Source organism: Phodopus roborovskii, unplaced genomic scaffold (assembly GCF_943737965.1).
Source record: "Phodopus roborovskii unplaced genomic scaffold, PHOROB, whole genome shotgun sequence".
NCBI lineage: Eukaryota > Metazoa > Chordata > Mammalia > Rodentia > Cricetidae > Phodopus > Phodopus roborovskii.
The window spans coordinates 36,693,694-36,755,296 of record NW_026126540.1 but is presented as its reverse complement, the minus strand read 5'-3'; the positions used below and the strand labels follow the sequence as shown (position 1 = coordinate 36,755,296).

Here is a 61,603-nt window from a genome sequence, read left to right as displayed (position 1 = left end):
ACATGAGAGGAAGCAGAATGTAGTAGTAGCCAGCAGCTGATGGACCACATGAGGGATGTGAGGTCTGAGAAGCAATCAAGTTGCAGGCAATGTGAGAAAACCTGAGCACCAATTTCCCAGGGTGAATGTGAACGTGCACTTGTTACAAAAAGATAGAGGCAGTGGGTGTGAGGTGTTGGTTTGTGCTCAAAGGAAACCAAATGCAAATTACTACTTTTTCTATAGGACCTAGTTACCAGTTTCCTTTCATCAAGAAACTAGAGACTTGTTGCAAGAGGTAGGGCACCAAGTGGGGCCAAGGTTCTTTAGCAGCTTGCTTTAGAGAAGGAGATGGAATGTTCACCACAACATTAACCAGAGGAAGCTGTCTGCTCCTCAGGGTCTTTGTGAGACTTCCTGTCCTTGCATCTGATGGAACAGTTTGTGAGAGAGATGAGTCTTTCTGATGACAGAGATGGGGAGCAGGGAGGGAGTGTGACTGTCCCCCATGTTGTCTTCAAGCTGTGTGCTGACTGGGGAATGGAGAGGAGGGCAAGCTGCAGCAGAAGGAAGAAAGAGCACCAAACATTAGGTCAAGAATTCCTAATGCTCAGGCCTAGTCTGCCATTTGAAAGCTTCTAAGGAAACTTCTTTCCTGTGAAATGGGAAGAAGGTAATGCCCATTGACCCCAAGAGTGAAGTAACATTCTCATTTTAATCTTTATCATTTGCTTAGCTCCCAGGATCCCTTTATCCTTCCTCCTGTACTTCTGGTTCCAAACTAAACTTAAGATTCTGATTGTATTTGTTGTCTTTTATTTCTTCCTCCTTTCAAGACCAGATCTTGATGCATGATCTTTTCAGATTTAAATGACCATTCAAATGTTTTTTTGCACACACACACACACACACACACACACACACACACACACACACGTATGTACGTTTCTGCCTTCATCTTTGAAATACATACTATTTTCTCTCTTTGCACATTTTTCACTTTGACCTTCTCTTGTTTTCTAGATGACCAAACCGGTCTATCATCTTCTACACAGATAGGGGAATGGGGGGTTAGAAGCAGTGAGTGTGAACAACTCTTTTCACAGGCTATGGCTTTATAACTTGAAATGGTGTACCTCTTCATGTCCCTCCCAAAGTCTCTATCAGCTTGTTTATGAGGTGTTCCAGACCTACTGTGTGGAGACTTTAGGGTAATAGTGAAAGTAGAGAAAGCACATTTATTCATTGTAGACACATTGGAAGAGGAAATAAGAAGTGTGGCTACTGTCTCCCTGCTTCCCTATCCATCTTCAGGGTACTGACATGAAGCTTAGATTTAACTAGAAGGACAGAGGCATGCAACACTAAGCAAACCTGACCCGAGTTTGGCCACACCCATTATTGACCCATCTTTGTTTCTCAACTCAAATCTCTCTTATGAGGTAGTCTGGTAAAGTGAAGAGCCACGAGAAATGTTTTCCTGGAACACAAATTCTTTTTCTGGCTGGCACTAGGGCTTTAGTTTTTCCCTTCTCGAAACAAAAAAGTTCCTGGGGAAATTCCAGTTCCTTGGGGTGTATTGTTTCAGTAGTATGATAGCCAAAGGGAGGGGCACAAGTATCTCTTTTATAGGGACATCTAACTTTTTTACATTGCCAGGCAATGTTATCATCTACAGATGTGTTGTGCCAGATTCATAGCTGTCCTGTGATGGGAGATGTCATTCTGTCCGTACTCGTTACAGTCCTGGGATGTATTCAGCCCTTAGAGTATGTTGGGCAAGTGTGATTCGAAGTACCAGGACAGTTACAAAGATGTCATTGGGCCAACAGCCTATCAACACATCTGTAAACCTGTGGTGAGAAGGAGATAATTTGTAGCAGACTCATAAAGGTAACCAATGGTAGAAACTGTTTATTACTCTCCATGCTATGATATTATCTGCTCGACCTTGCATTTTTAAAAGCTTTGTACATGCTGTCTCAATTGCTATGAACTCATATATGCAACTGCCCTGTTTTATCTGGAAAATACTATTTCCTTGTAGTTGTTCACTACCTTGTGCTCTTACAGTCTTGTTAATCACTTTAGCGCCTTTTAACTGGCTTTTACTATTGACCACTATATCTTATCTTCAGTCTCAGAGACTATATGGATCTGTGCTGGGTCTTCTGTAAATAAGTTGTAGTTATTTAGCTCAGGGACTTTGTTAGACTCCTAACAGTGTGGGGAGGGGGCCATCTCTGACTCTTTTGCCTGCACTTGAGGCCCTTTTCCTCTTACTGAATTGCTTTACCCAGCCTTGCTATGAAGGTTTGTGACTAGACTTATTGCATTTTGTTGTGTTTTTTTTTTTTGACATCTCTGGGAGGCCTGCTCTTTTCTGAAGGCAATAGAGGATCAGTAGATCTGGGGGAGAGGGGAAGTGTGTTTGTGTGGGGGACTGAGAAGAGTTAAGGGAGGAGCAGATGTGGTTGAGGTGTGCTGTTATATTGTATGAGAGAAGATAAACTAAAAGGAAAAAAAAAAAAGAGAGAATGCATATATAAGCCTGACTGACATTTAGCTTCCAGGAGTCCTAAGGCTAAGAATGTTGAAAGTGTCTGAATCTGATAAGAGAAATACCCAGCCCCCCAAGTTGTAACTCATCTACCCTGTGACCTCTCTGACACATTTCTGTAAATAAATGAGTTTGTGACTTTGTTTTGTTCTGTGATTATAATAATAATTCTATTCACAATAGAATATTGACCCTTATGGTGATTCCTTGGCCATTGTCATTCTTATTGGCTTAAGTAATCAGTCTTATTTCCTTTATAGCACTGCTGATATTTTAAATGGATTGATCCTTATTGGCTTTATTTTTAGTTCTAGAATCCAGAAATAATTCATTTTATTAAATAGAAAAGGCTGAATAGAAGAGATTGATTTTATAGCCAGGAAGCTAAGAAAGCAGAGACAGAACAAGAAGTGAGTTAGCTATTTCAGAGTTACTTCACTTATAAGCTGGTGTCACCAACCTAAAGAACTGATTGGGTTCCTATCAGTGATGCCAGTTGCCTCTTTGTAAGATTAAGGTAGAGGGACTTCAGTACTGTTCAAGTGGGAGCTAACATATTTGAGGATTTGCAGCATCATCCTTTCTCTCCTAGAGATTTCTTAGAAGGTCAGGAAAAAAAAATCCCAGTTTCCTTTGAAATTTTATTATGAATGATGGATGATTCCATTTTTGTTTTTAGACTGCTTTATTGGGGCCTAGTCTAGTTTATGGACTACTGGAATACTATAAGTTTAACATTTTATTTACTTATTTATTTGTTTGTTTTGAGACAGAATCTCACTGTCTAGCCCTGCCTGAACAGAAACTTACTATGTAGGTCAGGCTGGCATTGAACTCTCAGAGATCCACCTGCCTCTGCCTCCTGAGTGCTGGGATTAAAGGTGCATGCCATCACACTCTGCTGGAATACTGTATTTTTTTTAACCAAACATGTAAGTTTGGCAGTGTGATGTGATGCGGACATTACTGATTGTACCTTCCAGCAAACTTTTTGTGTTCTGGGCAAAAGTGAACACATTTAACTGACCTGAATCCTTTTGGCCCTTTGCTGTTTCTGCTGTCTTGGAATATTGACATTACATCTGGAAGTCCAGTAGCAAGCTTGAAACCAGAAGGCACAAGAAAAAAATGGGAAAGAAATGGTTTGTGTAAGTTCACGAGATGGTTTGAATGTTCATAGTCTCATGTGATGATGCTTTTGGGGATGCTGTGGGACCTTTTGGACAACAGGTCTGTCAGATGTAGCGTCACTGCGACAGGGATAGAGAGCTATAACCCCTCCCTCCCCCTTGGCTCCTCTCTGAGTCTCACTTTCCTGATCTGTTGATATGTACAAGTCAAACCACAAGCTCATTCTACCGCTGGAAGCTCCCCAGATGCCATGCACCCCTTCTGTAAAACATGAACAAAATAAATATTTCACCTATGAAGATGCTTTTTATGAGGTATTCACTTGAAATGATGAGAAAATTAAGCTAACAGTACAGTTTAGCAGAAAGAAATCAAGAACGTAATAAAGTGATGGTAACCTTAAGTAACTGACTGGCCATGATCTAACCAGATAGATGAGTTAGATAAATGCTTGTTTGTTTGTATCTTGTCAGTTGGAATTTTTGCTGTGTAAAATTCTGTGCTAACTGATACATAGGTTTTGCCTCAAGAAATAGTTGAAAGATATGTATACAGACATAGGCATCACTCTTAGTTCTAAATCTAATACATAAACATAGTTGTTCCATTGTACCATCTCAGATTGTATTCACCATTCACTACCCCACTGGTACTAACCAGGTCTAAGCTACCACATCTCTCACTCACAATAATGCAGCATTCTCTTCTTTATTTATTTTGTTGTGTCTCATACCTATAATCATAACACATGGGATGAAAAGAAAAGATAATCATTTTGAGGTCATTCTTTTCTAAATACAGAGTTTCAGGATAACCTGGGTACCCTGTCTCAATAAATGTCTCAAAGAAAAACAATCCCAAGGCAGCCCTTACAGGTCTCTGAACCTCTCTTTTGAATATCTCTTTTGGTATTGTGCCTTCCTCTCTGGCATTCTACAGTCCCATCTCCAGACCTTTTAGCCTCTTCAGATTTGAATCCCTGTCCCCTCTGTTCACTGGGATGTCTATGCTCTTCACCGCTACCCCAACATTTGTTTTACTGTAGACACTGACCTTAATAGGAAGCTCGCATAACCAGAGGTCTTGTTTCATTTGTTATCCTCTTCTCGGGGACTATAGCCTTGTATTGCATGGTACATAATGTTAGAAATTAATGGTGGTATGTGTCTATCTAGTTCCCTGGTTTTATAGTGTAAAGGTTCTTTAGTCATGACTGCAGGTGACCACAGATGCTTATCAGGTATGCTTAGCATTAAGCCTCTATGTTAACTGGGTCAGAATACACTGGCATGAGGTCATCAGTAAGAACACAGTTCTCATTTCAAAGAGTATAAAAGTGTTTGCTTTAAGCAAATGTAAGAGACCATGGGCCAGAAACATGGGATCAATCAAGTTTTTTTTTTTCAAATAAACCTGTAAGTCACATGGATTTTTGTTAGTCACAGAACAAATACAAGTCAGAAGTCAGAAACCAATGCTCTTGCCAAATACATTGTCAGGGACATTAGATAAGCATGTTATAGCAAAGTAAATGAAATCCTCACATTGCTTTAGATCCTATCTAATACCATTATTAGCTTTTGGGTTGGTGGCTACTGGTTCCTGTTGAGAATAGGATTAAAAGATTTTTCTTGCTAGTCACAGGAAGCCTTAGGTAAGATACAGAGGTGGCTGATAAAAGGCTATTAAAAGGACTATAGGTAGCTCAAGATAATTTTGGCTCTACGACATTCTGATTCTCTACAACAAATTCAGATCAATCCTTCAGTGTTCAGAACCTTCAGCACAAGTGGAGCTTTTGGGGGAAACTTTAGTTCTTGTGGTAGAGGGAGTGAAACTCAGGCAGGGAACTAAGTCTGTTTTAGAGCAGTGAGTAGACTGTAGTGTTATATCAAGCCACACCATGCTAACTGGGAATTGTCTTTCAGAACCATGGTCATAGACCACTCAGAAGAGCAGAGACCCAGTTGTTCCTCTGGATACAAATGTTGTGAACTTTCTGACTCTCTCTATTTATATGTGTGTTTCTAATTGCTCCAAGGTCCCTCACCCACAGTCATTGAGAGAACCCTCTCTAAAAGCATGTTATGAGCTGTGGTCAACATCACTTAAGAAAATGTGATTCTTCCATAGACATCATGGCAAAAAGTAACCATCTGCCTCTGCATGTCTGACCCTGACAAATGGCTGAAATTCCCTAATGTAGATATATCTTCTTAGGAGCAGTCTTTTAGGGACTTGCTATCAAGAGAAAGGTAGTAGTTAGTAGCATCTTCTGTTGCCAGTTTTCAAAGCAGTTGAAGAAGTAGATATTACCCAAGGTATTATGTCCAAGGTCATGACTTCACCATGAAAGCCCATTTCTAATGACTCGGTGAGATTGGGGATATAGAGACTCAGGCTTTACTCTGAGGTAAGAGAACTCAGGTGGTTACCAGCTGTTCTGTTTCCCTGCTCAAATCTTTTGTTGTCCAAATAACCTAGTTGCAGTTACATCTTGTGCCCTGACCTTATTTGTCTTTGAGTACAGGATGCCTATATTTGGTTTGTTTGGTTTTTTTGAGACAAGGTATCATATATCCCAGAATGGCTCAAGATTAGTTATGTGACAGAGGCTTAGCTTGAACTCTTGATTCCCTTGTTTCTGTCCCTTAAGTGTTGGGTGTGAGCTACCATGCTTGGCTATACATGTTGATCAGAAATTCTTCTTCATGTTGGCTTGCCCAAACTACAGAATCTAATAAGCTGCTAGAATGGCTACTGTAATTTCTAACTTCATCATAATACCATATTTTCTAAATACCATCTACTCCTCACTGTCATAGCAGTAGAGAGTTGACATGATAATGTCTGGAAAGAACCATAAAACGAATGAAAAGAGACTAAAAGTGTTCTAATTCTTAGAAAATATCCACCCATTCCTAGAAAAGACAGGAATAGAGCCAGGCATGAGGGTTATGCCTATATTCCCAGCTCTGTGAAAATAGGCACAGGGGGATCAGGAGGTCAAGGTTAACCTCAGCTACACAGCAGTTCAAGCCCATCCTGAGGTCCTATCTGATGCTACCACCCTCCCCCACCAAAAGATAATTCTCCTTTCCTTTATCAGCACATCCTCTCACTTAATTTCTTTCATGTGATGACTCCACAGAGAGTGCTGAAGTTTACTTGTGAGTTTTTTCTCAACTCCCCCCCCCCTGGCCAAGAATAAACATGTCTTTCACTGTTCAACTGGTCTTGTCATAGGTTTCACAATTCTAAGTAGAGAAAGATTAAGCTGGGGAGCAAAATTAGTAAAGCTTGCATCCAGCGGGCTGAACCCTCTCAAGGCTGTATCAGAACTGAGCTGCCTCTCCTGTTTCTGTGCTTCCTTAACAAGTGACAATTTCTGATAAACAGCTGCTGCCCACACCGACTATATCTGCTTCCGTAGAATACAGTCTGTGTGTGTCACAGGGCATGGTTCCTGTCTGGGCTTTGGCAGCTTCAGACCAGTCTCGCTTTCCCGAATCTAGGAAAAAAGGAAAGGACAGACAAGAGACTGTGACTCCATAATTGGTAAGCCTTAATACTACAGTGTTCAGATCGTTATAATACATGTTCCACTATTTTCTCTTTCCTTTTTAAAATCTGAGACAAGATCTCACATAGCCAAGAATGTTCTTGAACTTACTATGTAGCGAAGGGCGAGTGACCTTGAATTCCCGATCCTTGTGCCTCCACCTCCAAAGAGTCCTGGAGTTAGAGGTATAACCCACTACACCCGAGTTTCCTATCTTTTCAATGTGATAGAAAATAGAAAAGGACATTCAAAAAATAATTGGAAGACAATATACACTCACTGAGTGCAGGGTTTAAGCAGAGTATTATGCTAGGTACTTTTCCAGCATTGTTACATTTTATCCTTGCAAGGAGTCCTGTTGGGGATGTGCTCTTATTGTGCCCAATTCATCAAGAACTTGATATATTCTGTCTTGCATTGGGTAGCTCCATGGTGAATGAAGAATGATCACCTCTGATCTCCTCTTCTATAGCATGAGGTCCCAAGAGAGTTTTTGTCTCATGAGTGGCTGGTGCTCACATCCTTCTCTTGCACTTTCACCTTCAAGTCTCAACTTCAAAAATCTCACAGCTCCTCCCTGATCAAGCCTCAGGAGCAGATCAAAGGCACATTCAGTGCCAAACCTCCACCCTAAGAAACAGAAGGAAAGAAGATCTCAGACCACATCCTGTGTCTAAACAAAGTTCCCATAGGTGAGCCAACCCAGCAAATGTTTATGAACATTTTTCAGATCATGACCAACCCGGGCTTCCAATAAACCACCCACTCATTCATCAGTAGCACACTGACAACATCTGAGCTACTGTGTGTAGAGCCATGAAAAGTGAACAAATGACCCTTTAGTTGCTCTTGTATTTGTCCATTTACTTACTGAGGTTTTCCTTTTCTTTCTTCTTTTTAGTCCTTTTATAGGTAAGCTATTGCTTAGGTAGCCTGGCCTTGCCTACAGCTCTTCATCTTCCTACCTTTGCTCCCAGGCACTAGGACTACAGGTGTGCCCCAGTAATTCAGACTCTGGTGTTTTGTTTCAAACATGTGTCCCGAAGATACTGGAGTGAAGATGAAGGATCAAGAAATGGTTTTGCCTTCACATTCCACTTAGCAGAAGGGAGGAGATTAAAATCTATCATTACACAACCTTGTAACAGTTCAGGCATGCACATTATACAAGAGGTTTTAGTTCAGATTTGGCAATAACTTCTCATGCAGAAAGAGTTCATGGACAAGGTTATTGTGTGTGCGTGGGGGGGGGGGCTGGAGTTCATTCTTTAACTTCCTGGCTATTCACTAGGTCTTTTTTTTTTTTTTTCATGTTCTCTGACTACGGTACAGGCTCATAGGTATTATCTGTCTTCAAATGCCTGTCTCCAAATCCTGCTGTCCTTGCACTGGTTCCAAGAACTACCGGCCTCTCTAAATCCCACTCCTGTGTCTGCTTTGTAAGTGATCCTATTAGCAGGCCTTCCAAGTTCCCCTGTAGGGGTATGCTTAAAAGGCCATCCATTCCTCGGCTTAGCACACTGTGACAAAATCCCCTGTCTTGATCTACATGACCCCACCCGGATGGCATTGCCCTACATGTGGAATTGGAGTAGGGGGATAGGAGGGGAGGGTGGTCAGGGTGTATGTGAGGGGGCAGAGAGAGTAAGAGGGAGGGAGGAAGGGAAGGAGAGAGAGGGAACTGGGATCGACATGTAAAATAATTAAAACAAAACAAAGTTCCCTGTCTTTTGCACCAAGGTTAGGCTTGCCTGATCCAGGCTTCAGAAATCAATGCAAGAGATACATAGCTTTCAGGAATGAAAGTATAAGCAAAAACTAGAAAAGATCACTTTGTCACCTTAAAAACAGACCACCCCCACTCTTGACCTTACTCTGTGTTTCCTTTATAGTTACTTGTTTTGGTGCACCTGCATTTCAAGGTTGTGTATCCTCCCAATTTTCTGAGATAACCCTTGCTAAGAAACAAGTTGGGAAATGATTCCAGGACAATAGGCAGAATTGAACTTCCCATCACTGACCACGAGATGGTGGTGTTTCCATAGTTTTCTTTCTTTTTTTAATTATTATTTTATTTAATTTTATATAACAAAGTCCAATTAAATGAAAACAAACATTTATACACAATATTTGGGAATTTGGGCGTCGTTCTTTCCAAACTACTTCCTGCTGGTTAGGGGCGCTGTCATGGGGGATTCGAAGAAGATTCAGATATCCTGGCTGTAGTCTGTAGGGCTGTTTTGTCCAGCTGTTTTGAATGTAGGTTCACATTGTACTCTGTTTCAGTCAGTCTGGCGTGATCAAACCACATTAGTCTGGAAGGAATCCACATCTTTTCATTATCTGTGGAAACAAAAATAGAAATCCTTTTCTCCAGTAACTTGTCCTTCAACTTAAATTTTGGAGTCAAAGCACTTTTTTTAATTTAATTTATTATTTTACATGTCAATCCCAGTTCCCTCTCCCTCCCTCCCTCTCTCCCTCCCCCCACCCCTCCCTCCTTTCCTCCCTATTACCCTCTCTGCCCTCTCCCATACACTCTAAACACCCTCCCCTCCCATCCCCCCACCCTAATTCCATATGTAGGGGAATGCCATCCAGTTGGGGTCATGTAGATCTGACAGGTGCTGTGAAGTTGGAGAGGACAAGACCATGTGGCAGAAACACATAGAGACAGCTTACCTGAATAAGGAGGAGCTAATGGCCACTAGACTGATAGCTGGGAAGCCAGCATGGGACTGACTCAGGCCCCCCTGAATATGGGTCTCAGCCAGAAGGACTGAGCAGTCTAAGAGACCTCAGACAGTGGAGCTAGGATGTATCCCTGGTGCACAAAAGAACTTTGCGAACATATCCCCCATGGAGGGATAACTGCCTTAATCTAGAGACAGGAGAGAAGCCCTAGTTTCCATAGTTTTCATCTACCAACATAGTAAGACTTGTCAGAAAAGTGAGGGAGAAGTCACTGATGACTTTATTTTGGTTGGCCCTGGTCAACTGGCTAAAATACCAATATAGGTGCCCTCAGAAACACACTATCAAGTATGTGTTTGCAAATATGCACTCACAGTAAAATGTGTGAGACACTAGAGTTAGCCTTTTTATCAGGGTAGGAAATAACCACCAAACGATAAAATCTTGGTTCAAACTAGCAAAGAACTTCAAGTTGAAGTTAAGATATAGGAGGTTTTAACTTTATGTTCTCATTCCAAAAGCAGGTGCTGTCTTGGATCTGTGGTTACATATTTTTTTCTCTCTTAAAGGTGAGGGAAATAAACCTCTTAAATAACTTTCTTAAATGTTGTTGTTGCAAACATTTTAAAATTCTTTATTCAAATAAGAATGTATAGATGTTCAGTGCATACAGACTGGTTGAGGGTGCCTCAAAACATCGCCTCCCTGTACTTTATGTTGATGGGAACCTGCGCAACCCCAGACTTCAGTAAGCTCATTATAAAAGTTTTGGAGTAGGATAGTCCTTGGAGTTTATTTCAAGTATTCTAACTAAATTAGTTGTAAAAGTTGTTATAAATTCTGCCATCATGCTACAATTTACTTTGTGTAAATCACAGAATCATGAATTCATCAATAGCCAATGATAAAATGTTATATTTCATACTTCTATCTATGACAAAAAAAACCTTGTATAAGTATTGATACCTCTCAAGATTGTGATGGCCAAACATTGCTGTCTGAATCATTGGTCTGGATGAAATATTTGTCTCCTCTGACATCTATGGGTCAGTATCCAAAGGGGGCATCCCAGTCCCAGCTCCATTATTTGAAGCCCATTGGAAATGGTGGTGCCATCTCCTAAACCATTCTGTATCCTCTGTACTTGATGAAGCTGTTTGAAAATAAAAGTAAGTAAATCTAGAATCAGATGTTAGAGACCCACAGCGAAGCACTGGGCTGAGCTCCTGGAGTCCAGTAGGAGAAAGGAGTGATGATATGAGCAAAGGGGTCAAGATCATGATGGGGAAATCCACAGAAACAGCTGACATAAACTAGTGGGAGCTCACTAACTCTGGACTGCCAGATGGGAACCTTCATAAGACCAAACTAGACCCTCTAAACGTGTGTAACTGTTTATGGGGCCACTGGCAGTGGGACCAGGATTTATCTGTAGTGCGTGCATTGGCTTTTGGAGCCCATCCTCTGTGGAGGCATACATTGCTCAACCTAGATGGGGGGGGCGAAGTTGGCCTTGGTCCTTCCTCAGTGTGATGTGACTCTGCATGGGAGGCCTCAACCTCTCTGAAGGTAAGGAGAGCAGGAGGATGGGAAAAAGGAGGAACTGGGATTGGTAAGTGAAATAAAATGACTGTTTTAATTTAAAAAAAAAGTAAGTCTAATCTATGAGCTAGGAGCTAGACATGGGTTGTTGGATGGAACAGGAACAGGCCATGTGAGCAGGTTTGGAGTGACAGTGAGGTTCCATTTTTGTCCCATGTTGCAGTGTATCTTGTCAATCTTTTCATTTTTGACTTACATACTTTTAAGTATGTTAATGTATTAGCAAAAGAATTTGTTTCTATGAACTCTGACCCACGTGTGCTGGTTCAAAGCTGTGATCCCAGCCCTTGGGAGGCAGAATGCAAGATCAGAAGTTTGAGGTCAGCCTAGTCTATATAGAGCGGCCAGGACTACATTAGACCTTATATAGAATTAGTATCACACAATTCTTATAAATTAACACCCCTTACCCAACATTCAGAAATAACATATGCATATCCCCTGTGCTGGATAGTTTTATTTTTTTTCTTTTTTATTTATTTATTTATTTTTATTTAATTTTATATAACAAAGTCCAATTAAATGAAAACAAACATTTATACACAATATTTGGGAATTTGGGCGTCGTTCTTTCCAAACTACTTCCTGCTGGTTAGGGGCGCTGTATTGGGGGATTCGAAGAAGATTCAGATATCCTAGCTGTAGTCTGCAGGGCTGTTTTGTCCAGCTGTTTGGAATGTAGGATCAGCTTGTACTCTGTTTCAGGCGGTCTGGCGTGATCAAACCACATTAGTCTGGAAGGAATACACATCTTTTCATTTTCTGTGGAAACAAAAGTAGAAATACTTTTCCCCAGTAACTTGTTCTTCAACTTAAATTTTGGAGTCAAAGCGTTTTTTTTTTTTTTTTTTAATTTATTATTTTACATGTCGATCCCAGTTCCCTCTCCCTCCCTCCCTCCCCTCCAGCCCTCCCTCCCTCATTACCTCCCTTTTGCCCTCTCTGCCCTCTCCCATGCACTCTAAACACCCTCCCCTCCCAACCCCCCACCACAGTACCATATGTAGGGGAATGCCATCCAGTTGGGGTCATGTAGATCTGACAGGTCCTATGAAGTAGGGACTAGGGCTTCTCTCCTATCTCTAGAATAAGGCAGTTATCCCTACATGGGGGATATGTTTGCAAAGTCCTTTTGTGCACCAGGGATACATCCTGGCTCCACTGTCTGAGGTCTCTTAGACTGCTCAGACCTTCTGGCTGAGACCCATATTCAGGGGGGTCCGAGTCAGTCCCCTGTTGGCTTCCCAGCTATCAGTCTAGTGGCCCTTAGCTCCTCCTTGTTCAGGTAAGCTGTCTCTATGTACTTCTACCGCATGATCTTGTCCTCTCCATCTGCTTCTGGGTTCTAGTTCGACTCAGTGTTTATGTATGGGTGTTTGCTCCTGTTTTCAACAGGCATTAGTTGAGGACTCCATGGAGAAGTTAGTTGTTGATCTCACTCTCTGGGAAGGGCATTTACGATAGCCTTTCCACGGGAGCTGAGATTGTTAGTTGGGAGCAGTCTTGTAGTTCCCTCGACCTTTCTTTGTGTTCAACTTTATCTTCAAACCAATATTGGCTCCCTCTTTTATGTTCTCTCTCTCTGTCTCTGTCTCTGTCTCTCTGTCTCTCTCTCTCTCTCTCTCTTTCCTATTTTCCATTCCTAACCAGGCTGAATCCTCCTGGTCGCACATGCCTTCCTCTCCTCCCTCTCATTTTCTCCTACTTCTCTCTCCATTAGCTGTCCTCCCCCACTTTACCTGAGCTCTGGGGGACTTGTCCCTTCCCAGTTCTGTGAGGGACTTTATATGAATCTCTTAGAATACAACTTGTATCCTAGTTCCTCTGGTGATGTGAATTATAGGCTGGTGATCCTTTGAGCTAGGTCTAAAATCCATATATGAGTGAGTACATACTGTGTTTCTCTTTTTGTGACTGGGTTACCTCATTCAGGATGGTTTCTTCAAGTGCCATCCACTTGCCTGCGAATTTCAAGATACCATTATTTTTTTTTTCTGCAGAGTAGTATTCCATTGTGTAGATGTGCCACATCTTCATTAACCATTCTTCAATTGAGGGGCATCTAGGTTGCTTCCAGGTTCTTGCTATTACAAATAGTGCTGCTATGAACTTAGTTGAACAGATGTCTTTGTTGCATTGATGTGAATCCTTTGGGTATATGCCTAAGAGGGGGATTGCCGGGTCCTGTGGTAAACTAATTCCCATTTTCCTGAGGAAATGCCATACTGATCTCCAAAATGGCTGTATGAGTTTGCACTCCCACCAGCAGTGGAGGAGTGTTCCACTTTCTCCACATCCTCTCCAACATAAGTCATCACTGGTGTTTCTAATTTTAGCCATTCTGGAAGGGGTAAGATGGTATCTCAAAGTTGTTTTGATTTGCATTTCCCTGATAGCTAAGGATGTGGAGCATTTTCTTAAGTGTCTTTCAGCCTTTTTGATTTCCTCCATTGAGAATTCTTTCTTCAGTTCTGTACCCCATTTTTTAATAGGGTTATTTGGTGTTTTGTTGACTAGTTTCTTGAGTTCTTTGTATATTTTGGAGATCAGCCCTTTGTCGGATATAGGATTAGTGAAAATCTTTTCCCAGTCAGTGGGCTGCCGTTTGGTCTTGTCAACTGTGTCCTTTGCCTTACAGAAGCTTCTAAGTTTGAAGAGGTCCCATTTATTAATTGTTTCTTTCAGTGTCTGTGCCCCTGGAGTTATGTTCAAGAAGCGGTCTCCTATACCAATTTGTTCAAGGGTACCTCCTACTTTCTCTTCTAAGAGGTTCAATGTGGCTGGATTGATGTTGAGGTCTTTGATCCATTTGGACTTGAGTTTTGTGCATGGCGACAGACATGGGTCTATCTGCAGTCTTCTACACACCATCATCCAATTGAGCCAGCACCATTTGTTGAAGATGCTGTCTTTGCCCCATTGTATAATTTTAGCTGTTTTGTCGAAAATCAGGTGTTCATAGGTGCGTGGATTAATATCAGGATTTTCAATTCGATTCCATTGGTCTACCTGTCTATTTTTATGGCAATACCAGGCTGTTTTCAGAACTATAGCTCTGTAGTAGAGCTTAAAGTCAGGAATTGTGATGCCTCCTGAAGTTCTTTTATTGTATAGGGTTGTTTTGGCTATCCTGGGTCTTTTGTTTTTCCATATAAAGTTGATTATTATCCTTTCAAGGTCGGTAAAGAATTGTGGTGGGATTTTAGTGGGGATTGCATTGAATCTGTAGATTGCTTTTGGTAAGATTGCCATTTTTACTATGTTTATCCTACCTAACCAAGAGCATGGGAGATCTTTCCATTTTCTGGTATCTTCTTTAATTTCTTTCTTTAGAGTCACAAAGTTCTTATTATATAGATCTTTTACTTGTTTGGTAAGCGTTACACCAAGATACTTTATGTTGCTTGTGGCTATTGTAAAGGGTGATGTTTCTCTGATTTCTTTCTCTGCCTCTTTGTCGTCGGAAAAAAATAGGGCTACTGATTTTTTTGAGTTTATCTTGTATCCTGCTAGTTTGCTGAAGGTGTTTATCAGCTGTAGGAGTTCCCTGGTAGAGTTTATTGGGTCGCTTATGTAAACTATCATATCATCTGCAAATAGAGACAGTTTGACTTCTTCCTTTCCAATTTGGATGCCCTTGATCTCCTTTTGTCGTCTTATAGCATTAGCTAGAACTTCTAGTACGATATTGAAGAGATATGGAGAGAGAGGACAGCCTTGTCTTGTTCCTGATTTTAGAGGAATTGGCTTAAGTTTCTCTCCATTCAGTTTGATGTTGGCAGTTGGTTTGCTGTATATTGCTCTTATTATGTTTAGGTATGTTCCTGTTATCCCTGACCTCTCTAATACCTTTATCATGAAAGGGTGTTGAATTTTATCGAAGGCTTTTTCCGCATCTAGGGAGATAATCATATGGTTTTTCTTTTTCAGTTTGTTTATATGGTGGATCACGTTGATAGATTTTCGTATGTTAAACCATCCCTGCAATCCCTGCAAGCCTACTTGATCATGGTGGATGATTTCTCTGATGTATTTTTGAATTTGGTTTGCCATTATTTTATTGAGTATTTTTGCATCGATGTTCATCAGGGATATTGGTCTGTAGTTTTCTTTCTTAGTTGTGTCTTTGTGAGGTTTGGGTACCAAAGTTATTGTGGCCTCATAAAAAGTGTTCGGCAATAAACCTTCTGTTTCTATCTTGTGGAACAGTTTGAGGAGTAGTGGTATTAGTTCTTCCTTGAATGTCTGGTAGAATTCTGCACTGAATCCATCTGGCCCTGGACTTTTTTTCGTTGGAAGGCTTTCGATGACTGCTTCTATTTCATTTCGGGTTATAGGTCTATTTAAGTTGTTTGTCTGTTCTTGATTTAATTTTGGTAAGTGATAGTTATCCAGAAACTTGTCCATTTCCTTTGAATTTTCAATTTTTGTGGAATACAGATTTTCGAAGTATGACCTGAAAATTGTCTGGATTTCCTCTGTGTCTGTTGTTATGTTCCCCATTTCGTTTCTGATTTTGTTAATTTGCATGTTCTGTCTCTGCTTTTTCGTTAATTTGGATAAAGGTTTATCTATCTTGTTGATTTTCTCAAAAAACCAACTCTTTGTTGCATTGATTTTTTGTATTGTTTTCCTGGTTTCTATTTTGTTGATTTCAGCCCTCAAGTTGATTATTTCCTGGCGTCTGCTCCTGCGGGGTGAATTCGCTTCTCTCTGTTCTAAGGTTTTCAGTTGGGCTGTTAATTCATTTATGTGACTATCCTCTGTTTTCTTCATATGGGCACTTAGTGCAATGAACTTCCTCGTAGCACTGCTTTCAAGGTGTCCCATAAGTTCAGGTATGTTGTATCCTCATTCTCGTTGAATATTAGAAAGTCTTTAATTTCTTTCTTTATTTCTTCTTTGACCCAGGAGTGGTGCAATTGCACATTGTTAAGTTTCCATGAGTTTGCAGGTTTTCTGCTATTTGTGTTGTTGTTGAATTCCAATTTTAAAGCATGGTGGTCCGATAAGATACAGGGGACTATTCCTATTCTCTTGTATCTGTTGAGGTTTGTTATGTCACCTAGTATGTGGTCGATTTTAGAGAAGGTTCCATGTGGAGCAGAGAAGAAGGTATATTCTTTTGTCTTTGGATAGAATGTTCTATAGATGTCTGTTAGCCCCAGTTGAGACATAACTTCTGTTAATTCTTTTGTTTCTTTGTTGAGTTTCTGATTTGTGGTCCTGTCTAGTGTTGAGAGTGGTGTATTGAAGTCTCCCTCTATAAGTGTGTGAGGTTTTATATGAGCTTTGAGTTTTAGTAGTGTTTCTTTTACGAATGTGGGTGACTTTGTATTAGGGGCATAGATGTTCAGAACTGAGACTTTGTGTTGATGGATTTCTCCTGAGATGAATATGAAATGACCGTCTTCATCTCTTTTGACTAGTTTTGGTTTGAAGTCTAACTTGTTAGATATTAGGATAGCTACGCCTGCTTGCTTCTTATTTCCATTTGATTGGAAAATCTTTTCCCAACCCTTTACCCTGAGGTAATGTCTATCTTTGGAGCTAAGATGTGTTTCTTGTATGCAGCAGAAGGATGGATTCTGTCTTCGTATCCATTCTGTTAGCCTGTGTCTTTTTATAGGTGAGTTAAGACCATTAATGTTGAGGGTGAATATGGTCCATTGATTGTTGATGCTTGTTTGGTTTAGGTTTGTTGTTGGCAGTGGTATTGTGAATATATTTGTTCTGCTTCACCCTAGGTTTCTGGTGTAGTTGGATTATCTGTTGCCTACATTTTTGTGGGCGTAGTTACCTTACTTGGGTTGGAATTTTCCTTCCAATACTTTCTGTAGGGCTGGGTTTGTAGATACATATTGGGACCTTATATAGACCTTATATAGAATTAGTATCTCACAATTCTTACAAATTAACACTCCTTACCCAACATTCAGAAATAACATATGCATATCTCCTGTGCTGGATAGTTTTATGACAACTTGACACAAGCTAATGCCATCTGAGAAGGGGAAATTTCTCTGTCAGATCAGGTTGTAGGTAAGCCTAAAAAGCTTATAGTTATAAGTTATAGTTAGGGATTGATGGGAGAAGGCCCAGGCCATTGTGCGTGGTGCCACCCCTGAGCATGTGGTCCTGGGTTCTATAAAAAAGCAGGCTGAACAAGGCATGAGGAGCAAGCCAGTAAGCAGCACCCTCCATGGCCTCTGCATCAGCTCCTGCCTCCAGGTTCCTACCTTGTTTGAGTCCTTGTGCTGATTTCCTTTTCTCAGGACCTTGTTTTTTGGTCACTGTGTTTCATTGCACCAATAGAAACCCTAATATTGATACTCAATATTTTTTTACTTAAATGGGTCCAAATTCAGATATTTTCCACATTTTAACATAAGCTATTACTTCTTCCTGTTATCAAAACCCATGAAGTCTAAAGTGCCATTAATTTTGTCATAAATGGATTTTGTCCTATTTTACTAGTAAGTCTGCTCTTTTATGTTCTTAAGGTACTAAAAGGAAGGACTTTGGACTTTCTGATCCTAGACATACTCATTACACAATACATGATCGAAGAGCCTGTTGGCTTCCTTGTCTTTTTAAGTAGTTGTAGCAAACTGAAATACATGACATAGTATCAGAAATTATGCCTGCTCACAGTAGATATCCAGACAATTGTTTAAGTGATTAATATGTAAGATAGTGAAAACAAGGTGATCCCCTTTTATCACATGAAAGAAAATTTTATTTGATGATAGGGATGATTAATCCAAAACTATGGTAATAATTGGGTGCTGTGACCAATCCTCTCAGTCTCAGCTACTTCAATGGCCATCACAGTGAGAGCTAATCTTATAAGCCAGAGGCAATAAAACAAAACACCCGATATAACAAAAGTAAGCACATAATTCAGTAAAAGAATTTATTGAGTGCTTGTGAAATGGCTTGGTGAGTAGAGATGCTTGACACTATCCCTGATTATCTGAGCTAGAGCCCCTGGACTCATCTGGTAGAAAGAAAAAACCTGTCATCAGAAAGTTGCCCTCTGACATCAGCATCCATGTCATGGCACACACACAATCTTTCTCACATACAAATAAATAGATATAAAAATTATTGAGACCTATTTTCATGTGAATTTTCTAGTGGAATGTGAAGATACAATTCTCACAGTTTTAAATCTAGTACTGAACATTTCATTAGCGTTCCCTGTATACATTATTTGTGACTCTTGAGGAACTTTCATTAGCACTGCCTATGTTCTGGAGTTCAGGAATCAATGTGGTGCCTTCCTGAGAATGGTCTATGCTACTGACCTGTCCTGGAAATGTCCTCATCCTCATCAATGAGTCAAACATGTAGACATTCCCTACTCACAGTCTTGGCAGTCATGAAAATGGTCCCACCCCTACAGAAGACTGAAAGGCTGGCTCCAACACATCCCCACACTGTCTTCTGCCACACCCCATCACCACAGCCCCTCATCACAGCTGTTTCTTCTACATTGTGGAAAGGTTTCCACCAAGATTTCAGAAGCCAAAGGCACTCATTTTCTGCCTACTGATTTTATTTTAGAACTTTAGACAGAAGCAAGATGGCTTTTGCTAGGAATAAGAGACTGTTGAGAGTCCTGAGGACAGGTGACAGATTGGGTATAGGTACAGAAATTACAAGCTAGTGTTAAAAAAACCCTAGCCTGGCATTTCTGCAAATATGCAACTCCATTCAGACACTGGAAGACATTTCTATTATTATTATTATTATTATTTTATTATTATTATTATTTTGGTTGGGAGGCTTTTGATGACTGCTTTTATTTCATTTGGGGTTATACATCCATTTACGTTGCTTATCTGTTCTTGATTTAATTTTGGTAAGTGATAGCTATCCAGAATTGTGTCCTTTTTCTTTGGATTTTCAATTTTTGTGGAGAACAGGTTTCAAAGTATGACCTGAAAATTGTCTGGGTTTCCTCAGTGTGTGTTGTTTTGTCCCCCTTTTCATTTCTGATTTTGTTGGTTTGCATGTTCTCTCTCTGCTTTTTGGTTAGTTTGGTTAAATATTTATCTATCTTGTTGACTTTCTCAAAAATCAAACTCTTTGTTACATTGATTCTTTGTATTGTTTACCTAGTTTCTACTTTGTTGTTTTCAGCCCTCAAACTGAGTATTTGCTGGCTTCTACTCCTCCAGGGTGAGTTTGTTTCTTTTTCTTCTAAGGCTTTCATTTGTGCTGTTAATTCTCTAATGTGACTAGCTTCCGTTTTCTTCATATGCACACTTAGTGCAATGAAGTTTCCTCATAGCACTGCTTTGAAAGTGTCCACAAGTTCGGGTATGTTGTGCCTTTATTCTCACTGAATTCTAGGAAGTCCTTAATTTCTTTATTTCTTCCTTGACTGAGGAGTGGTGCAATTGCACATTGTTCAGTTTCCATGTGTTAGTAGGATTTCTGTTTTTTGTGTTGTTATTGAATTCCAACTTTAAAGCATGGTGGTCTGATAAGATACAGGAGACTATTTCATTTTTTTGTATCTTTTGAGATTTGTTATGTTGCCTAGTATGTGGTCAATTTTAGAGAAGGTTTCATGTGGAGCTGAGAAGAAGGTATATTCTTTTGTGTTTGGATGGAATGCTCTATAGATGTCTGTTAAACCCAATTTGGACATAACATCTCTCAGTTCTTTTGTTTCTTTGTTACGTTTCTGTGTGATGGTCCTGTCTAGTGGTGATAGTAGGGTGTTGAAGTCTCCCACTATGGGGTGTAAGGATTTATGTGAGCTTTGAGTTTTAGTAGTATTTATTTTACGAATGTGGGTGCCTTTATATTTGTGTCAGAGATGTTCAGAATTGAGATGCTGTGCTGATGGATTTCTCCTGTTATGAATACAAAATGACTGTCTTCATCTCTATTGATTGATTTTGGTTTGAAGTCTAACTTGTTAGATATTAGGATAGCTACACCTGCTTGCTTCTTGGGTCCATTTGATTGGAAGATCTTTTCCCAACTCTTTACCCTGAGTTAATGTCTGTCTTGGTGAAAGACCCCAAGAGTTAGGAGTCTGTCAGGGAGAGGCCCTTGCCCCAAAAGACGAGACCAGACCACTGGATGCAAGTGCAAGAGGCTGTTTATTGTTCACACACACAGGTATCTGTGGACATTTCAGTCTTTCAGGAAACTGCGAGATCGTGTGTGGTTAAAACATATGCAGTTTATATAGGGTTGGGGTGGTAAGAAGCAGACTTACAGAAACAGAAGCATGGTTACAGAGATTTCATTGTTCCATCTAAATAAAGCAATTGTAGTTAACCAAGGACAGTTGTTTATTTGGGTTGGGCACAAAGAATACAAAGAATTCAGTTATGACTATCTCAGCATCCCAGATACTGACCTGCTGACCTTGCTTTGGTCCATGTTGCAGACCACAGATATCTGGTTGGTGTCAGATGAGAGCAGCACCTGGTTCCCTCCTGTAATTTTCCCATAACTTGACCTTGGCAAGTTGGCAAGAGCAGTTCAAACAGGCAATATGCATAGTGGGGGTCTTTCATTGGAAGCATAGATGTGTTTCTTACATGCAGCAGAAGGATGGATTCTTTCTTTGTATCCATTCTGTTAGCAATGGGGTCCAAAGATCAAGTGGGTTGAGCTTCAGGGTGGCCCCTCATGGATAGGTGGGTCCAGTGTGCTTAGAGAAGACCCAAGAAGTTCCATGGAGTTGGAGGGGTTGTTGGACTGGCACTCTGGCCCAATGCTCAACCAGAGCAGTGGAGCAGCAGGCCTCGTAGTACAAAGGGTGGGGGGAGGGCAGGCTCTGAGTGGTGTATAGAGCAGAGTACTAGCACTGTACTATCTAGGGGTAGGATATGGGGGGGAGGGAAACGAGATTCAGAGCTAACCCAGGGAGTTCCCAGGGAAGGATGTGTGTGGGGGGGGGGAGGGGAGATTCATCATGAACTGGTCCCAGACTTACCTCTGGCAGAGGCCTGGTGATGGGGTCCAAAGATCAGGTGGGTGCGGCCTCAGGGTTGTCCCACATCGATCTATACCTATTACTTTTAAGTTTGGTCTTTTCATGGTGTCCCATATTTCCTGGATATTGTATGTTAAAGGTTTTTTTTTTTTTTTTTGGATTGAAGAATTTGGGTAGATTAATCTATTTCCTCTATTTTATCATGAGTGACTGAGAGTCTTTCTTCCATCTCTTGTATTCTGTTGGTTATGTTTACATCTGTAGTTCCTGATCATTTAACCAGACTTTCTATTTCCAGCATCCCCTCAGTTTGTGTTTTCTTTATTGTCTCTATTTCAGTTTTCAGGGCTCAAACTGTTTGTTTCCTTCATTTGTTTGCATTTTATTGGCTTTCCTTGCTTTCTTTAAGAGAGATTTGTTGACTTTTTGCATTCTTTCCTTCCATTTCTTTTTTTTAATGGTGTCTTTTCTTATTTTTTATTTTAATCACTATCAACAACTTCTCTGACTTAAAAACCAACCTTTCACACTACACAGGATACACATAGGATATTTGAATCACTGCCACTGATGAAAAATGGATACGTCCCACATTAAGAAAGTTATAGTGAGTAAATAGAATTAGTTATATACAGACAATTTGGGAATCCAAGTTATTGCAAAATACTTAATATGAAAACTATTTTTGGCAATAGCTATTAGATAAGGATTTTCCAGACCACCACTGAGTCTAATATTTTTTTAACATGTTGATCCCAGTTCCCCCTCCCCCTTCTACCCTCTCTCCCCCCTCACATGCACCCTGACCACCCACCCCTCCCATCCCCCACCCCATTCCACATGTAGGGCTATGTCATCCAGGTGGGGTCATGTAAATCTGTCAAGTCATTTGAAGTAGGGACTTCTCTCCTGTCTCTAGGTTAAGGGTGCATCCCTCCATGGGGATGTGTCCACAAGGTCCTTTTGTGCACCAGAAATACATCCTGGTTCCACTGTCTGAGGTCCCTTAGACTGCTCAGACAGTCTAGTTGAGACCCATATTCAGTGGGTCTGAGTTAGCTGGATTCAAAGCTATCAGTCTGGGGGCCCATTAGCTCCTCCTTGTTCAGGTCAGCTGTCTCTATATGTTTTTGCAACCTGGTCTTATACTCCCTCTCTGCATCTGGATTCTAGTTCAACTCAGTGTTTAGGTATGGGTGTTTGCTTCTGTTTCCAACAGGTACTAGATGAGGGCTCCATGATGGCAGATAAGTTAGTTGTTGCTCTCACTATTAGGGAAGGGCATTTATGGTAGGTAGCCTTTCCATGGTTGCTCAAATTGTTAGTTGGAGTCAGTCTTGTAGGTCTCTAGACCTTTCTTTTTTATTTCTTTATTGGTCATTTGAAGTAGGGACTAGGGCTTCCATAAATGCCCTTCCCAGATAGTGAGATCAACAACTAACTTATCCATGGAGCCCTCATCTAATACCTGTTGGAAACAGGAGCAAACACCCAAACATAAACACTGAGTCGAAGTAGAACCCAGATGCAGATGGAGAGGACAAGACCAGGCTGCAGAAACACATAGAGACAGCTGACCTGAACAAGGAGGAGCTAACGGGCCCCAAGACTGATAGCTGGGAAGCCAGCATGGGACTGACTCAGGCCCTCCTGAATATGGGTCTCAGCCAGAAGGACTGAGCAGTCTAAGGGACCTCAGACAGTGGAGGCAGGATGTATCCCTGGAGCACAAAAGGACCTTATGAACACATCCCCCATGGAGGGATAACTGCCTTAACCTAGAGATAGGAGAGAAGCCCTAGTCCTTCCATTTCTTTAAGAGATTTTCTCATTTCCTCTTTTAGGATCTCTATCATCTTCATAAAGTTTTTTTTAAGGTCCTTCTCTTCTGTTTCACCTGCATTGGTATGTTAAGGTCTTGTTGGTGTAAAGTCCCTAGATTCTGGTAATGCCATATTGGTGTATTGTTTAATATGTTCTTGTACTATTGTCTTCCCATTGCTTCTTCCAGTGAGTGCTGGTGGGGTCTCTCTCTCTCTTCTCTCCTCTCCCAGTGAGTGTAGGTGGGTTAGGACTTCAATGTCAGTCACTCTGGATGGTCCAAACTCTCTTGGAATTCTCACACAGAGAGTTAGGGAAGCCAATCAACTCTGGTTGGTCTGGCATGCCAGGGCAGGTCCACTCAAGCAGAGAGCATAGTGGGGTCAAGACACAGAGCCAGACTGAGTTGAGGGCAGTTTCCAGTGGTCTATGTTCCAGGGTGGGACCACTATTCGCAGAGCCAACCCAGGGAGTTCCCAGGAGAGGATGTGGAGTGTTGGACCTGAGCTTTACCCTGACTCACCTCAAGAAGAGGGTGTAGGGGGGTAAGTATAGTTAGTATTTATAACTAAAATTGAAAGTACTTGCTCAAATTTTTAATTGGTTGATGTTACTAAAAAATAACATGTCCAATTATTTTTAAAAGGAAAATTTCAATTGAAGTCTCAATATTCAGCATGTATTTTTTGCCTTATGATAAATTGTTATTGATGGGCTCACTATTTTAAGAGAAAAATTAATCTGATTTTAACACTGAGTTACTAAACAATTATTTGCTGTCTTTTAGATTGACTAAAACAATTCTAAAAACAATTCAAATACATGAGATTAAAACAGTTTTTTTGGAGTTAGGTTTTAGAATGCACACCATTTTGGACTTGATTTTAGGTAATGCTTGAATATATGCACTCTGGTGACAGTTAAATGTTATGAGTAAGGTTTTTTTCCCCCACTGGTCAGGTCCTACTTCTGTGCCAGCCTCAAATAATACACAGAGACCCTGTATTAGGTATAAAGCTGGTGGCCTGTTTCTAATGTTTCTTATTGGCTAGCTCTGTCTTAAATATTAACCCATTTCTATTAATCTAAGTGTTTCCACGTGGTCTTATCTTACTAGAGAGAGGCTGGCATTCTTCTCTCTCCGTCTTCCATCTTGGATCTCCTCACAACTCCTTCTGGAATCCTCACTGTCTCCTAGTCCCACCTATCTTCCTTTCCTATTGGCCACCAGTTCTTTATTAATTAACCAATAAGAAAAACATATTTACAGAATTACATCTCCCATCAGGCAAATAGACTACATCTGAGTCATTGTTCCAGATTTCAATGGTTGTATGACTTCAGGAAAATTACTTCATCTCTCTTGGATTCAGACAAGAGTCTTGTCGATTAGATGCTACAGAGATAAATACTTCACTTAAATGCTTAGTGTAAGGATTCATTGTTTTGATAGTCACTAGAAATCTTTTATCAATTACTGGGACTATCTCTGTTTCTGACAACAATGGATTTCAGTAGTATGCACTTCTTGAAAATTATAGAATTAGGTAATGTCTTGAAATGACCCTGAAGTTTCTACCTTGAATAAAAAGGAAGGATCAGACACAAACTTTAGAATTATTTAGATCTGGTGGCATGGTGGCATTACTCCACTCTACTACAGAAAGAGGATAACAAGTTCAAGGACTGTTTGGAAAACTTAATGAGACTCCGCCTGTAAATGGGAGGTTTCTATCCAACCTGGTCCAGCAGCTGCCTAGTCCCAAATAAACACATAGAGGTTTATATTAATTATAAACTGTTTGGCTGATGGCTCAGGTATCTTATTGGCCAGCTCTCTCTTAATTATTAACACATTTCTATTAAACTGTATATTGCCATGAGGCTGTAGCTCACCCGTAAAGCTCTAGGCTGTTACTTCTTCAGCAGCTTCATGGTGCCTCCCTGGTGGCTCTCTCTGTGTTCCTCTCCCAGAATTCTTCTATAGTATAGCCCCTCATATACTTCCTGCCTGCCTACATCCTGCCTGTCTATTAGCTGAAACAACTTTATTCATCAACCAATAAAAGAAACATATATTCACAGCATACAGAAGGACGTCCCCCATCACCTACCTTAAAGGCAAAGGAGGACTTATAACACAGCTCAGTGGAAAAGCATTTTTAGCATGTGTGAGAACTAGGGTCAACCTCCAGTAACAATAACAAGAGAACAATAAAAGAAGAAACATTATGGAAATTACAGTGTGGATTTGGGTTTTAACTCATATTTTCTTAAAATAGATTTCAGTAATGAAAATTGAACATTCATTTGATATCCTTTGCCTACTAATTAGCATATTATTTCCTTTTGCAAGTTATATTACCTCATTTTATAACTGATCTGAATTTTTATAACTCCTCTATGGAGTTAGATTCTCTACTATTGTATTTCTTACCTGAACTGATTTTCTTACTTGCTGTGATTTGCCAATCATCACCTGAAGTCCTCTCTTTTCTTGCATTTGTGAAATATTTCAAGAATGGCTGATCATTTTGTACATACAATTTTCAGTTCACTCTTCCTCTCATTTGTTGTAATATTACTCCTTGTAATTTTGGTATTGAATATAGGACAGGTTTCTTTTGCATTTTTTCTTTCCTTTTTGGAGGGATAACTTGTTTTTTAAATAAAAGCATTCTCAAATTTCTCTGTTTGCCAGTATCTTCAAATATTTTCACATTTGAGAATAACAAGTGTTTGTTATCACTGAACAAGAAAATTATACTTCAACTATATTATGTTTGGCAGAATAGAATACCCTGGAACCACACTTACTGTTTCTCAGAACTCTCTAAGTATAACTTGTTAGCACCATTTCAAATTATTATGTCTTTTTCCCCAGGTGAGAAATCCCTCATTAATGGTTGGAATCCACAGTGCAGGAATTTGCTATATCAGGTTCCCCAGCAGCCAACAAAAACAAGGGAAATTCCTTACTTCTATAGTTTTTTTTTTTTTTTTAAAGTGAGAGGTCTTTGATAAGAGATAAGACCTTGGTGTAAGAAGCTTCCATGTAAAGGTACTAGACAGAATATAAGGCTGTAACCCATGTTGCCTTGGGCATTGGAAAGAACTAAAAAAGAGTATAGCTACTGTAATATAGCAGTATATGAAAGCTAGCATTCCATAGTTTTTGCTTGTAAATAGAAAAAAGAGGCAATTTTATAGAATGGGTTTTGAAAGAGGTGGGACATGAAGACTTTTCAGACACTGACTTCAGTCCTGGTTGTTCATTACTGAATTAGGGCGTCTGGTGGGGGTAAGTGTAACGAGTACGGTTTTTCTGCCTGCTGCTGCTAGTCTTGTCCCGCCGCCATGCCGCCAGCCCCAAATAATACACAGAGACTTTGTATTTGGTATTATACTGTTGGCCCGGTTACTTGTTTCTTATCGGCTAGCTCTGCCTTTAATTATTAACCCATTTGTGCTGATCTATGTATTTCTCTTACCAGGGAGCCGGCAGCATACTGCTTTCTCCAGACTCTCCATCTTGGCTCCTCCTTACTACTTCCTATTTCCTCCTTGTCTCCTAGTCCCTCCTATCTTCCTTTCCTATTGGCCAACAGTGCTTTATTATTAACCAGTATGAGAAACATATATACATAATGGCATCTCCCATCATCTCCTCTTTTCTGTCTAAATAAAAACAAGGGTTTTAACCTTAACATAGCAAAATATATCACATAACAGTTGTCAAATAAGAATCAAAGTTAACACTATTTAGTCCATTAACATTTAGCAAGATTTGAAGAAAATATTCCATCATCTATCCTATCTTTGTGTGTCTAAAGTCTATGTAACTTATCTTTAATACTAAGGAAAACTATAACCATAACTATCTGTCTTCAACTCCTTCAAAGACCACAGAAGGATAGTATATAAACTCTAGAAATGACAGAGACAACTCACTGCCTGGTCACCCAAAGTTCTTTTGTAATCTTCCATCTTCAGCCCATAGGCCATAGTGTGTCTGGCAGACTCTTCAGCAATGCAGGAAACTTTAAACTGTCTTCTTGTATTGGCAGTTTATCAGTCACTTTTCTCTGTGTCCTGCATACTGTCTCGCAGACTCTTCCATGAAGCAGGAACTCTGTAGCAATGTCCATCGTGAATCAGCAGTCACTTTTCTGTGGGCCCTGCATGTCCAGTTTATATAGCACAAAGTCAAACAGTCCAGACAAGAGCAGTATTTTGTCCAAATGGCTAGTCTTGCCATATTGGAAGTAAACTCCATAATGAGTTTCTTCAATGTCCATCTTCATCTTCCTTTCTGACACAGGTGGTGTTGCCAGGAACAATTATGTCTCATTGTCAAGAAAAACCCTAAACCATTTTAAATGCCATATTCTGTAGGTCTTTGAAAGGTTTGAAGAATGCCTATCTATCTCAAATATATGTCTGTATATCTAGAAATACTAACTAACTTAACTATAAGTTCTAATTATCATAGGTAACTATCTAAAATCTGTACTAAATTATACATTATATTTCTAAATGAGCTATGCAAACACAATACCTAAACAAGAGAAATATACATTTCACAAAATTGACATTAAATTGTATCAATAAATGAAAATCCATTCCAAAACAAAGTATTCATATCTATACCATAATTCCCTTTTTACCTTTAAAAAGAACTGGCTGTGATCATTAACCATTTATAACCAAGTCCATTTAAATGAAAACAAACATTTATAAATATTTGGGAATTTGGGCGTCGTTCTTTCCAAACTACTTCCTGCTGGTTAGGGGCGCTGTATTGGGGGATTCTAAGAAGATGCAGAAATCCTGGCTGTAGTCTGCAAGGCTGCCTTGTTTAAGCTGTTTTGAACGTTGTATCACCAGCAACTCTGTTTCAGGGGGTCTGGCTTGATCAAACCACATTAGTCTGGAAGGAATCCACAGCTTTTCATTTTCTGTGGAAACAAAAATAGAAATCCTTTTCCCCAGTAACTTGTCCTTGAACTTAAATGTTGGAGTCAAAGCATTTTTAAAATATATAAATTGAATTAATCCAGCAGCATTTCCTTTATCAGTTGTTGTTATTTTCTCAGCAGTCAAACAATGCAGAGACAACACAATAGCATACAGTAACCAGATTCTCTCTGAGCTTTTCATCTTTACGTGCCTTTATTATTACTCTGTTTATTTTACTTTTATTTTTTTATTTTTTGACATAGGGTTTCACTGTGTAACTCTTATCTGTCCTGGAATTTACTCTGCATACCAGGTTTACTTTGCAAATCATAGAGATCTGCTTGCCTCTGTCTCCTGAGTGCTGGGATTAAAGGCGTGTGCTACAACACCCAGTTCCTCTTTGTCTCTTTAAAACCATTTTTTTTTTCATGTCTACTTATATTTTAAAACACACTGTAAACCTTTAGAGGTTTTTCTTAATATGAATCTGTCTTTACTGTAAATCTTTTTCTTTGTCTGGCCACAAGTCTTTTATCTGGTAAACAACAACATTGCTAAAATGAAAGTCAGCCGCGGTTTACCAAAGATGGTGGCGGGTATTTTACCGCCAGCACGGAAAGCTGTGCTCACCGCCTTGGTCTGCGCTGCCACCCAGAAAGCATGCTGCCGGCTTGGAGATGTGGTCACTGCCATTGCCATCTCTCATACACACCAATAAATTGTTAGCAGAGTTATTTAAAAGCTGTGCGGTTTTTTGCCGTTTATGCTGAGTCAGGAACCTTCCCTTAAAGGAGCCGCGCGAATATCTGCTTGTCTCTAGCAAGTCAGAGTCCAACCGAGAAAAATGCTGTTACCAAGAAACCTTGCTTATCTCTGTTCTTTTGTTTGTAAAACCTGTTTTTAAGCTTTTGTTAAATTTTAAGTGGAAGTTCTTATTAGCCACGTGGTCGCCATTTGTAAGGAGTATCGTTTTTTTCCACCCGCCACCACTCTTGTCCGGCAGCTGCGCCAGCCCCAAATAATACACAGAGACTTTGTATTTGGTATTATACTGTTGGCCCGGTTACTTGTTTCTTATCGGCTAGCTCTGCCTTTAATTATTAACCCATTTGTGCTGATCTATGTATTTCTCTTACCAGGGAGCCGGCAGCATACTGCTTTCTCCAGACTCTCCATCTTGGCTCCTCCTTACTACTTCCTATTTCCTCCTTGTCTCCTAGTCCCTCCTATCTTCCTTTCCTATTGGCCAACAGTGCTTTATTATTAACCAGTATGAGAAACATATATACATAATGGCATCTCCCATCAGGTAAGGTTATGGATTCCTCTCTCCTTTTACTGTGCCAGCCAGTCAGTTGGTAATCCCTGAGTTAGGGGCTACTGTCTGTATCCCAATAACAAGAGGATGTTAATCATTTGAGTCCAAGTGATATGTTGGATGTTGGCCTGGATTATCTGAATTAACAGATAGACTATAGAACAGACAATAAGAATCAACATTATTACATAATATACACCATGGCAGGTATGACACAGGAGATTCATGAGGAATTCTGAAACCATTTGTCTTGCAATGAAGATGGTTTCTGATGCTAGAGACCTGGTCAACTTTTTCTTCAATGGGGTCTTTTAAGAGACTGCATTACTTTACATAGACACAGCATTTCTTTTCTAAAAAGAGACAATTCTACTTCTTTTTACTGTAAGGACACCTGAGCCTAATATGTCTTGAAGTGTGACTGTGGTCAATGAGTATATTCATTAATGATCAAGAATTTTTATTACGCTTTGAGAGGTTTAATTTTTATAATGATTTGAGGTATTTTATTGATTGCCAAACATTTGAAAATAGGTCATTTTAATGGGTCTCATTTTTTTATTTGGGATCAGAGTAAAAGCTGTGAGCATGGCTAAATCATCAGAGGAGATGGCATAGCCATATATGCTGATGTGGAAAGAGACACACAGCAAGCTATCAAACACCAAAATGGTGGTGAAGTTATTTGTTATATGGCAGTCAGAGTGTGTTCTAAAGTGATTAAATATTTAAAACAACCTTTTGAATGTAACTGAACAGGAGAAGTGAAGTAAGAAAAAAATAGAACAGTAAAGATGGATCTATCAATCAGAGATGGCTAGACTCAGAATCAATGTGAAATTTTCAATTTCAGATGGGATAGAGTTCATGAGATTCCTTGTCACCATTAGACAATGATAAATTCAAATACACCATCGGTTTCATCTTTCCAGAGTCAGTCACTGGAATGTGTTTTGAGAGTTTTATCTAAAGGAATTCTTCCACAGACAGAAATATGAGAAGAGGAAAGGAAAAGCTCTCACCCAATTATTTTTTAACACAAAGGTTGAAGTCCATCTGAGGTACAGGTGTAGGCAGAGTAAAATGACAGGTGACTCAGAATGTTGTTTCATTAGTATTAGATCAAGGGATCAGCCTCTGTCTGGTTTAAGTGTGAGGGGTATTGTCCTTAAGGTACATTAACTGGTTTTATCCAGCCAAGACAACCAAGAGTTTATCATTGCTGATGGTGATTGGGAAAACTTAATAGGTTCCTAAACAGAAGGTTGGTTGTTTAGGAGTTATTTTTGTAAGTAGGCTAGTCTCTGAGTTGGATCAGTAAAGATGGTGAAGTGGGGCAGGTTTTGGTAGGATAACAAGTAGTATGTTTTATGGGTATGATAAAAAGCTGGTATATACAGTAGCCCAGAAGCATGCCTATAATATTTGAAATTTTGTTTCAGTGATTTTAGTTGGCTTAAAATGATGAAATTAATGATGACCCTTATCTTTGGTTAAGAAAACAAGTAACAGTTTTGAGGACTCACCCAATAAATGCCAAAAGAAGGAAGATAACAGAGGTATCACAGAAGATTAGGCTACTTCATTTCTAGAACACAAGGTGATAAGGTTCTCAACAATTTATTTCTTTGAGATAGTAGGTAAACTAATGTGGTGGAAATGGATGTCTGCTATTGTCCAATATTAGAATCTCTTGATTTGATAAATTAGGAAAATTTTCTTTTAGATATATCCTTCAAATTTGTAAAGCATTTAAGTAGCTAATTCTATTATATCATTATTTATATGTAATATATTACTAATATATTTGTATTTTTTATATATACACATGTAATGCCATTACTACATTATGTGTTATATTACACCTGGAGGAGCAAGAGAATGCTGAAGCAATTGTCTTATATACAAATTGTGCAAGTATGATATTTACTTCCAACTGATAATATATCTAAACTTCTTGATTAACATTATTAACACTGTGAATAGAGTCATTCCAAAGAACAGCCAGTCTTTAGAAACCCAGAAAATTTAACATAGTATGGCAGCTAATTTTTCACAGTAATTCAGGGACCCAATATAGTCACTGTGGCTATTAAATTTTCTCATGTGTGGAATCAAAGCCCCATCATATCCTGAATATAATTATACATCCTGGGGTAATACAAATTAAATCCTCCAACTATTACATGATCTTGTAAAAAGTTGTTTGTGAGATGCCTCACCTAAGGGATAGACTCAAATATGACCAAAATGCCACCGACACCCGTGAAAGAATTAACAGCTCCCTGTCAGGCAGAAGGAACTGTCTGAAAGTAAAAGGAGAAAATTCTCACTATCTTGTATTTGCACCACCTACACAGGAAAATTATTACTCAGGTTGTCCCAGTTTCTTAACTCAATTAATTCAGACAATACAGGCCCTTTAATCTTCTTGGGATTGTGCACCATTATTGAGAATTGAATATAATTGAATATTGAATCTAATTCAGGAAAAGCAAGTGACCTGTCTGCTGCCTTATTATTTTATACTTCTAGAATATTACAATCAATTATACCACTAAGTATCTATCAATATTATCTATCAGTGAAGAGTCTAAGGTTCTAAAGACTAACAAGGGATGAAAGAGCAATGTTCTTACTTCCTGGTCATGCAGGCTTTATGACTGTTGGAGCAGATGTTGGACAAATGTTAAACTTGTTTTTGGCCTTTGTACAGTAGCTCCTGGTGATGGTCCTTATAGTCTTCATGCGTGAAAGAAAAACAGTTTGATGACTAGGTACACATAACACTTTCTTGTAGAATCTGATTATTATATTTAGACTACTAGTATCTTTTTGTACAATTGTTACAGTATATTCTCATAGTCATTTTATTTCCATGGAATTGGTTGTAATGAATACATTTTATTTTTATTCAAGTAATTGCTTTTCCATATTCTCTTTTTTTGTCTTTCTGCCTCATGGTTCATTCATGTTTTTAATCTTTCCAAAGAGACAATTTCTGATCTCATTTTTCTGCTTGGCGTTCTTTGTTTCCCTAAACTTTCACCTCAACTTCCTAAACTTTGACATTCTCTGCCTTGGAGTATATCATGATGACATTAGATAGATGAAGCCACATTCCTCAGCATGACTATTGTTCCAATATGAGAACTTTAGAAGTTGTTATTTCTCCTCCAGTTTTTCCTAGGACAGCCATTTTGTTGGTGGGCAAAGCGGCAACAGAGTATGATGATGTTCTGTGAGTGATCACAAAGATTCTTTGTCAGGTGTTCATTGAGCATTCATAGGCTGTATTCTTCATGTGAAGTATTTAGAAATAATTATGAGCCAGATATTGAGTCTAGTTACAACCATGTACTGACATAGAAATAATGTACAGTCAGCAACTTTTGACATTATGGATACACCAGCTTCTCTCTCTTTCCTCCCTCCCTACATGTTTCCCTTCATCCCTTTGTTCCTTCCTTCTTTTCTTGTTTCTTTGTTTTGGAGACAAGATATTACTGTAGTCCAAGTTAGCCTGGAGCTCACGATGTAGTCCACGTTTGACTCAAACTCATAAAAATCCTCCTGTCTAAGTCTCTCATTGCTGGGATTATAAGTGTGAGTCACCACCTAGTTAATTACCTCATACTTTGGAAAACTTATTTCATAGATTAAGACCATTACTTTGTCCTTTTCTATTTCTTGAATGTTCATCAGTCCCTTAGTCTGATTTATCATCTGTCATCTTTCTGATATTTAGACATGGTAGAGGTCCTAGGCTCAATCTAAACAATTATTTTGTTTTCATCCAGCCTTATCTCATTTACAAAATCATTCCTAAATATTCTTAAACATAATATTTATTATGGTGACTCCTAAATTTCTATATCTAATTCACACATCTCCTCTCAACTTCAGATTTGTACATCTAAGTGCTAGGCAAGTATCCGAAATTTGACATCTAAGGTCACAGTCTGAGTTCTTCCCCCTACTCCTTTGCCCTCTGCTTTCCTAATAACTGCAGCTACCATTCTTAGAAATTCCAAATCCCTCAAATCTTTCCCATTACAAAGAACAAACGTGGACAGAATGTTGATAAAGTGTCCCCTCAGTAGGGAAAGATTTAGTCACTGAACATATAAATTACATGTGAATAATTCCAAGAACAAACATGGTTCAAGCTGAGCTAATAATTTACAAAGATTTTTGTTGTTTACCTGCCAATAGAAACATGCTTTAATGCCAGGTATGGAAATTCTGTGAAATAAAATCTGATTGCAGTATCTTAACAGATGTTTATCTGCCTTAGGATATGGGGAAAAGGTTATTAAGCTTGGAAATACTTTGTATAACTGTGGACTCTACCTCCTACTAGGAGGCATAGCATTAAAAGCAGAATCAGTAGTAGAGAGCTGTTGCTTTACCCGTTAGCCACATATTATAGTCTAGTAAACATTTTCTATTTGAAAACTTTCGTGATTTCCAAGAACAAAAAAATGTTATATAAAACTAATCAAGACTGTCTTGGATCAGTACTGAAGGCAACCATGTCCAAGCTCATTCTTATCATTGGTAAGTGTGTAATCAGATATAGATATTCTTACCTAGTCTCTTTATTATTATTATTTTGTAAAGATATTGGCATATATACGATGTTTGTGCTGACTGCTTGCTACTGGATCACCAATTTCAGAACTTCCCCTGGGGAAGACTATTTCTCTTACTCCCAACATGCATTTGTTGTCTGTAGTTCTTTGTGTAAGGTTGAGACCAGGTGAAATTACCCCTTTGATGATAGCATTGATATTGGTGCCCCTTTTTGGGCAGTGATGCTGATGAGATTTCATGAAATGCTGATGAAATCTCCTAGAAAGCCTCCTCTTCCCCTAGCTTCTACACTATTACTACCTCATCTTCTACTGTTATCCTTGAGACCAGGGCACAGGAGTTATATTATAGACATATCATTTAGGGCCAGGTACCACATGGTCAATTGTTCTCTGCATTTTGATCAATTACCAGTTATAGTTTTCTGTGATGACCTCAATCTGCTGCAAAGAAATATTTGTTTAAGGAGAGGTAAGAACCACACTTTATTTTTTCCATTTTTTTTATTTTTTTATTCCATTTTACATTCCAACCACAGTTCTCCCTCTAATCCATCCTCCAACCCCCCCACCTCCTTCTACCCTTCTTACCTTCCCCTAGCCCACTCCCAGTGCACCCTTCCTCAGGGGTAAGGGCTCCCATGAGGAGCCAACATAGACTGGCACAATAAGTTGGGGCAGGGACAGGTCCCTCTTCTATGCATCAAGACTGAGCATGGCATCCTACCATAGGGAATGGGCTCCAACAAGTTAGCTCATGTTCCAGGTTTATATCATGGTCCTACTGCCAGGGGTCTCTCAGCTAGCCCAAGCTTCACACTGTTTCCCACATACAGAGGACCTAGTTGGGTCTCCTGGATTCTCCACAGTTGTAGGTCCAAAGTTCATGAGTTTTCATGAGCTTGGTTCAGCTGTGTCTGTGTAAGAAGCACCTTAACTGTGGGTAGAAGGACAAATGTTATGTGTTTGCAAAATATGCTGGTTTAGTAAAGTGGAAGCTGGACATTCTCCTCCATGGTCCAGGACTTCATTAACCTGGCTATGTTTCCAGGCATGATTTACCTCTGTTGAGTGAACTAGGTTTCTTTCTTTCACACTGTTACATCTATTTACTTGCTTATGTTAGAATAGCTTTGTCTAAAGATTATTAGTGCTCAGAATTATTCCTTAATTATCCTGTGTCATCCTCCTATGTTAGCGATAACATAAAGTATAACTCTTAGAAATTCAATCATTCATACAGTATGATTTTATAGATACTTTAGGTGATTCCAAAATATACTAGCTTCACTAAATCTGCAGTTTCCAAACTTCACTGAATTTCATAATGTTTTAATACATGAAACATCAACCTTAATTTGTAAAGTAGTCAGAGTGATAGTGGTCTTCTCATCTTGATGGTGATGCAAGCCTATAATTCCAGTATCTAAAATGCTGAGGCAATAGAAACTATAGGCTACAGCCAGTCATAGTGAGATCCTGTCATAGGAAAATGTACTGTGATAGAGCTGAGTAGAGGCATCTTGAGTCTTACATCATTGTTATGCTGGCATCATTCTAGAGGGTTTTGCAAAGGGCTTCATATGAAACATCTCAATGCTTCAGGAGGAACACAATTCTCTGCTTTTGATGATGCTTATACAATGTAAGGCTAAATGCATCCAACAGCTGAAATGTATTACTGAGGGTGTGACACTCTATAGCAAGCAGGACAGCCCACAAGCTTCTGAGATAGATCCTAGTGAACAGTAGGTAAATGCGTATTCTCTGTTTCTAGGTCTCAACCTGCTACTGAATGCCCATCTGGGTAAGTCATTGATTGTGTGTTTTGTTATTAACAAAGCCTTAGATCCTCATAAACTATTTGTAATCTAATATTCTTCTTAATATAGTTGATTGTTAATTATATTCCAATATTAATTTTTGAAAGGAAAAAAAAAACCTCATCAAGAGACAACATATACTAGGAAATGAGGTGGCTTTACTTTGTGGAGAGTGCACTGTTTCAGTTTTGTCTCTGCTATCATGTACAGCTTGACCACCAGAGAGCTAAAAATTAAGCAAGCCAAACTCTCCCAATGAATTTCCCCAATTTGAACATAACCTACTTTCAATCAGTAGTTCCAAAGTTGGAATTATGGGTTAATCTTTGAGAATTTTTAGCAGCATCTTGCCTGTGAACCTGTAACAGTGGCCACACCCCTTTCCGCATGGCTTCAGGTGAATGAAAGCCAAAAGAGGGGAGCTTGAACGCTCTTTCTCTTGGGTCAGCCGAACCAACAGAAATGGCAGAGAAGCACCCCCTCGGTTCTTTATTATTATCTGTGTAAGTGTTTCCCAACAAACACCAATTTTTTTCATTTATCCTGGGCCCCATGAAATCTTTATACCCACGCCTTCAAGAGTTTTCACAATGATAACTTCTAACCAGATATCAGGCATGTGAGATACAAATAAAGAAGGAAGCAGAGGCAAACTATGAACACAGGTTATCACATTAACAAAAGGCTGTTATCCTTATTCCTCAACTTTCACAGGCTCTGCCTACCAGCTGATGTGTTACTTCAACAACTGGGCGCAGTATCAATCAGATGTGGAAGGTATTAAGCCTCGTGATATTGACCCCTGCCTATGTACTCATCTAATCTATTCCTTTGCTGGGATTTGGAAAAACAATATCACCATGACCAAAAAGAAAGCCTTGGATGACTACAAAGACCTTAATGATTTAAAAAAAAGGTAAGAGAAAGAGATGTGTAATTTGGTGGCTGAGCTGCTTATTGTTATAACTACATGCACCATGTTGTATAAATGTGATATCGTGAAGTTATACTTCATAATCCAATATGGTTTTAATTAAATTATCTCTGGTTTGTATGGTCTTAAGATACTTTTTCATTCATTTATCAGTATTATGCCTTGTTTTAGGAAATGTCCAGTCATGATTTCAGCTCATTTTCCACTCAGGCTGTTTACTCTCAGAGGTTTTGGTTCAAGATATATATTGCATGGTAACCCTTTAGCAGATAGTCTTCAAATATTTCCTCTTGTTCTTTAGTTTGTTTTCTTAGTCTGTTGATTGTGTCTCCTTTGTTGTGAGAAGATGTGAGATGATTCAATCCCACTGAACATTTTTCTTTTTGTTGCCTGAGGATCTTTTTTTTTTTTTTTTTTTAAATCATTGTCCAGGTCACACTTGTTCAGATTTACCCATGTTCCTTTGAGGTAGTGCTATAGTTTTTAGTGTTTGTGTTTTTAATCTATTTTAGTTTGGTTTTTACATTTGTTGTGAGGTAGTCGTCCAATTTCATCATTCCACCTGCAGATAAATATGTTCATACATAAATCATCTACTCTGCTTAGCATTTTAAAAATTGGCTATTTTGTTCCTTTATTTGTGTTTTTAAATCACTCAAAAACTTCACATCCAAACACCATGCTGAGCTATAGGAGGGAAGTCCAGTCAAAGAGGGAAGGATTATATGAGCAAGGGATTTCAGGGTCATGATGGGAAAACCCAGAGACAATTGAACAGGATTTGTGGGAGCCCATAGACTCTAGACCAACAACTGGGAAGCCTGCAAAGAAGGGACTGAACCAGGCCCTTTGCATGTGGGCAAAAGTTTTAGAGCCTGATCTGTTTGTGGGACCCCAGGAAGTGGCACCAGGATCTATCCCTAGTGCATGACCTGGCATTTTATTTTTTATTTTTTTTATTTATTGTATATAACCAAGTCCATTTAAATGGAAACAAACATTTATAGACATATATTTGGGAATTTGGGTATCATTCTTTCCAAACTACTTCCTGCTGGTAAGGGGCGCTGTCATGGGGGATTCTAAGAAGATGCAGAAATCTTGGATGTAGTCTGTAAGGCTGCTTTGTCCAGCTGTTTTGAAAGTAGGATCACCTGGTACTCTGTTTCAGGCGGTCTGGCTTGATCAAATCACATTAGTCTGGAAGGAATCCACAGCTTTTCATATTCTGTGAAAACAAAAATAGAAATCCTTTTCCCCAGTAACTTGTCCTTGAACTTAAATTTTGGAGTCAAAGCATTTTTTAAATTTAATTTATTATTTTACATGTTGATCCCAGTTCCCTTTCCCTCCCTCCCTCCCTCCCTCTCTCCCTCCTTCCCTCACTCACTCCCTCCTTTCCTCCCTCCCTCCCTCCCTCCCATTTACCCTCTCTGCCCACTCACATACAGCCTAACCACCCTCCCCTCCCATCCCCCCACCCCAGTTCCATATGTAGGGAAATGCCATCCAGTTGGAGTCATATAGATCTCATAGGTCATGTGAAGTAGGGACTAGGGCTTCTCTCCCGTCTCTAGGTTAAGGCAGTTATCCCTCTATGGGGGATTGGGGGATTTGTTTGCAAGGTCCTTTTGTGCTCCAGGGATACATCCTGGCTCCACTGTCTGAGGTCCCTTAGAATGCTCAGTCCTTCTGCCTCAGACCCATATTCAGGGTGGCCTGAGTCAGTCCCATGCTGGCTTCCCAGCTATCAGTCTAGTGGCCCGTTAGCTCCTCCTTGTTCAGGTCAGCTGTCTCTATGTGTGTCTGTAGCCTGGTCTTGTCCTCTCCATCTGCATCTGGGTTCTACTTCAACTCAGTGTTTATGTATGGGTGTTTGCTCCTGTTTCCAACAGGCATTAGTTGAGGGCTTCATGGATAAGTTAGTTGTTGATCTCACTATCCTGGAAGGGCATTTATGGTAGCCATTCCACAGATGCTCAAATTGTTAGTTGGTGGTAGTCTTGTCGGTCTCTAGAATTTTCTTTGTGTTCAATTTTCTCTTCAAAGCAATATTGGCTCCCTCTTGTATGTTCTCTCTCTCTCTCTCTCTCTCTCTCTCTCTCTCTCTCTCTCTCTCTCTCTCTCTCTCTCTCTCTCTCTCTCTCCTGTCTTCTAATCCTACCCTAACTCAATCTTCCTGGTCGCATGTGTTTTCCTTTCCTCCCCCTCATTTTCTCCTACTTCTCTATTGCTGTTAAATAAGGATCAGGATAAACAAATGGGCCGAACAGATGTTTATTCAGGGAGAAATAACTTACAACCTAGACAGATGAACACCAGCAAGTTCCACCAGATGCTCTCTTGTCCGAGTCCCACCAGCAAGAGAGCTTTTCCTGGCTCTTTCTCCAACCTCCTTCCACAGGTCACTTCTGCCCATGGCTGCACCTCCAATGGGCATGGTCAGTTCCACAGAAGGTCTATCTCACTACACTTCTCTCTCCATTCGCTGCCCCCCCACTTCCCCTGTGCTGTGTGGGACTTGTCCCTTCCCGGTTCTGTGAGGGACTTTATATGAATCTCATTCAGGATGGTTTCTTCAAGTGCCATCCACGTGCCTGCGAATTTCAAGATACCATTATTTTTTTCTGCAGAGTAGTATTCCATTGTGTAGATGTGCCACATCTTCATTATCCATTCTTCAATTGAGGAGCTTCCAGGTTCTTGCTATTACAAATAGTGCTGCTATAAATATAGTTGAACAGATGTCTTTGTAGCAATTTTAAGGCTTTTACTTTTCTTATTGAAAGCATATAAGCTTCTGAATTTATTCATAAACAATATATTATTTGTATAATATGCCTGAAAATGTTATATTTTCAGTTTGTTTAGTTCTAGGTGTTATTGTTTGAATAATAAATTCATTGTAAATCTTTTTGTGTTTTGATAATTCAATATTTTGTTAATTTGGCTACATTTTGATAATTTTCAAATAAATGGAGTTCTCCTAGAAAAAAAAGAATAATCTGTTTTGAAAAATGAAGCAGTTCCTGGTATCTTGGAATTTACAGGTCTGTTCAGTATATTCACATAAAGACAACAAAGACAGGCAACTCTTACCATGATTAATGGCACTATGTATATAGCTATAAGAAATTAAGTCACTATTTATAATGGGAATACGTTCTTTTATATTTCTTGCATCACAGATTACCGATAATATGTGAGTCCCTATTCCAGCACAACAGACTCAAAATCCTGAGGAAGAGGCAATGCACCTAAAATTTTAGTATTATCTTCTTATAAAACTTGTGCTTTAAAAATTGATGTGTTAGAATAAATATTCCCAATAATATATTTTCAGCTCCCTGAATTTGTATTAATTGTCATCAATACTAGAAACATATTATCTCAAATAATATCTATCATTTTATTTCATTGAACAGGATTTGATCCAATTGTGCTATAAAGTTGTAAGCACTAACAATATTTCCCAGTACATTCTTTGCATGAATTTTGGAGAAGGAGCATAGGAGGAATTGAAGTGCAGAAAGTTTGGGATGGGAGAGAAGTAGATGCAGTGGTCATGTATGAAATTTTCTTTAAAACTATGTGTGTGTGTGTGTGTGTGTGTGTGTGTGTGTACATATGTGTGTGTGTGTGTGCGTGCACACACACAAAATAAGACATATTTATGCATACAATAGCAGTTAGTAAAAAGGAGGACATGAAGGGAAGTGTGGAGCTGTATACGAAAGGATTTGAAAAGAGGAAGGGGAAGGGAGAAATATAATTATATTATAATCTCTTTACTTTTTCAAGACAAGGTTCCTCTGTGTATCTCTGGCTGTCCTAGAACTCACTCTGTAGACAAGACTGGCCTTGGACTCACAAAGATCTGTCTGTTTCTGCTTCCCTGAGTGCTGTGATTAAAGGTGTGTACCACCAGCACCCAGCTTTAATATAATCTCAAAAATGAAAGTATTGCCTTAGGTTAAATTGTACCGTAGGTTAGATTTGTGCAAGTGGCATTGATGTTATTTAGGATAATGTCAATGCAAAAATTGTAATGAATGTTCTGGTACCAAGAAACATTGTTCACAATTTATTTTATCATATCATGATAAGAATGAATCAGATGAAAAGGCTCAATACTACACACAGTGCCATTTTAAATAGAGGAAGCCATGGATTTTGAATTTTCTTTTTTTCTGCTACTTTAAAGAAACCACCAGCTGAAAACACTCCTGTCCATTGGATGCTGGAACTTTGGAACTGCCCCGTAAGTCCTCGAGAGAGATTTTTATTCATTTACTAGGGAAGACAAGTTAAGTGAATATGTTAACTAAATAAATTTTTATACTGGAACCTCAATACTAACTAAAAGGCACTGCAAAGACTACTGTGTTTTTCATGTTTAAAGTTGTGTAATTTGCTAATAAACCTCCTTCTCAAAGTATCTCAGAATACAAAGCCAGAGGAACTTTTGCTCTTTACTTCCAAAAGAAGGGAAACAAAATGCAGATGTATTAACAATAAGACTTTTTTGACAGCACATGAACTTGGGAGCTATTTAAAGACCAAACATGCTGAACTGTGTTATCTGTTTTCAAAGCAATAAGACCAATTGCAAAGAAAGTTAGAATCAGTAGAAATAAAATAAATGAAAAGTCGTTTAAGAGCAGGGATTATACCAGGGTGTACAGAGAAACCCAGAGAATTGATTTAATCTGAAGAAATTTTATGTATGATAAAGAGCTCAGAGGCAGATATTGATCAATAAAACATTTGTATTCTAGTGTGTTCTGATGCCTTATTATGATTACTTTGGGTACTCCTTAGTTTTATCACCATGGTCTCTACTCCAGAGGAACTCCAGTCTTTCATTACTTCAGTTATCAAATTCCTGCGCAAGTATGGCTTTGATGGACTGAACCTATCTTGGCAGTACCCTGGTTGTCATGGAAGCCCTCCTAGGGACAAGCATCTCTTTACTGTCCTGATACAGGTAAGGAAAGCAGGAATAACTTTTCTCATTCCAAGAAAAGTCAAAGCTTTCTCCTTCTAAAAAACCCACCCATAACAGTGTCAATGAGGCTAAGAATGTGAGTAAATGATTTATGGCCACTAAGGGACATTAGCCTACAATCATTTCACTTAATGAACATAGTAACAAAATGGCATTCTGCTACATCCATAGAGCAGTGCATCACTTAGCCCTCATAAGGGAAGCTTCTATTTGGAGTTGATGGTAATTAATGCAGTAACCCTAAATTGAAGCAGGCATATTTGTTTTAAAAGCCATTGGTGCTGGATGATTTCAGGAAATAGAGTTTTCTAGACACAAGGCTGATGAACTTTCAGGGACTGAGACAACATGCCAAAGACTTGCAAAAGCTCAAGCTGGACAAAATGTGAGCAGAGAAGAGGTGAAGTGGGTATAAATTCTCATCCCTAGACAAAGAGCGATATGCAATTCACAGGTACTAGAAGAAATAAAATCAGTTTTCTTTAATGATGAGACACAGGGTATATCAAACACATTCCAGAGTAGACTCTGTGTTCAAGAGTAGTTAACCCATGTACACTGAACTCTATACTTTCTTTTTCTTAAAGTAAAAAAGAACATGAATATGGATAAATATTAAAGTGTAGGAGGATCTGGGAAAAGTTGAGGGAGTGGAATGAATATGTTTAAAATATGCTGTGTGAAATTCTCAAAAAATAAATAAAAATTATTAAAACACAATAACTGCCGATTATTTTGATAAATGACATGAAAAAGTAATATAAGTCACCAAAATAACACAGTATGAGTACCTAAATGTTTATAAAAAGATTAAAAAGGGCTTCCCCATGTATTAATTATTTTCGGTGGCTGTGATTAAAATATCATGACCAAAGCAACTTTTAGAAGAGGTTTTTTTTTCTTACAGATCTAGAGAGTTAGAGTCCATAAAGGTATGGACAGCATGACAGTAGACAGTAGGCATGGTGGCTGGAACAATATTCAGAGAGTTCACATCTTGAACCATAGCATGAATCAGGGAGTGAAAACTGGAAGTACATATAGCTTTTAATCTCAAAGTCCAACCCAATGACTTCCTTATTCTAGTAAAGCTATACCACCTTAACATATCCAAACAGATCAGGGATCACTTCAAATTCCCAAGACTATGGGGAATATTTCTCATTCCAACCACTTTAGTACATATTTTTTTTTTTATTTCAGTGATGAAAATAGCCTGGTGCTATTTGATTAATGATAGATGGGGACTACATATATGTAGATGGATGATTCTCTGAGAACCTGTGAGACTCAAGCTTGTGAGACTGAAGAGGTGACAAGAATAAAATAATATGGAAACTGGATATTAGGTTAAGAAACTTGAGATTTATCCTCAACACAATGGAAGAATTTTAGGGCTTGGAACAATATATAAATATGATGAAAATACCATTTTTAAAAGAATGATCTGACATTCACCAAGAAAGAAAATTAGGGCTAAAAAAGTCAATATATTGTAGAAAGGTCTTAAATTAATGAAGCTACAGGTGATGAGGGTCACAGAAATGCCTTTCACACTGAAGGAAAGAATATGAACAAAAATATAAAGAGGATAAAAATGATCAAGAATAATAAATGATTTTGAAATCTAAACTATAGAGGAGTCTCAAATTTCTGGTATTGAGGAAGAGATTGGATGTTGCTAAGTAAAATGACAAATGGATAAAGAAGAGTAGATGCAAGTAAATACTATTTTGAACATGAGTATGGTATATCTTGAACAGTCTAAAGGCATAGGAATACTAACAGGGGGCAGGGGGAAGGGGTCATGACAAATTATTTGACTAGACATATTGTACTGATAATGTAGCTTATCACCAAGGAAAAATATAAATGGGATGATAAAAGTCAAGGAAGCCATGTAGATTTTATGGTTACTCTTTACACACAATATCATCTTTTTTTTCTATGCAATATGATTTTATTAGCTTGGAAACAGCCTGAATCAAAGGATAGTTAAAAATGGTCAAAAATATTTAAAAATAATAGTCATCTGTTTCTAACATGAATACTTTCAGCTGGACATTAAATTATTTAAAACATAGGGAATCCTAGTAAGGCAGGTGAGCACCCAGTGTTCCATCTGTGGGTACCCCCGGAGTGTGGAATCTTGGAAGTATTGGGACCCTTCTTCCCAGTTGTTTGGATGTCGTTACAAAATAGGCAGTCTTAGAAATAAGACCAGCCACCTGTGTTGTCACTGCTCATTCTGTTGGCCTTCTTTGATGGAGGCTGACACAGAACTCTGGCCCTTGTTAACATCATTCATGCACACACACTGTCCATCCACTGATTCTTTCCACAGGGTCCATCTTTTTATATATGTCCAAAAACAAGATCATTAGCCAAGTTCTGAATATGTTAAATAATAATCAGTCACCACAGGAAAAAACAGCTTTCTCCATTTCCCCCATTGGCTCATCTTTTTTATTAGTTCCTTGACAATTTCATAGTGTGTTTTGATCATATTTGCTATCTCACAACTTCTCTAAGACTTGCCTTCCATTTCTACCCAACTAACTTTATGTCCCAATTTTTAAAAATCTTATTCAGTCCAATTTGTTCTGCCTACATATATTGAATGAGTAGCCTTTCATTGGAGTAAGAGAGACACTCCTCCAATGCTGTGGGAGTGCTAACTTGCACAGCCACTTTGGAAGCCAGTATAGTGGTATCTCAGAAAATTGGGAATCAATCTACCCCAAGACCCAGCAATAACCCCTGGGGCTTATACCTTAAGGATGCACACTCATACCAAAAGGATATTTGCTCAACTATGCTCATAGCAGCATTATTCGTAATACCCAGACACTGGAAACAGCTTAGATGCCCCTCAACCAAAAAAAAAGGATAAAGAAAATGTGGTACATTTACACAATGGAGTACTACTCAGTGGTAAAAATCAATGACACCTTAAAATTTGCAACCAAATAAATAGAGCTAGAAAAAAAGATCCTGAGTGAGCTAACCCAGACCCAGAAAGACAAACATTGTATGCACGCACTCATAAGTAGGTATTAGACATATAGCAAAAATTAACCAGCCTACAGTTTACAATGCCAGAGAAGCTAGGTAGCAAGAAAGACCTGAAGAGAGATATACATGGATCCCTCTAGGAAGGGGAAAATAGACCAAATCTCCTGAGTAAATTGGGAGTGTGTAGAGGAGAAGAGAGGAATGGAGAGAAGGGGAGGGGGTAAAAGGAGACAGGGAGGCACACCTGAGGGAATATGATGGTCAACCTTGGTGAAGGACAAATTGGGAGAGCAAGGAATGAGTTATCTTGATAGAGAGAGCCATTATGTGATTAGTGAGAAACCTGGCACTAGGGAAATTCTCAGGAATACACGAGGATGACCCTAGTAAGACTTTATGCTATAGTGGAGAGGGTGCCTGAACTGGGCTTCCCATGCAATCCCATTGAAGCCTACCTTAATTGTCATCATAGAACCTTCATCCAGTAACAGAAGCAAATGCAGAGATTCACTGGGCTGAACTTATGGATTTCAGTTGAAGAGAGAGAGAGAGAGAGAGAGAGAGAGAGAGAGAGAGAGAGGAGTGATAATATGAGCAAAGAGATAAAGACCATGATGGGGAATCCAACAGAAACAGCTGACCTGAGATAGTGGGAGATCATTGACTCAGGACTGGCAGCTGGGGAATCTGCATAGAACCAAAGTAGGCCTCTAAATGTGGGTGACAGTTTTGTGGTTTGCGCAGTTTATGGAGCCACTGCCAGTGGGTACAGAAACTATACTCTTAAAGAAAATTGATCGTCCTTATCCAAGCAACTATCAATGGCCAAAAGATCCTTAGCTAGGGGTTTGACTTTGTGTCTAGTTCCCCCTCTCTATGCTTGGATGTTGTCTGTCTTGGACTTAAATATATCTTATGCATGCTGTTCCAGTCTCTGTGAATTAATATGCATATTTGCCCTTTGGTGTGAGATGTCATTCTGTAAATATGTTTCTCTTATTGGTTAATGAATAAGGCACTGTTGGCCATTAGGGAAGCAAGATAGGTAGGACTAGGAGACTAGGAGGAGAGAGGAAGTAGGGCCTACAGGGTAGACACAAGCCTCTCTCTCTGGTAAGATAAGACCACATGGAATTTCTTAGATTAATAGAAATGGGATAATATTTAAGACAGAGCCAGCAGATAAGAAACAAGTAACATCTAGTACCTGTTGGAAACAGAAGCAAACACCCATGCCTAAACACTGAGTCAAACTAGAATCCAGATGCAGAGGGAGAGGACAAGACCAGGTTGCAGAAACACATAGAGACATCTGACCTGAACAAGGAGGAGCTAACGGCCCCCCAGACTGATAGCTTGGAATCCAGCATGGGACTGACTCAGACCCCCTGAACATGGGTCTCAGCTAGAAGGCCTCAGCAGTCTAAGGGACCTCAGACAGTGGAGCCAGGATGTATTCCTGGTGCACAAATGGACCTTGCGGACACATCCCCCATGGAGGGATACTGCCTTAACCTAGAGACAGGAGAGAAGTCATAGTCTCTACTTCAAATGACTTGACAGATTTACATGTCCCCACCTGGATGGCATTACCCTACATGTGGAACTGGGGTGGGGGGATGGGAGAGGAGGGTAGTCAGGGTGCATGAGAGGGTAAGTAAGAGGAAAGGGGGGAGCAGAGAGGGTAAGTGAGAGGAAAGGAGGGAGGAAAGGAAGGAGGGAAAGGGAGCTGGGATCAACATGTAAAATAAAAAATAAATAAGTAAATTTAAAAAAAGAAAGAAAGAAGTAACTGGCCTACAGAATTATATCAAATACAGAGTCTGTATGTTATCTGGTGCTGGCCCAGCAGAGGGACAAGACCACCAGGCAGGGAAACCTACTCATAACAGCCCTTCAGAAAACAGTATTTCCCTGTGGTCGTATCATTTTAAGTTTATATAATATTTCTGACTCTACTTTTGGAAAGCCATCTGAACTGTTGGGGAGAGGTGGCAATGACTTACTTAGGATTGAGTATTCCATAGTTTCTTCTTTTAACTTCGTTCTAGTGTGGATCTTTGTGCTAATCCATCCACTGTATATAGGAGCTTCTCAGATAAGGGTTGAGAAATGCATTAATCTATGAGTATAATAATGGGTCATTTAGAGCTGATTTCATATTATGTCCATTTAGCACAATAAAAGTAGCTTCTTCTCTAGGGTCTGTGACCTGTCTAGTCACAAATTCTTCGTGTTGATAATGATGCTGAGTATGAGTTTTGTCATGTGGAATGGACCCTAATCCAATTAGTGTCTTACCAATTATATCATAACTATAAGTCTCAAAGTTCACAGTTGAGTAAGACATAAAATTATTTTTTCACTTCAGTAGTATTTATAGTACCTTCTAGCACTATAAACGTAGCCAGCAGGTGATTACCAGCTTGAATTTTCCATGTTCTTGTTTCTCCATATGACTACATTTTGTGTGTGTTAAGAAATGAGGTCTTACTAATTTTTGGAAGGGCAACCAATCTGTTGGAATTCAATAGCCAACAAACCCCAAAGAAATAATTCATTCCTGACATTTTGCTTTTAATTTGTTATCTTTTGGTATCTAGTAGGTGCATTGTTGCCCCTTAAATGGCAACTCCATTTTAATTTGTGTATATTTTATGACTCTTCTACAGTAGCAGATTACTATTTTTTGAGTAGTTTTAATTATCAAAATTAGTATCTGGACTCTTAGCTAAAAGATGACTCAAGTCATATTTATAATTTTCAGATACTGGCTCTATTTTTCCCCCATTGACATAAAACACAATGGAGTGTAAAACCATATATCCTGAAATATATGGGTTCAATATTTAAAAACACTAAAACTCTTTGCTTCTTCCAGTTAAATGTCCTAGGCATTTAATTATATATAAGGCAAATTTTCTGAGGCATTCTATTAATACCATCTGGTACTATGATATAATGGCATAATAAGAATGGAACCTAATATTCTAAATAATATTTGAATAATAGAACATACCATGAAATTATCATCTGGTACTAAAAGCAATCTGTCTTTTAGCTGTTTTCTCTTCTTCATTACATTAAAAAGGATATTGGTCTTATGATATAGGTCATCTGTTGAATAAATTGAAGCAGCTACCCTTCACCTGAAGGGTAGATCCAGGTTTTAAAATGCAAGTGTAGTTTCAGAGCATGATGCTACAGGGGATTCATTCATTGATGTGTAAGACCTTTATCTTGGTTTATGAATGGCTGCTAAATATCTGTGTGACTTTGTGAAAAATCTCTATTACTTGTGAATATTATGCATCTGATAAGTTATTAGTATCTTCTACCCTAATGAGTTATTGAGATATTGACATACTAAAATAAGATAAAATATGTAAATATGTTTATGGAGCTAAATTAATTCCAATGATATCATCATATACATTATTACTCTGTAGGAAATACGTAAAGCTTTTGAGGAGGAGGTGAGTAAGAATAAAAAGCCCAGGCTGTTGGTCACTGCTGCAGTTGCTGGTGTCTTCTCCACAATCGAATCTGGCTATGAGGTTCCCCAACTGTCACGGTGAGTGATGCACATTGTCCTGTATTACTACTAAGTTGTGAGTAGAGGTTTTACTTCTTAGGGATGTCTCACTGCCCAGTCTTCCCTCAGAGCTTTTGTAAAGGGTGCTTTTCTGGCATAGGTATGGAGAGTAGCCATAAGAAATTATTTTAAGAACTTTCTTTTTACCCAGATCTTTGGACTACATTCAAGTCATGACCTATGACTTCCATGGATCTTGGGAAGGCTACACTGGAGAAAACAGTCCTCTTTACAAATCTCCAACTGAAACTGGCATGAAGGCCTTCAATAACATAGTAAGATACTACAATAATAAGGAAAGAGACAAATCATATGGAGATTTAGGTACAAAAAATAACAAAATTAATGCAAATGTCATCTTTGTAAGTCACTAATCACTTCTCGTTGACATAAATTCATATTAATCAAAGTGTTTTAGAAGATGCTTCCTAATCCTTTTTAAGTTAACATGGAGATATTAAACTGATAGAATGACAAGCCAACATAACTAATCATAGGTGGTTTATGGCTTGGGCCCTATAGCTAGCTTTTGTCCCTGCAGAAGTACATCATGGACAACTGGAAAAACAAAGGGGCAGCACCTGAGAAGCTCATTGTTGGATTCCCAGCATATGGTCACACCTTCATCCTGAGTGACTCCTCTAAAACTGGAATTGGTGCCCCTAGCAATCGTGGTGGCCATCCAGGCCCCTACACAAAGAAAACTGGACTCTGGGCCTACTCTGAGGTCAGTAGGCAGCTGTTCAGTGCTCTATACATTTTATGCACCTAAGCTGAAAAATATGCTGACTCATTCATATTATCTCATATTTACACTAACCAGAATATTATTTCAAGGACTTAATTTTTTTTACCATAGTATCTAAGTATCCAAAAATGGTAAGTCATTAGTAACATACTGTCCTTTCATTTTACAAACCATATTCTTAAGTACATTTGTACATTTTCATAAATAAGTAAATATGTAAACAATTAAAAGTTTCAGATTACTATGGATTTCAGAACTAAAAATAAAAAAAACTAAAAATATGGACCATCTGTGAATATTTAAAAGTATCTTAAGTTGTAGCTATATCTCAGTTGTTCATCTCTTGCCTAGGATATCTATAGCCATAGCTTCAGTCTCCAGTGTCACAGAAATAAAAATGGGCTCATACTACACAGTGATATATAATTCATATATTCATATAATTGGCTGGCATAGTGCCTCACACCCATCTTCTCTCTTTTAATAGACATAGGCAGAAGTATCACCATCTTGAAAAGAGTCTAAGCTACATAGACTGAGATCCTCTTTCAAACAAACAAACAAGCAAGCAAACAAGAAGATTGGGAATGTAGGTCAACAGTAATTACTTATTATTGGCAAGGCCTTGAGTATGATATCAAGTACAAAAAATAATACATATCTGAATTTCCTTAACTACAAATGTAATCAATTAGAGGATTGGGGAAAGCCTTGTGGAGATAATAAAAGGAAGGAAATCAACTATGTGCATACATTATTTTCTTACATGGAATTAATATTTAAAGGATCTGAAATTATTAACTTTTTTAAGATTTGCACATTCCTGAAAAGTGGAGCCACTCAGGTCTGGAATGCTGCTCAGCAAGTGCCCTATGCCTACCATGGTAATGAGTGGGTTGGCTATGACAATATCAAGAGCTTTCATATCAAGGTAAGGCCAGTCCCTTGGACATGCTGAGCCCTGACTCTAAGTTCTAGGAAACCAAATGACTCCTTCTGTTCTTTTTGCTTAATCAGGCTCAGTGGCTGAAGAACAGGAGGTTTGGAGGTGCCATGATCTGGGCTATTGATATGGATGACTTCACTGGCTCTTTCTGTGGTCAGGGCATATTCCCCTTGACCTCCACCTTGAAGAAAACTCTCAAATTGCACAGTGAAAGTAAGTGACAGTTAAAGCATGATGGGGATCTTTAAACATTCCTTCACCTTTTCAAATGAAGCCTATGCTCTTTCCTAGAGGTATTCTTATCATTTTCTCCAACTGCTAATCACCATACCAGCAATTTTATACTCTACAAGAAATCAGGACTACTTTTGATTATTTCTAGTTCAGCTAAGCACTATTGGAAGATTTAATAGGAAGCCCTAGTCAGTATTTTCATAAATCTAACCTATCATTCATAGGAATTACTAGTACCTATATTGACTCCAGAAAATTTTTCTTAAAGAGCATTTGTTAATATTAATTATATTAATTTGTTTATATTAATTATATCCATATCCCACAGTAAGGTTTTGTCAGAGGGTATTTATTATATGACTTTAATGGGAAATGTCATAGTTATGGTTATTATTACTATGATGAAACACCATGACTAAAACCAGATTAAGGAGGGAAAGGTTCATTTGGCTTAGATTTCCATATCATTGTTAATTACAGAAGCTAGGGTAGGGACCCAAGAATGGCAGGAATCTGGAGTCAGGAGCTGATGCAGAAGCCATGGAGGAATGCTTCTCATTGGCTTGTCCCTATGACTTGTTCTGCATACCTTCATATAGAATGCAAGACTACCAGCCCAGGGATGTCACCGCCCAGCATGAGCTGGGCCATCTCCCATAAATCACTAGTTAAGAAAATGCCCTATAGGCTTGCCTGCAGCACCATCTTATTATTCATTATTTTATATATCAATCCCAGTTCCCTCTTGCTCTCATGCCCCCCACACCCCTTCCCATCCCATTCCCCATCCACTCCATAGGGAGAGTGAGGCCTTCCAGGAGGGATCATCAAAATCTGTCAAGTCATTTGGAGTAGGTTCTAGGCTCTCCCTCCTGTCTCTAGGCTAAGGGAGTATCCCACCATGAGAAATGTGCTCCCAAATTCCTTTTGTGAATCCTGGTTCTGCTGTCAGAGGTTCCTTGAACTGCCCAGGCCTTCTAACTGAGACCCATGTTCAGAGGGTCTGACTTGGTGCAATGCTTGTTTCCCAGCTATCAGTCTGGGGTCCATGATCTCCCCCTTGTTCAGGTCAGGTGTCCCTGTGGGTTTCTGAAGCCTGGTCTTGATCCTTTTGCTTATCACTCCTCCCTCTCTGCAACTGGATTCCCGGAGTTTGGCTCAGTGTTTAGCTGTGGGTGTCTGCTTCTGTTTGAATCAGCTACTAGATGAGGGCTCTGTGATGGCATATAAGTTACTTATCAATCTCATTATCAGGGAAGGGCATTTAAGGTAGCCTCTCTACTGTTGCTCAGAATGTTAACTGGGTTCATCCTTTTAGGTCTCTGAACATTTCTCTAGAGTCAGTTTTTTCTTCAAACCTATAATGGCTCCCTCTATTATAGTATCTCTTTTCTTAATCTCATCTATATGTCCCTCAAATCAATCTTCCTGGACCCACATGTCCTCCTCTCCTCCCCTTCTCTTTCTCCTAACTCCCTTTCCACCCACTGCCCACCCCACCACCTTCTCCCAATAAGCTCAGGAGATCTTGTCCCTTTCCCTTTATTTGAGGGACCTTGTATGAGTCTCTTAGGTTCCTCCTTGTATCCTAGTTTCTCTGGCAGTATGAATTCTACAGCACCATCTTATGGAACCATTTTCTTTCTTTTTTAAAAAATAAATTTTTATTTAAATTAAAATCATTTTTTAAAATTCATTTCTCAGATTTTATTTGGTAGTTTCTTCCTTCCCTCCCTCTCTCCCTCCTTTCCTAACTCCCTTCCTCTCTCCTTTCTTCCTTGTCAATCATATGGTAAATAGTGTCTAGAGCTGGTGAACAGAATCCTTTATATTATTTCACTGAATTTCTTAGATCCTCGGGGTTTTATAGATATGGGTCAGAGATTAGCCAGATTGTTTAATTATGGTTACATATAATTCACTGTATGATGACCCCAATTCTTTAAGGAGTTTGCAAATAGATTTGTACACAGAGTGACTGTTGATATCTGAATTCAGGTTTTCTTCATTTTTGAACTAAGAAATAAAGATACAGCATGTATTAGAGCATAAGACGTAAGGACAAGAAATGTCCTTAGAGAGGTTTGCCTTCACTATGGCCATAGCTTTGGATTATAGGCATAGTCTCTTTCTTGAAAAGACACACCAGTCATCTAAAAGGATTGCAGATGAGTGGTCGTCCAATTCTTTTTCTACTACTCAGGACATTTGGGATGATATCTGTGTATTCAGAGATAAAGCAGTGATCATTAATATGGATTCCTTATATCTGAATATTGTAAAATTTATAGACTTCCTCATTAGAAAAATATATATGTAGGAGTTTAAAATAAGTTTCTAGGCCTAAATGGATTCCTTTAAATCTAATCATGAGCCTCCATGAAGTACAATTTACAAATAATCTCAAAGTGAGGCTAATAGACAACTCAAAGGCTATTGATCTTCCTTCACAGGCACAGCAGGATTTCACTGGATGGTATGACGGGTGAATTCATGTCAAAGGTTCACCAACCATCAAAAACTATATCACTCCTTAGTTTTAAGAGTCAACTTCTAGTGCTCTTGATGTAATTTGTTAGTCTTTGCCACAGACCCCAAGCTGTTCCCATCTTGTTAATTAATTCCTTACTCAATGTACACCAATTCTAAAAGTCCTTCCCTAACCACTCAAGTTAAAGCAACCACCCAGGATTTTCTATTGCCATGACAAAACATCATGGCCAAGGCAGCTTATAAGCATTTAATTTAGGGCTCATAGTTCCAGAGGGTAGTAGAGAGCATGACTATCATAGCAGGGAACATAACAGTAGGTGGGCAGGCATCTCACTGGAACACTAGCTGAAAGCTTCCATGTTAAAACAACAACCATAGGGGTTGGGGAGAGAAAAAATGAGAGTGACCTAACTAGGAATGTCATAGGCTTTTGAAAGCTCAGCCCCACCCCCAGGGACATACATCCTCTAAAACAGCCACACCTCCTAATCTTTACCAAGCAATCTACCATCTGAAGACCAAGCATTCAAGTACATTAGCTACTGGACGTCAGTCTTAGTTAAACCACCACCCTATGGCTCCTTTAAAAAATTAGACCTGTAAAAGCAATCTAAATGACATACCAGTCCCAGTTCCCTCTCTCTTCCCTCCTACCATGCCCCACCAACCCTCCATACCACCCCCATTCACTCCCCAGGGAGGGTGAGGCCTCCCATGAGGGATAATCAAAGTTGGACACATCATTTGGGGCACAACTTAGGCCCTCCTCCATGAATCTAGGCTGAGAGACTATCCTTCCATAAGGAATGGGCTCTCAAAACCCATTCATACACTAGGAATAAATACTGGTTTCACTGCCAAAGGCCCCATAGACCGCCTAGGTCTCTCAGCTGACAACCATGTTCGGGGGGGGGGGGCTGGTTCTGTCCTATACAAGCATTTTCTTAAATGAGGTTCCCTCCTCTCAGATGCCTTTAGATTGTGTCAGGTTGACATAATACTATCCAGCAAAGGGAACTGACTTTTGAAATGCTAGTCATTGCTGATCTCACCCAAGGGACCCTTTGGTTAATTGTACACTTACCCCAGTGCTCCCCACACCAGTTCTCCTCTTGTGTAAGAGAAGCCAGCCTTGTCACAGGAGCTCATGGATCTGTTTGTTTTTATTTGTTATTATGCTATGTTTTAGGTTGCAAAGTAACTTCTATTCCATCCAGTCAGAGAAGAAACAGCAGCTCTGGGGCCTTGGAGCCTGTGTTACTACTCAGGGACAAATAACAGAAATACCATCTGGTACTTCCGGAATGGAATCAGAACGGCCAGACATAATCACTCATCAAGACCAGCCAACACTGCTGATCTAGAAATGAAAACTATTTGCCACCCTTCCCCGGAGCTCTGAAAAATTTTCGGACCATCTTAATTCTACCCAATGTACTAAAATAAAATCAGCAGTCAGAACATGAGTGCCTTTGGTTATTTAATAATTCAACAGAATCTTATATTTATTTACTCTTTTAAAAATAATATTTGTTATTTTTCTGTGATAATTACATATGTCTATACAATTCACTTTGATCTGATCCATACCATGTTACTTTTCCCTCACTCTCCTTGGGTCTGACCAATCTTTCTCACTCCTGACTGCATGCCTTCTTTTCTTATGATTGGTATTACTTTTGTGCCCCTGACTACAATTAGTTCTGATCCTGTGCAATCAGTATTGTACTACACACTGCAAGATGAGCAGCCTCCTAGCTGCCATATCCCTTAAGAGAGTGATTCACCCATCAGCAGCCATAAACTACTAATCGCTCCTCCATCAAATGTGGGGCCTTCAGACACCTCCCACCCATGTGAAAGTTTGATTAGCTTCATCTTCTGCAGATCTGATACAGGCAACCATAGCTGCTGTAAATAGATGTGCACCACATCATATCTAAAAGTCAGCATTTCACAGCTATCATCTTAATCCTCTAGAGCTAACATTCTACCTACCTACTCTTCCACAAAGATTTCAGGGTCTCAGATGGAGGTTATGTTGCTCCAGCTAACCACTCACAGCCGTACTTACCTTCAGCATTTTGGTTAGGTAATTTATCTCTGCATTTCTCTGAATAAGGTAGAAACTAGCACAAATGACCAGTGAAACAACCCCAACAGGTCCTCCTTTATCCCTATGCTTGCACAAATGATGGACTTCTGATGAGATTGACAATACCAAACATTAAATCCCTCCCACATACAGGCCTCAAATACAATAAGAAAGTGATTTGTTACACCAGAACAATTACACTTCTAACTACATCATGGGCCAGACCTTGCCTGGCAATTTGGTATTGTACTGTACCTTGGGAGGCTAGTTCTGAGTTCTGTACCTGGAGTTGCAGAATGCATTTAGAGCAGCAGAACATAGTAAAAGTCCTCTATCTGTGCACTAGACTTTTCTATCTGAGGATAAATAAGGAATCACAAATTCGTTCAGATGGCAACTTCCTTTTTACTTAATCTTGAAAAATCCCTTTTTGAAAATCTCAATCTCCACATAGTTAAATTTCTTTTCATACAGCACATATTTCTCTTTACATACACATCTCTCTGATGTACAGACATACATCCCTACATATAGTTACATCTCTTTTTTACACAGTTACATCTCTTTCCACAGCTATATCTGCCATATATATTTTTTATTTTACATATCAATTCCAGTTCCCTCTCTCTCCCTCCCATGACACCAACTCCCTCCCATCCCACCCACCCCCACTCCAAACAGAGGGTGGTGCCATCCAAGAGGGATCATCAAAATCTGTCAAGTCACTTTGAGTAGGGTCTAGGCCCTCCCTCCTGCCTCTAGGCTAAGGGAGTATCCCTCCAGGTGGAATGTGCTCCCATAGTCCTTTCATGCACCAGGGATACATCGTGGTTCCACTATCACAGGCTCCTTAGACTGCCCAGGCCTTCCAACTGAGACCTACATTCAGGAGGTCTGAGTCAGTACAATTCTGTTTTCCCAGCAGTCAGTCTGGGGGTCCATGAGCTCTCCCTTGTTCAAGTCAGATGTCTCTGTGGGTTTCTGTAGCCTGGTCTTGACTCCTTTGCTTATCACTCCTCCTGCGAATAGATTCCAGGAGTTCATCTCAGTGTTTAGCTGTGGGTGTCTGCTTCTGTTTCCATCAGCTACTAGATGAAGGCTCTAGGATGGCATATAAGTTAGTTATCAATCTCATTATCAAGGAGGGGCATTTAAGGTAGCCTGTCCACTATTGCTCATATTGCTAGTTGGTGTCATCTTCGTAGGTCTCTGGACATTTACCTAGTGCCAGTTTTCTCTGCAAACCTACAATGTATGCCTCTATTATGGTATGTCTTTTCTTGCTCTTCTCTATTCCTTCCCCAACTCAATCTTTCTGGTCCCACATGTTCTCTTCTCCTCCCCTTCTCTTTCTCCTAATTCCCTCTCCACTCACTGCCCTCCCACTCTCCATATGCCCTGGAGATCTTGTCCGTTTTGTCTTCTGTGGGGGACCTTGTATGACAATCTTAGGCTCCTCCTTGTATCCTAGCTTCTCTGGTGGTGTGAATTGTAGTCTGGTGTGTAAGGAATAAGGTTTTTCCTTCCGCTGCTGGTCTTGTCCCGCCGCTGTGCCAGCCCCAATTAACGCATAGAGACTCTGTATCAGATATAATGCTGTTGGCCAGTTACTTGTTTCTTATAGGCTAACTCTGTCTTAAGTATTAACCAATTTCTGTTGATCTAGTATTTCCACGTGGTTCTTAACGAGAGCCGGCTGGCATCCTGCTCTCTCCAGACTCTCCATGTTGACTCCTCCTTACTCCTTCCTCTTTCCTCGTCTCCTAGTCCCTCCTATCTTCCTTTCCTATTGGCCAACAGTGCTTTATTCATTAACCAGTATAAGAAACATATATAAAGAATGACATCTCCCATCATCTCCTCTTTTCTGTCTAAATAAAAAGAAGGGTTTTTAACCTTAACATAGCAAAATATATCACACAACAATTATCAGATAAGAATCACAGTTAACAATATTTAATCCATTAACACTTAATAAGATTTAAGAAAATATTCCATCATCTATCCTATCTTTGTGTGTCTAAAGTCTAAGTAACTTATCTTTAATCCTAACTAAGGAAAACTATAACCATAACTATTTGTCTTCAACTCCATCAAAGAAGGATAATATATAAACTCTAGAAATGACAGAGACATCTTGCCTTGTCAGTCACCTGAAGTTCTTCTGTAATCTTCCATCTTCAGCCCATAAGGCCATAGTGTGTCTGGCAGACTCTTCAGCAAAGCAGGAAACTGTCTTCTTGTATTGGCAGTTTGTCGGTCACTTTTCTCTGTGTCCTGCAAACTGTCTGGCAGACTCTTCCATGAAGCAGGAACTCTGAAGCAATGTCCATCTTGAATCAGCAGTCACTTTTCTGTGGGTCCTGAATGTCCAGTTTATACAGCATAAAGTCAAACAGTCCAGACAAGAGCAGTATCTTGTCCAAATGGCTAGCCTTGCCATATTGGAAGTAAACTCCATAACGAGTTTCTTCAATGTCCATCTTCCTTTCCTGGAGTTGCCAGGAGCAATTGTGCCTCATTGTCAAGAAAAACACTAAACCATTTTAAATGCCATATTTTGTGGGTCTTTGAAAGGTTTGAAGAATGCCTATTTATCTCAAATACATCTCTGTGTATCTTGAAAGCCGAACTAACTTAACTCTAAGTTTTGACTATCATAGGTACTTGTCTATAATTTGTACTTAGTTATACATTATAAATGAGCTATATAAACACAATACCTAAACAAAAGGAGAAATATACACATCACAAAATTGACCCTAATTGTATCAATAAATGAAAATCCATTCCAAAACAAAGTATTCATATCTATACCACTATCCCCTTTTTACCTTTAAAAAGATATTAGTTGTTATCATTAACCATTTATAACCCACCCCATTTAATGGAAACATTTATAAACAATATTTGGGAATTTGGGCATAGTTCTTTTCAAACTGCTTCCTGCTGGTAGTGGGTGTTGTCATGGGGGATCCTATGAAGACACAGAAATCCTGGCTGTAGTCTGCAAGGCTGGCTTGTCCCAACTGTTTTGACTGTTGGATCACCTGTGACTGTGTTTCAGGGGGTCTGGCTTGATCAAACCATGTTAGTCTGGAAGAAATCCAGAGCTTTTTATTTTCTGTGAAACAAAAATAGAATTCCTTTTCCCCAGTAATTTGTCCTGAGACTTAAATTTTTGAGTCAAAGCATTTTTAAATATATAAATTGGATTGATCCAGCAGCATTTGTTTTAACAGTTGTTATTTCCTCAGCAGTCAAATGATACAAAGATAACAGAAGAGCATATAGTATCCACACTCTTTTTGTGCTTCCCATCTTTATGTGGCCTTTTTATTACTCTGTTTTTTCTACTTTTATTTTTTTATTTTTTTGAGACCCAGTTTCTCTGTGCAACTTTTATCTGTCCTGGAATTTACTTTGTAATTATAGAGATCTGTTTGCCTCTGTTTCCCGAGTGTTGGGATTAAAGGCCTGTGCCACCACACCCAGTTACTCTCTGTCTTTTTAAAACCATTTTATTTTTTTCTCCTAAGCCTATGTATATTTTAAAACACAATGTAAACCTATTGCTGTAAATAAGGATCAGGATAAACAAATAGGCCGAATAGATGTTTATTCAGGGAGAAATAACTTACAACCTAGACAGATGAACACCAGGAAATTCAACCCGATCCTCTCCTGTCCGAGTCACGCCAGAAAGAGAGAGCACCTTCCTGGCCCCCTCCGACCTCCTTCCACAGGTCACCTCCGCCCATCGCTCCACCCCCCAATGGGCGTGGTCAGTGCTACAGAAGGACTACCTCACTACAATTCCCCTTTTAGTCTAAAGAAAAGATTTAGGCTTAATACAAAACTATATACAAAACAGTGAACAACAAGTGTGCTCTAAGAAAAGGAAAATCGAGAACAAAATGACCTACATATCTAGTCCTAGGGTGAGGGCATAATGGAGTTTACAATAGAGTTGTCCTAAGCTGGAAAACGTAAGTCTAGTACCTAATATATCTAACTAGGAAGAGAGAATAATAGTTGTGATAGTTTAATCTTCAACCTCATCAAGACCTGAGAAGGAAAATAACAATACTAGAGTAGACAGGAAATGCGGATGGACAACTTCCAAAAGGTGCAGCAAGGACAGAAACAGCAAGCCACCTGAACAGTCACCCTAGGTCTCACAGCCACGTTGGTACACCCAGATTTGGCTAAGGCCAAGAGAACTTGACAGACCACAACAACAGCAGGGAAATAGAATGGCTGTCTTACCCTGACTTGGCAAGGTCAAGCAGTCTTCTATACTTGTCTCCTGCAAGCACATAGGACTGCATGTCCAAATCAGTGGTCAAGGTGGGGGCAATTCTATGCCCAACAGGCCATTAGCTGAGGCGAGATTGAACTCCAGCAGGAGCAACAACAGTGTCCAACATATTTTCGGGAAAGTGCACGGTGCTGTCAGGAGCAACAGTGTCTCATGTCAAAGGAGTACTAATATTAAAACATTTAAATGCCATGTTCTGCATGTCTATGAAGTGATTGAAGATTAAGCATCTATATCTGACTAATCTCATAGGTACAGGAAATGTGAGTGAAGATAATCTGTAATACTCAGGAACTTAGCTAAAAAGACTGATTAAAACTTTCCTGAGTAAAGCAGGAACAAATACTTAAACAATATAATTATTTACATATACCTACATGTAAATCCCTAAAATAGAGGTAGAGTATAAGTGTCAAGACAAGAGGTAGAACTATAAAGGGCAGCAAGATAAATATCCCAAATTGTATCAATATACAAAATGTCTTGAATACAGGAAAAATATACATACATAGAATATGGTAAAAAATAATGTGCATAACATATTATAAGTGGAAACATTTAACACAATATAACAAAATATAAACTTAATTTTACATAGCTTACCACATAAGAATACACAACAATGTAAGCTGTAAAATACTATCTCATTCTTACTCAAATTCTCAAGAAAATAGGCTAATCTACCTATATCCCATCTAAACCATACCTTTACCAACCATTCCCTAATCCTGTCTAAAAGATAAACCCGAGTGTAAGCATCACCCAATCCCAAATAACTAAAACCAACCCAAAGACGATGACTATTATCCCAAAATTCCAAGGGTAGGGAAAGGGGGCGTAGTCATATTAAGATTACTTCCTGCTGAAATGGGACGATGATTGCTCCAATGGATCCTGTAGGAAGAAAATTTTTAGCAACCAAATTTCTCAACAGAACTGGCTGTGACATATGTAGTTATTCACTGTGTGGCAGAAAATTCTTGACTGTAGTTCTATTTGAAACTGGCCAGGGTGTAATAAAAAGGTGCACCATTACAGCTAGCTAGTCATGAGTTGTCTCGAGCAAAACAGTCTCAAACCGGTTTTAGGGTGATGTTTGTAGTTTAGATGCATCAGGTTGAGTCAAGTGGAAACGATGATGTGGGGCCCCAACTTCTTTCTGGAGAGTTCAAAGACTGCTGTTAGGAATCTTTATTATTCCTTGTGGAAAAGTTACACATCAATATTAAAGTAAAATTTTCAAGTTTTAAGGTATGCATTAGGGAAAGACAACAATAAGCATTAAAAGTATGTGAGAAAATTAGGATTTCAGAGAGAAAATTGCATAAGATATGAGTCCCCAGATTTTGTTTTCTTCTGCCTTACACCAATTGGCTTCTTGATTTAAGGCAGAAACCATGAATTTAATCTTAACAACATGCTTGAATTTAGAGAAGGAAAGCCAAATCCAATTCCAAAGCCAGCATTGGTTTACAAAATTTGGGACTTCAGGAATACTAGATAGTAGAGAGAAATAGATTTCTATATAGAAATAGTTTACTACAATTAAATATTTTTTTTATTTTACCATATATCAGATTCTGCTTCCTTAAGTGATTGTTTCTGAAGAGCTGTCTTCTCTTCTGTAGGCACCTACATGTTCATTGTCTTTTGGCTGTTTGATGATAGGTTTTCTCTGTTTTCCTGTAAAAACAAGAACAGAACACTTCCCCTACCTTTGAGAGGCCTCCGCACACCTCATAGGACCTAGTTTGTTGGATGACTTGTCATTTCTCTTCATTAAGATGTTTCTCTTGTTCAACTCGGATCTTGATAACTTAGATGGTATCCATAGTTTTTCTTCTCCTGTAGATACAAATGCAAAACCCCTACCCCAATGTAACACATATCCTGCTTTCCATTCTGAGGTCAGTACATCCTTGAAATACACTGGCTGATTTAGTTCAGAAGTTTTTTCTATTGTCCAGTGTCTTTCTGCAGCTGTTTTTCCTTTTTCATCAGCATTAAGAAAGTTTAATGTTAATAAAGCATTATGTAATCTGTGTTTGGGTGTTTTGGTTCCTCCTGCCTGTTTATGGAGCATTTCTTTTAAAGTACAATTGGATCTCTCAACCACTGCTTGTCCTGTAGGATTGTGTGGTATACCAGTTATGTGCTTTATCTTGTAATACTCAAAAAACTCTTTCAATTTGCTGGAGACATA

The 61,603-nt window shown here is 39.1% G+C and overlaps 1 protein-coding gene across 1 annotated transcript; it reads left to right on the top strand.

The window, feature by feature from the left end:
- The first annotated feature begins 1,750 nt into the window (after positions 1 to 1,750).
- Positions 1,751 to 54,407, top strand: LOC127233127 (chitinase-like protein 3). The gene is made up of 11 exons (XM_051199556.1): positions 1,751 to 1,837; positions 35,941 to 35,995; positions 36,726 to 36,927; positions 41,150 to 41,206; positions 41,767 to 41,932; positions 48,418 to 48,542; positions 48,715 to 48,838; positions 49,105 to 49,290; positions 50,123 to 50,242; positions 50,329 to 50,470; positions 54,174 to 54,407. Exons 1-11 carry the CDS (start codon positions 1,751 to 1,753, stop codon positions 54,260 to 54,262), a joined length of 1,353 nt encoding a protein of 450 aa, XP_051055513.1. The 3' UTR covers positions 54,263 to 54,407.
- The last annotated feature ends 7,196 nt before the right edge of the window (positions 54,408 to 61,603 follow it).

Coding starts and splice junctions, on each gene's coding strand:
- LOC127233127 (XM_051199556.1), top strand. CDS start 1,751: ATGTTGGGCAAGTGTGATTCGAAGTACCAGGACAGTTACAAAGATGTC. Junction 35,996..36,725: donor GCTACTGAATGCCCATCTGG/GTAAGTCATTGA, acceptor CAACTTTCACAG/GCTCTGCCTACCAGCTGATG. Junction 50,471..54,173: donor TCTCAAATTGCACAGTGAAA/GTAAGTGACAGT, acceptor GCTATGTTTTAG/GTTGCAAAGTAACTTCTATT.